This window comes from Eleutherodactylus coqui, chromosome 3, assembly GCF_035609145.1.
Source record: "Eleutherodactylus coqui strain aEleCoq1 chromosome 3, aEleCoq1.hap1, whole genome shotgun sequence".
NCBI lineage: Eukaryota > Metazoa > Chordata > Amphibia > Anura > Eleutherodactylidae > Eleutherodactylus > Eleutherodactylus coqui.
The window spans coordinates 146,701,040-146,773,128 of record NC_089839.1 but is presented as its reverse complement, the minus strand read 5'-3'; the positions used below and the strand labels follow the sequence as shown (position 1 = coordinate 146,773,128).

General features: G+C 42.9%; 1 protein-coding gene across 4 annotated transcripts; it reads left to right on the top strand.

Annotated features, from left to right (window-relative positions):
• The first annotated feature begins 13,502 nt into the window (after nt 1-13,502).
• Nucleotides 13,503-62,725, top strand: CSNK1E (casein kinase 1 epsilon). Of its 4 annotated transcripts, none has more exons than XM_066596267.1 (12): nt 13,503-13,588; nt 26,012-26,061; nt 33,702-33,785; nt 45,226-45,336; nt 46,091-46,239; nt 47,969-48,197; nt 50,237-50,407; nt 52,296-52,444; nt 54,258-54,450; nt 56,096-56,235; nt 57,263-57,324; nt 61,415-62,725. In XM_066596267.1, exons 3-11 carry the CDS (start codon nt 33,710-33,712, stop codon nt 57,293-57,295), a joined length of 1,251 nt encoding a protein of 416 aa, XP_066452364.1. In that variant the 5' UTR covers nt 13,503-13,588; nt 26,012-26,061; nt 33,702-33,709; the 3' UTR covers nt 57,296-57,324; nt 61,415-62,725. The 4 variants fall into 4 exon arrangements, with proteins under 4 accessions (XP_066452364.1, XP_066452365.1, XP_066452367.1 ...); XM_066596269.1 differs by having other exon boundaries at nt 13,559-13,579; XM_066596268.1 differs by lacking the exon at nt 26,012-26,061 and having other exon boundaries at nt 13,508-13,588.
• The last annotated feature ends 9,364 nt before the right edge of the window (nt 62,726-72,089 follow it).

The following is a 72,089-nucleotide window of genomic DNA, read 5'->3' as shown; positions in this document are numbered from 1 at the left end:
TAACAACATAGTTAATTTGTTCTCTGAAAAAACACAGTGGAAGATATGCTGAAAACCAAAATGTCAACTCACAGTATAGGTCAACGTAATTTCTATTGTAATATCCATTTCCCTTCTTTTATAACCATGACAAAAGCGCACCACAAGGTGGCACACGTGGATAACAAAATATCTCTATTAACCGTTGTTGGCTATTTGGATTACACGCTTACCACAGACCCCGGTAAAAAAAACCTATTTTAACTAATTCAGCCTTCTCCGTTGTTCTGCTCTGTAGTTGGAGCCATACAACAAATAATACAGAAGTGCCGGATTTGGCTTATGCCGGCCCAAATGGCTCTGGATGGACCACATTGACTATAATGGGGCAGCCCAACTACAGGAATGCACTGCAGTCTTTTACTGGAAAAAATTAGTGCAGTATACTGTGCCATTTTCTCCAGCATTTTGTGCCAGATCACGGAGCCTCAGATGCAAATGTGAACATGTCCTGACATGTTTATCATTGAATACACCAATCAGTCATAAAATAATGTTACTATTAAAGAATACAGCATTTTAAGTGACTGTGAGCCAATCAATCATCTTGGATCCTGGCTCTTGACAGGTAATGTCACAGCGGTCTGGATCAAGTTTTCCTGGACCCTTTGCTTGACTGAGAGCGCTCCTTGCTGTCCAGAGACCGGTATTGGTTGTGTGGGAACTGTGAACTAACTAAGATAATGAAATAGTGAAGATCAAGCAGGACTTGTTTTCATACAACAAGCTATGGGGCAGGTCTTCAAGGTGGTGCATAGGGCTCCCCAATTTTGAGAAGTGGAGTTGGGGTTTAAGGGTGCACTTAGTAGGGAGTTTCCAGTTGCCTAGAAATTCCTCCTGCAAGTCTCAATAAAAGGCAAGACCATATTCTGCCTTAGCGACATGGGCCATGCACAAAACAAAGTTATTTTTTCCACCTCTCTGAGATCTACCTCCTGTGGCAGCAGAGGCAGGGGAGCCGGGCAGGTTGAATGCCAATCCTCAATGTCAATGCAGGCAGGGCGGTGTGTGGAGACATATCGGAAAACAAAGGAGCAGGATATCAGGGACGAAGAAAAGAGAGAGTGTGAACTGTGTACAAGGAGGGGAAATGAAGAGTAAGAGAGAATCCAAAGAGGGCTTGAGAAGAGAACTCTATGATCCGTGCCACCTGTCTTTGCCTTATGATGTGGACAGCATAAAAGTCGTCCTCCACAGGATGATCTCAAAATCCGTATACGTAAAAATGTATGCCGTATGAATAAACTACAACGCAGATTTTCATAGCATTCAATAGAATGCTAAAATGATTTGGATTACACTGTGGATTGTCTGTGGATCGACTCAGGAAAATGCATTGAGAGTGTATTGTATGATGTCAAAATAAAACTCTGTGCATCCATTATTACTGCCTGGGCTGATCACCGTTGGACCTATATCCCTTGGATTGCTAGATTTCAATGTCAGCTTGAATTTTGTAGACGGTTACTTCCTTTCGAGTTCCATTCCTGTCAGTACACATCTTCACCTACACTAATTTGTATGATAAAACATGGGAAATTCTATAGTAAAAAGAATATAAAAAAGCGCTCTATAGTGCAGGATCAGTGGATCACAGGCAAGAAATAAAAGAACAGCACTCACCTGTATGGGTTGTGCTGACGGCGCAACCTCTATGAGGATGATGTATGCAGCAGTAGCCACTGCAGGTGAAACGGAGGATCCAACCCCAGGGCACACCGATAGAAGGAAGAGAAGAACAGAAGGACCACAGCGCTGCTGCACAGGGAAGACCAAACGGGATGAAGACGAGTCCTTCATTAGGATGGCATGTTTCAGTGCCTGAACGGTGCTTTCATTAGATCACAATGTAGAGAACACGTGTGTAGTGTCCAAGAGTAGAGTAGTGACCCCACAAATATTTCATGTCTCCTTCTTGTGTGTTGTATGTGTTTAGTGTTCATGTCTTCAAACTGTAATGTATCTGTGTTTCTGTCACCATAACCTGCTCCTAGTTGGAGGAATAAAGACTGGGTGGGTTAAGGGCGGGGAGGGAGAAGAGAGTGAGAGAAGACGAGATGTAGTCGGGAAGGGAGGATGTGTGTAGGAGGTTCAGGCTCAGACACAGTCACAGTCCGTGAAAAGGCCAAGGAAACCCATCTTAACTGTGTAAAGCAGCAAAAAAAGTCTCACCTCATCTTATCCACTTCAGCTTGCAGCATATATTTCACATGTAGGAGTATACTCACATACTTCATTAACCACTCGATCCGGTGGTATTTATACGTAATACAGATTCAGACAGGTGGGAACTTGAAGTGCCGTGAATAAAAACTCCTTCTATTGTAATCCGTGCATGTAAAAATCACAGGTCCAGAGGACTAGTTTCAGCTCCTCATGAGCCTTGATCACCTCACGCAAAAACGCTATTTTGCGCGATCGCGATTTTAACATTCCAAGTCCCATAAAAACTACATCCCCCGGGTCCCTGTCACCTCCCCTAACAGTGCTATAACTTAGTTTAAGGGTACTATGAGGATGTGACAGGGACCCTTTACAAAACAATTTAATGCTTAGCTGTTTGCACCTTCATTGGAGTCAAACAATTGCAGGCGAGATGTAGCATTTCATGGCAGCTATTCAAAGTACTGGGCTCCCATGTAAAGCATAGACAGGCAGGGCCTATCAGATAAAGAGCTGCACTTACAGAATCACTGTGTATTTTTTTCACCCCTACTGTGTTGAACCCCTAGCTATGCCGAAAGTTCCATACTATCCGTATTCATTAGTCTGTGGCACCATTAGGTTTCAAATATTGGTCCCTTACATCATTGTTATACTAAACATACCTGGATAACCTTTAAATATAATGTGCAATTTATATTCTTCCCATTAGAGGGCGCTTGTAAAGGCATTCTTGCTACATTTCAGGGGAGCATGACTTTTTAAAAAATTATATTTATGGCAAGTTTGTAATTTATCAGTTAACTATTCATGTTTAACTTCAGATAGAGACCCTCTCCTCATCTGATATTAGGGAATGCTACTTATGTCTGAAAATAAAACATTTAAAAAATAATTGGTGAACCTCCTGTTTTCTGCACTGGGGTCCACCTGGTTCTGTTCGGTTCAGTCCAGACGGAACCGTTTGACCACAGGGATTCCCCTGTCCTGCTCCCCGAACGGCGCGGGAAAGCAGAATCTCCAGCACTGATGTGAATACACTTTAAACTGCATTTTTTATGGCCATCTGAACTGCACAATGGATTATATGCAGCTGTTCATTTTAATCTTTGTGTATTTTATCAGTCACTCTTCACCTTAGCTGGCCCCCATATCCCTGACAAGTTTTACAGCAACCCCCATATCACTGACAGGAGCCGCAACCCCCATATCACTGACAGGCACCGCAACCTCCATATCTCTGACAGGCACCGTGACCCCCATATCACTGACAGGCAGCGCAACCTCCATATCCCTGACAGGCACCGCGACCTCCATAACTCTGACAGGCACCGCGACCCCCATAACCCTGACAGGCACCACGATCCCCATATCACTAACAGGCACCGCAACCTTCATATCCTTGACAGGCACCGCGACCCACATAAACCTGACAGGCACCACGACCCCCATATCCCTGACAGGCACCGCGACCCCCATAACCCTGACAGGCACCGCGACCCCCATAACCCTGACAGGCACCGCGACCTTCATAACCCTGACAGGCACCGCGACCTCCAAAACCCTGACAGGCACCGCGACCTCCATAACCCTGACAGGCACCGCGACCTCCATAACCCTGACAGGCACCACGGCCCCCATATCACTAACAGGCACTGCAACCTTCATATCCCTGACAGGCACCGCAACCCACATAAACCTGACAGGCACCACAACCCCCATATCCCTGACAGGCACCGCGACCCCCCATAACCCTGACAGGCACCGCGACCCCCATATCCCTGACAGGAACAGCAACCCCCATACCACTGACAGGCACCGAGGCCCCCATATCACTGACAGGCACCACGACCCCCATATCACTGACATTCACCGCAGCCCCCATATCACTGACAGGCACAGTGACCCCCATTAGTGACAGGCAGAGTAACTATAACATTTTCCTGTCTCTGTATGTATCCCACGTCCCTGCCTCGGATCGTTATCTCATGCTTCCACATTAGCAGCACCTGAGCCTGATCTGGGGACGATGCACACTACTTATGTAGAGATGCAGCTTCCGGTAGTCTCCCCACACCAGGCACTCTCTTCCTTTCTCTGCAGACATCTTAAATCTAGCCCCTGGCTTCTTGCACTATGTAGGCCTCATCATTCCCCTTCTTCCCTGCACACTTTTCTGATACACAGCGCCCCCACTGGTTGTACATGATAGTTTTTCCTGGTCAGCTAAGTTTAGCAGCCGATCAGGGGGATGAGGATTTCCTCACATGCCATTTAGTCACTTACCTACTTTTGAAAAATCATTTCAGGGAGCCATTGTGGGAAGATCTGTAAAAAAAACACGTGATAATGTAACAGTTTATAAAAGCGCACAGTATCCTGGAGAGCTACACGCCTTTTCACGTGTAAGGCAGTTACTCAAGCAGGCATCGCTCTTCTCGAGTAACTGATTACTCGTCCGAGCAAATGCAGGGGTGTGGCGGGGGAGAGAGGGGGGGAGAGTGAGAGAGATCTCTCTCGCTCCCCCCCCCCCCCCCCCCCCCGCATTTGCTCGGACGAGTAATCAGTTACTCGAGAAGAGCGATGCTCGCTCGAGTAACTGCCTTAAACGAGCGTACTCGTTCATCTCTACCATTAATCCTTTAAGCATCACTGTCAGTTCTGACAGTGGCATTAACATGCCCCAATCAGAGTTCATGGGTCCCGAACGGCCTCCCCCGTGATGAGATTGCAAGGTCCTGTTTGGTGGCTATGGCAGACCAGGGCCTTCTAAAGGCTCCCGGGACTGCCATGACTGATTGCCTGTGGCATGTCTTGATAGACTGCCTGTCAGAACACAGTATAATGCAATGCTATATAAGTGCTCAAACAATTGCAAGTTCCAAAAAAGTGTAGAGATAAATAATAATTTTAAAAAAAGTTTTGTTAATTATTAGAAAAAATAAAGGATTAAAAGTTTAAGAGAAAACTTTTTTATATTTCTTAGTTAAAACTATATATATATTGGTTGCGCAGCATCCGTTAAAGAGCTTATTCAGACGTGCGTTTATCGGACAGGTTTTCACGCCCACCCGATATACGCTGTCCCTCTCTGCAGGGGGAGGAGGCGGGACTGGTCAGGAGCAGTGCGCTGAGCTCCCGGCCCCTCTCCACCCCTCACCACTGTTTGCAATGGGAGGGCGGCACGTGGGCGGAGAGGGGCAGTGCATATCGGCCGGGCGTGAAAACCCAGCAGATATGTGCACATCTGAATAAGCCCAAAGTTTGATACATCAGAGTAACATATTATTTATGCAACATGGTAATTGGTCAGAAAAAAAAAATTGGAATGCCAGAACTTTTAATAAAAAGCTATCAAAAAGTCATATGAACTACAAAATGGTATCAACTATATAGATGGAAAAAATAAAAGAGTTATGTCTCTCAGAAGGTGGCTGCAGAAAATATATATTTTTTGCCAATTATACATTTTTTAAAGTGGTACAGCAAAAAAACTACAGAAATTTTGTGTTGTAATTGAACCAACCCACAGAAAAAAGTTATGTCATTTTTGCCAGTGTGTATGCAGTAAAATCAAGATGCCTCCCCCCACCCCACCCAAAGATGGCAGAATTGTGGTTTTATTTCTCATTTCACTCCACTTAGAAATTTTTTAATGTTTTTCTGTATATTATATGGTACATTAAACAGTACCAGTGAAAAACATAAGTCATCCTGCGAAAACAAGCCTGTGAAAGAGAGCTATGTTGATGAAAGGAGGGGGCGAGACAGGGGCGGGGCTAAGTCTCACCGCTTAGCTCCTCCCCCGTCCCGACCCTCCCATTGCAAAGAGTGGTGAGGGGCAGGGAAGGGGCGGGAGCTCAGTTCCTGCTCCTGGTTCTTCTATCCTCCCCCCCCCCCCGCAGACAAGGACACCGTATATCGGCTCGTCGTGAAAACCGAGCTGATATACGGTCGTCTGAATCCACCCTGAGGCCTTAGTCACACGGGCGTTTTTTGCCGCGATTTGCGGATCGCATAACGCGTGACCGAGGCTGAAAAATCACCCGAAAAAACTGCTCCTAGCCGCGTTTCAATAGAAACGGGCCGGAGCTGTCCAGCGCATTGAATTCAGCGGAGCCGGCAATACAGCCGGCTCCATTGAAAGCAATGCGCTGCGGGCGATCGCGGGATGAATTGTCGGGAAGGGCTTAAATATATAAGCCCTTCCCTGAAATTCATCCAGAAATGTGTAAAAATAAAAAAATATATATATACTCCCCTTGTCCCGGCAGACGGAGTTCAGCGCGGCCAGCCTGCAGTGGGTGTGAGTGGGTGTGAGTGAGAGCTGCCCCTGATTGGCTCAGCGCTGAGCCAATCAGAGGCAGCTCTCACTCACACCCATTCATGAATTCACAGCTGTTACAGCTGTGGCAGAGAAGAATGATTTGTCTTCTATATGTTCTCAATGGGGTCGGCGCTGCTGCCGCTGGCCCCATTGAGCGCATATAGAGAAGAGAACAGGAATCGCAGATCGCAGATAGGTGCGATCTGCGATTATTGTTCTATAATTTATTGGACGAGCGCATAAAAGCGCTCATGTGTCCGATACAATTGCAAAGCAATGGTTTTAAAAAATCGCCGGACGCATGCGCAAATCACGCGACAAAACGCCCGTCTGACTAAGGCCTGATAGTGCTGTTAAATATGCTGAATATCAAAATTAGGAAAATCACATAAATAAACTTCTAAACAACCCTAACCAATTTCCAAAACAAGAGGCCATTTTCAAGTATTTCTTTCATATACATTCAGTGAAATCCCTGATGTTTGAAGGGTTGTGGGCACTTTGGCTCTGGAAGTGTTTATGTACCGTATGACAACACAGATGCACATGGATGACTTTCAGTCTCTGGAATGAAAAATCTTTTATACCGATTCTGTTCTCCACAATGTTGTGGGGAAAAAACATATGGGCGCATGCGCTAATACACTCACTGCTACAGAGCGTATTAGCGCATAAACCAGGGTTTGTTTTTTTTACTATTCAATCTCTGCGCTATTGCATGCGAATTTGAGAAAAATAGCGGGAAGCTAGGTCCTGCCCAATCTTTCTGACATTTAGAAAAACTACATTAACCTATTAAGGACCAAGCGCAGTAAATATACGACACCTGGTCCTGGGCTTAAAGCCCCGCCGATAGTAAAATTACGGCGGAGATTTAAGCCTCCTGCTCTGCAATCAATCAGAGACAGGACGGGTTGTCAGCTGTTAGTGACAGCTGGTAACCCGGAGGAGAAGGCAGGAGGGGTTTTTAACCCTTTCTGCCTTTTCCTTCCCCGAGTACACAGCGCTCAATAACTGCTGTGTACGAGAAAGTGAAAGCAGAAGTGTAACTTCCAGTACGGGAACCAGGGGGTGACGTGACCACCGGGGTTCCCTGCTACAGCAGAGCTGCAGGGTCATACTAGACCCTGGCCAGCTCTGCCAGTGACTAATGTCACTACAGGAGATGTTTTCCCCTGTAACTGGGGTCTCCTATGGATACCCCGGCTACAGTGGGAAAGTGTCAAATAAAAAAAATAAAAAAAATGTGAATGTCCCCCAGAGGTCTTGTATGACATCACGGGGGACATAGATAGTAAAAAACATAATTACATACATCAGTTAAACAAAATTACAGAATAAAACAACAATATATACATAAGAAAGAAAATAACCCAAAACTGTCGCTGTATGCGCCCTGTAAAAAAAAAACATACATATTATATATCAAAATGTCCGAAACAAATAGAGGAACTCATTCCCATACATTATTTTAGCATAAATATACTAATTTTAAAAAAATAACTATAAATGTTAAAAAGAATCTTTTTTTACCTTTTTACCCCCAATAAAACTAAAAAATGAGGAAAAAAAGTCAGTGAAAAAGATGTTTAAAAAATCGCCCTATATATCACGGGAAAAAAGCAGCAAAAATAATTTTGGTAGCTAAAGGAAAAAAATAGGGCAGTTAAACCACCACATGGGTAAAATCCCTAAAAAGTGTCTGGTCCTTAAGGTACAAAACAGCCTGGTCCTTAAAGGGTTAATACTATGTGCGAGAATCCCAATAATGAAAACGAAACTATTGAAATCAATGGTTTGGTTTTGTCCCATTATGCGGCCTTCATTTTGACGGCCGCATAACGGGACTGAAACACTACTATTTATTTAAACCCTCATAATGTAGTCCTGCTTCTTTACTTTAGGCTGGGCTCAAATGACCGTATGCATAAAACAATGCTTGAGTCATACAGGGTTTTATCGTTGAGGATACGGTCTATTGCCGCGTATGGCAACGATATTGTATTGTGTATGACAGCGTAGCTCACACATACTGTCATGTGCAGTCTTCCTAGTTTTTTGGGGGGGTTAAATTTACCACGTTGTCTCTTCGCAATGCCACATATATATGCCACCCATATACAATGTAAGTGCGTATGGGTGGCGTTGATTACGTGCCCATAGAGAACAATGGGCTCTCCCGCACAGCGGGAAAATAGAATATGCTGCATTATTTTTTGCGCTCGCATATTAAACAATGCATACACGCAAATGTGAGTGAAACAGCTTAGGGTAATGTATTTGATTGCCTACTAAGTACCTCATATCGTACACGTGTACATCGGACACGTAAGACGGAGTAAACTTATGCTCGTATGAGCCCAGCCTTGGATGTTGTGTATAAGCATGAGCCCATTGTAAGCTCACCAGGGGTTGCAGTGAAGATTTACTTTCCAAGTAAGTCAGAACAAAAACAAAAAGCTAATAAAGGATCAGCAGAAAGAAATAAGACTATCTGATAACTACAGATAGTCCCCGACTTGCGAACATTCGACTTACGAATTTCGCTAGATACGAACTATCTGTCCTGCACAGTATGATGTAATGCTATGGCATTACATCATACTGTGCAGGGACCGGACAAGCTTCTATCAAGCCTGATAGAAGCCTGTCCGGTCAGATCGCAGTTGCTGGGCAGCCGGGGGCCTTCTGAAAGGCCCTAGGGCTGTCTTTGCAGAGCGCCTAGCAAGCCGTGCGCTTGATGGGCACTCTGCATAGGCAGCCCTGGGGCCTTTCAGGAGGTCCCCGGCTGCCTAGCAACCACACAGCGTCCCGCGATCTCATCATGGGACGCTGTACGGGCCCCCTGAACGTCGGGTGCAGGCTGTTTCTTACAGCGGGCACCCGGCGGCAGCAGTTCCGATGAGCCGCGCCGCCCGTCAGAACTGTTAACACTTTAAATACCGCTGTCAGAGCGGTATTTAAAGTGTTAACAGTTCCGACAAGCGCCACGGCTCGTCGGAACTGCTGCCGCCGGGTGCCCGCTGTAAGAACAGCCGGCACCCGACGTTGTATGGAGCGGGATCCACCCGCGATCCCCTCCATACAACCATTTGTTCGACTTGCGAACAAAACGGAGTTGCGAACGGGCTCCCGGAACGGAACCTGTTCGCAAGTCGGGGAGTAACTGTACACATATATACTGAAACAAATAAAGGGAGGGGAGGGCGGGGTTGAGGTCAATTTAAAATTATACATATACGAGCATATGTGTAAAAACCACTACAAAGAAACACTAGAGCAGGTGCAAGCAAACACATCGCTGTTTTCATTTTGCTCGTTTTTGCTCCACTCCCCGCCCCCCCGTGTTTTATGCCTCTGTAACAGGTGAGGACTACTGTCATTATTTAGTGACTTTGGTGAGTTTGTGGTCTTCTCTCAAGTATTCTCTGTTATCATAGACTGGCTGAATACTGTCCATGTTACATTACAATATTTCATATACCACGTTTCCCCAAAAGTAAGGCCTACCACACTAATAAGCCCTACCCTGATTTTCAGGGGGGGCTTAAAAATATTATACCTTCGCCATAAATAAGCCCTAGCTACACTACATGAAAAAAAGCAATACTCAACTATGCAGGTGGCGTCCGGGTCCCCCGCGCTGGTCTCCGGCGCTGCGGCAGGCTTCTGTGTAGTCCTCAACGCTGAAGGAGCATATCTTGCTGGTAAAGGGCCCTAAATACCCCGCCTCCAGCAAGCGAGTGCTCTGATTGGTTCATGAGAGCTTCCTCAGCCAATCAGAATCGGCGCTTGATGAACCAATCACAGTCATTCAATGATGATACCCCCCGAAAATAAGACCCTGTGCCTCTTTTGAGCCAAACATTATTAAAAGACAGGCTCTTTTTTTAGGGGAAACATAGTAGTTACATTTCATTATTCTCTATAGAGTGGCAACAGGATGGAGATGCTTTATGCTGAAAAGTTGGTGAAGTGCAGAATCACCTGATAAGTGTTCTTACAGACCGGCAAACCTGTCGATACTCAGCAATACTTTCGAAAATGTATAAAAGCAAAATGTGATTTACATGCCTTTGTGTTTTCTTTTTCTTTATTCAACCACATAGTAAATAAATGATTGTTTTATACACTGAATAAAATACACAAAATGTTTATTTTAGCAGTCGGATCCCCACGAATCATAAAGTGAAGGCTTCTTTTTGTCGCACAAGGGGATTTGACGATGCGATTGCTTGATTGCTTACATATTACACTACTAAACTTCTATACTAGTGTAAAACTAAGAGGCAGCCAATTAGGCCCTACGGTAGACATAGGGGCCTTCTTAAACCCCTGGCTGCCAAGACAACCCATCAGAATCCTATAATTGCGTTGTGTGGTTAGTAGGGGGACAGGGAGAGCTTCCTCTCTCTGTTTGACCACTTAGATGCCACTGTCGTTATTGATCACAGATGAGAGATTAAATGGCCAGGATCAGAGTTATTTCCCATCCCATACATTGAAGCAGAGTGTCAGCTGTAATATACACTGTCATGTGCAGTGTACTTGTTGCCATACGTGGTCTTTGCTGGCTCACACAGACCGGTAAAATGCTACAGGACTCCCACATCGTTTTCCGGATACGGTCGTGTGAATGAGCACGGGAGCGAGTGTACGCAGGGACGAGTGTCGGCATTCTAAGTGGGCCTATACTCTTTTGTGTGTGGCTGAGCATTATCCTGCTTGAAAATGCCTCTTGTAAGCGGCGATAAGTAACACATGTGGCTGCAGGATGATCGGAACACATCGCTGAGCTGTTTTTGTCGCTTATACCAGGGGTCCTCAACTCCAGTCCTCAACCAACAGGTCATGTTTTCAGGATCTCCTATAGTAAGAACACCTGTGGTAATGTCTGAGGCCCCGACAATAATTACATCACCTGTGCAACACTGAGGAAATCCTGAAAACATGGCCTGTTGGCGATCACTGAGGACTGGAGTTGGGGAACACTGGCTTATACCACTATTTGGGGTGATTGACTGTTGTATGTGATGGCCCTCCAGACCATCACACCAGCAGTGGGGGCAGTATGCAGCTCCACAGCAACTTGGATTTGTCACAGAAATCAACCTGGTTCCACTTCATAGCAGTCCTGTTTTGTCGTTCATGACACCGATGCAAATGGAAACAATGGTGAGTGGGTGTCAAAAGCAGTACACATAATGGGTGCTGGGAGACCAAATGTCCTTCAGCCAAGCACATGGAAAAGGTTCTGACAGACACAGGGGTGTATGGATGATTCCACCTGTCTCTGGATGACGGACAACAAAACAGTTGGAGCTGCTGGTGCTTGTTGGACAATCAGATGATCCTCTCTACAAGGACGTTCTGAGCCCGGTCACCTTGTATGCCCTCACACATTCACTGATCGCAACACCTCCTAACAGTCTGGTCAGAACAGCCCAGGTGGCAAGCAATTTGGCGATATGACCATCCAGCTTTTCACATCCCAATAATGCCCCCTCTCAGACTCTGGTAACTGGGTGAAATCTCTTCTCGAAATTTTAGAGGCGTCTAGTGGTAAACAAGCTCTACAGAAGTGGAAGAAGAGGTCAATACACACAAGGAGCCTCTGAGAGCCTTTTATAGGCCAAGGGGGGAACAACTTTTTTAGGGCTTAAGGGTGAAGTCACACGAACGTATATTGGCTCGGTTTTCACGCCGAGCCGATATACGTTGTCCTCGTATGCAGGGGGGGAGGATGGAAGAGCCAAGTGCAGGAACTGAGCTCCCGCCCCCCTCTCTGCCTCCTCTCCGCTATTTTCAATGGGAAGAGGTGGGACGGGGCGGGGCCTAAGTTTCGCAAATTAGCCCCGCCCCGTCCCACCTCTCCCCATTGCAAATAGTGCAGAGGGGCGGAGAGGAGGCAGAGAGGGGGGCGGGAGCTCAGTTCCTGCACTTGGCTCTTCCATCCTCCCCCCCCCCACCCCTGCACACGAGGACAACGTATAACCGAGCCGATATACGTTCGTGTGACTTCACCCTTAGATGGCAAGACTGTTCATCTAATCACACCACAACTGTCATCATTTGCATATCTGCCTGGGGCTAATTTCACACAGGCAAGAGCAATATCGGGTCCTGAAACACAGCCCAATATCGCCTTTGCTAACATACTTTTTTGCCACAGATGCGAGTCGCTTTTGGAGCAAAACCGCCTTGCATCACTCTGGGGATATAGCAATCCTCTGCCAAGGATGGCAGCCGCAGCAAGGAAAGTGGAGTTTCTCCCGTTGTTTTCATGCATGTAGCACGTGGTGCGATGCTGCCGCCGGCCCCATTGAAAGCAATGGGAGATGCGATGCAAGAGCACGCCTCAAGATAGGACGTGCTGTGATTTTTTTTCCCGCACCGCTACGCAATGCGGAAACAAGTCGCTCATGTGTATGACCCAATTTAAAAGAATGGGGGTCATATTCACGTGAGATTTGTTCTTCTTGCAATGCACAAATCTTACACAATTTTTTTTGCCCATGTGAAGCCGGCCTGAGATGTAACTGCATACAGAGTTTTGCAGCAAAACGACAACTTCTTTCAAGAGCTGGATTGTTGTTTTTTTTATAATGAGTGAATCAAAACAACAGAACAATAGGTGGTGTGTAGGTCATGCATGTGCCTATGTGTGTATATACATATATATATATATATATATATATATATGTATGTATAAACACATACACACTGGGTCAATTGTCATTAAAAATAAATAACACATGGAGAGAGATTTATCAGCCAATTTCTACCTATATATGCCCGTACATCATCTAATACGGAATCCATTTTTGCCTTGTCCTATTTATTTCGGATGATCCTGCTACTCTCAGCTCATGAATGAGTCAAGTGTGGATGGCCTGTCATCTATTAAACAAAAGGGGTGTTGTCTCTTTAAGTTTCACAAGGATGACATCAGCACTTGGGTTTGGCAGTCGGATTCAATGAGAGTAACACAGAGTAGAGACAGCTCACAGACTGAAGGGGGAAGGAGAGAGGCAGAACAGCTAGACGCAGGCACAGCAGGTAAGCAGCTCCCCACAATCCCTTGTCATCCTCCCCCCTCAAGCACCTGGCAGAGGTGACACCCCCAGGAGCAGACAGAGGGGACGCTCCACTATACACACATATCAATATTGAGGGGGGTGTTTGTCTTTTTAAGGGTGAAATGCAGGGGGAAACATAGTACCCCTAGAGCTTGTTTTCTGTAGACTGCTGGGGGATGGGTGTAATACAGAACAAACACTATACAATAATGGTTATTTTTGGGGGGGTTCTTACTGTACAAAGTCATAGATCGTCTGCCGGTTTGTAAATGTTTAGATTTATCCTTCTCTTTAATTCCTGGATAAGAGGAAGTGGGGGTGGGTAAAAGAGCATCTATTATCTCAATATGATGGAAGAGTTTTTGCTCCATGACTCTGGGGGGGCTACAGGGCCTGGCCGTTCCTACGTGTATATAATATATATTTTGTGTTGATATATTAAAATTATTTTAAGCTTAGAAGAAAAGACAATTTGCATTTGTGAGGGATTATTTCTAGTATTTGCAGTAGGTCCACAACCCACTGGAAAGCATAGAGTGTGTCGGTCTGGAGGGCATTTAATAGTAAAGGGGTGCTAGGATGACACCCCCCCCCCCTTCCCCAATATTTTCAGTGCAATACATCATTCAATCTGTTCTGTATTCAAAGGGTGGGGTAAAGGCCTGGGAAAAAAATGCAAAGCCCACCCCCTTTGTTCTCTGCTGGACAGAAAATACAGATAATACATTGCTGATCAGAATTGTGGGTTGTTTATTCTGAGCAAGATCGCACATTTCCATGCAAGGACTTAATAGGAAGGCTGAACATTACATAATCAACAGCGTTATTCCCACTGATGCCTCCTGGTCCTGGTGTTGGCTCAGGCATGAATAATTTGTGGTATTAGGAATATGCTACACTTGTCATGCTCTAGTTATGCGTACATAAGTATAGCAAGCTCTTTATGGGAATACATAGAATGTTACAATGTATCCTGTTTGTTATGACTTAGATGTATTGCTTTCTGTAGGATGTATTGTTTATGTGGATCAGAGGTTTCCAAAATGTCTATTTCCTAGTGTGAAGGGGGAAGTATTGTGACTTGCTATAGAAAACAGCTTGTAAACAGACATACAAAGTAGTATATACAATACTCAGAGCTGAAGATGTTTACCAGGGTCATTCAATCAGTGTCAGCCATCCTCCACCCCCATCGTACAAATTATATTAGCTTGTTCTATGACTGGAGTGACGTATCAGTTTCTGTTTGTGTTTTGTGTATTTGCATTACCTGAAAGATACAGTATAGTTTAAACAACCATTTTTATATTTTTATGTGTCCCTTGTGATATCACATTCTTTGTTTATGCTTTGTGATTTGCAATCTGAGTTTTACCCTTCACCACTCATCAGGTTGTCACAATTGTTCTAATGACTTGGTTTCTGTGGATTGTATCTGCTATAATTACATAGGACAGTTTGGCTCATATTGTAGGACTTGTTTATGGACAACTTTGGTAATCTCCTTGTGGGGATGTCGCTGCACACATCTGTTGTATAAGAATATAATGACCACTTCTTAGTAGCAAACAAGACAAAGGGTATGTGCACCTATACACATCTTTATGACTCCTGTAAGAATATATTATAGGGGTGATTTAAGCCACTGCTGTTCATTAGAATGAATGCGCTATGGCGTTCTAAGTTGATACTTATTAGACTGCTTTCGCCCTTTCGTTCGCCCCCCCCATCAGTAACCTCTTCTAACATGTCTGTAAAAGGCTGCGTTCGCATTTGGTGTTTTTGTTGTGTGTTTGAACCATTAGAAAAAAAAACATAAAAATGCATGTGGCTTTTGAAAAATGTTTTTTTTTTTTGCTGCTGCAGTTCTAAAATGTAACAAAAAAACACTAATGTGAACTCAGCCCAAGGGTATATTCACATGGGCAATTTTTCTGTCTGATTTTTTTTTTTTTTTTTTTGGACCAAAAAAGATCTGTCTAAATTCGAACGGAAATGGAACACATTCATTTCAATATGAGTATTGAACAGTCTGATGTCCTACTGTAGTGCGGTTTTTGTATAAAAACGGCCTGTTCAAATGGGTGCCTTTAGAAAAAAACAGGTTGCACTTGAGTGATGCACAGACAAAGAATGGAAATCGTGCAGAAAACTCTTATGAAAATCGGCGTGATTTTTGCAGCATTAATTTGAATCCAACTGTGTGAATATACCCTTAAGGTGAATGGATTTTGGTATTGAGACGTCAAGTTCACTGTTGGACTCGGTTCCTGACCCCACTAGAAGCACATTGGATTAAAACCAAGATATGCCTGCTACAGTGTTAGGGAGCGGAAATATGGATGTTTCTCTCACATGTCATAACCTGTGGTGCTATGCAGCAGTCTCAAATCAGCAATGCACAGTCACCTTATGAAACTTGTTTTTCACTCTATTCTTTTTTTCATAAAATGTAGTAATGGGCTGAATTTCTGACTGTCTCACTATAGCAGAGCTGTGTGACCTCATCAGTGACCATAGGGGTCACAGGGCTTACCAGCATTTCCCTAATTTACCTCTATCTTCGGAATTGATGCCTTTTATGAACAGAATTAGAAAATAAAGCAAGGACGTAATGTTCCCAGGGTCTCATTGGACATTTCATCAGTGAATACAGATTGTTTTGTGACAACTGGTACTTCATCTATAGAGGGACAACATGGTAACCTCTTCTATGGAAGATCTCTTGGGACAAGGGTAGGGAATTTGGTGTCCACACCACTGCCGATCTTTCTTTTATTGGATGATCATGGTAAAAGGATATTAGGGAATTGCTATTGAAAGATGAATAAAAACAATCAGATCTTAGCCAGGATTTCTGCAACTTTTTTGACCTTGTAACATTCAAACACGCACAACGTACAGGATAAAGTGAGTGAAGGGTTCTTGCAACTGAAAAATGGTGAAATGTGCATTAATTGGCTGACAGATGGAAAAGTTGTCTGAATGTGTACATCACATTTTATTTCTTCTTACATATTATTTTTGCAAAAACATATCTGTGCAATAAAATAAACAAACCTATAGTTAATTTTTTTCACTCCCATGCAAGAGCTTGGTATAAGCCATCACTTTATGACTGGTGAATATCTGACCTCTGAGACCCCACAATACTAAGGATAAAGGGGCTTTAGCATTGATTCATTCCTTGGGCTGTTTCATGGAACTGCGACCCGCTCCATTTACTTGAATGGTATGTAGCTGCACAGCTGGTGGCTGGGGTGCTGCTGGGAAGGGGTAGCTGCGCTAAACCAGCACTGTGGCTAGTCCATTCTCAGGATTAGTAGGGGTTCTAGAAGTTGGACCTCCCCTGATCATAACAAGTTGGCATATCCTAGGGCTAAACCATCATTTTGAGAGAGAAATATCAATTTAAAGAAATTGTTACAGTCTGTCTTTAGAGGCCAGATTTTTATTCTCTACCAATTCCTGTACTACCGCCTATACGCCTCCCTCATCTATTAGTCTAAAAATAACACCGAACAGTTTTGACAGGTTGATGAAGTGTCAGATTTAAGATGGTGCTAATTTTATTTTTTACCTGCTCTTGTATTGTCTGAGGTGGGTTGCTTTTCTGAAAAGTTGACATCTCTATGAAAGCGATAATTCAGCCTTAAAATGTCATTTTGACATGTTTAATTCAAATATTAGAAATGTATCGTTTTCTGCTGAGTGCCTTTTAATAAATGGCTAACTGATTGTGTGACTTAGGCCGGCTTCATATGAGTCTGTAAATTCTGCCATGTTTACAGTACAAGCCATGTGGAGAGGACTTCAAAAATCTCCATTAAATGGAGTGAAAAATTTCTGCAACCTCTCTTTTAAGATACTGTGGTTTCTAAGTCTGTAGCATACCTACTGATGCTCTGGAGTTCTTCTGCAGCATTCAACCCTTGAAGTAGAAGGGCTAAAATCTGTGGCAGATCTGCAAGAAAATCTGTGGAAAGCCTGCAGCGAATACGCTGTGTATGAAAGGTAGCCTAGGTTAGGTGAAAACATGGTGGAAAAAATCCACAGTGACTTTGTTGCAAAATCTGCATGATTAACTTGCAGTTTTTGCTCTGCCTACTTGTAAAGGGGTCGGAGCGGACGTAGCGGAAGTCTCTGCTCCGACCTCTGTGAAGTGGCTGGCGCTTGTAACGGCAAGTGCAGCTCTCATTTAAATCAATGCGAGCGATGCCTGCAATTACAAGCACCAATCTCTGTGTAATTGTGGTACTGTCAGAGAGGCTGACAGTGGAGATTCGTCTGCCGGCTCCTGCTCCCCGGCGGCGGTATCTGATACCGCAACGCCCATGGACAGGCAGCCCACGAGATTATTCACACGACCGTAGTTAGCTATGTAAAAAAGAGAAAAAAAATTGCCCAAAAATCACGACTGTAAAAAGCATTGGAATCCAATGTATTCATACAGATGAACGATTTCTGGCCATAAAAAATAGCACATGTGCAAATGTTTTTGGTTGACTATTTTATACGGCGCTGCAGAGATACGCAGCAAGCTCCCATAGACTTCAATGGAAGCTAGAAAAAATGAAGAGACGGGGGGGTATTTTGCCAATACACAGCAGCGGCCGTGTGAATGCTAAAAATACACGACTAAAGTTCGAGACACTATCATGGCAATTCATTAATGCGATTAAACAGTGCGTACGGGCGAACGTATAAATGCATGTCCATGTACTGTCCAATCAAGAATCTAGGGGCGCAACTTCAATGCTCATGTGCAAGTACCCTAACATCTGTATTTTTTTACGGACATAATACAGAGCATATAGCACAACTGATGGATGGATCGATATTGCGCACATCCGTTTGAACAAACACTAACATGCAGGCAGAGCTTTGTTGACCTGCTTGCTGAAACCTCCATCAATTTCCAGAACAGCAGAAGGGTGAGTGTGCTTAACCGTTTCCATATCTACTATTGCCTGCGATGGAGTGTACAGTTCTTGGTACTGACAGTGTCCTCAATGGTATGCTACTGGCTGTTTCCCATGGATTTTTATGAATTTTCCTAACTATATGCCATGAACGTGTAATGATTGGAAACTCCTTTAATATGGGCTTTTGCCTGTGATACTGTAGTGTCTATATTATTAGGTGTGTTTACACTGTAAATTAAATTCTTACATCTGTTCATTGCTTTCCATGCTGTAATCTCCTGGTCACTCCACTCTTTCATAATATGTTGACTTGCTCCCATGGTGTCTGGTTGATAGAACTTTTGTGGAGGAGCAAAAAAATTGCTGACTATTCTTAACATTTTAATACAGTCCTAGGTCATGGGAAAAGACAAGCATTGAAACTTTTACTAGTAAAAGTTTCAAAAACCTAAAGGAGTCATGAAGGAATATCTTTAGAAGAGTCCTTACAAGTAGAAAGAAGGAATTAGCTGTCAACTATTGTCTTGGTGATAAATACTAGGCACAACCTGACTGCAAGGTTACAAATCGTCTGGAAGTAAAATCCTATTACTTAGGGCTTTCCAGGTTCGTCTGTGCTTGTTCAAAAAATTTCAAGCTAATTGCAGAATAGGAAGGAGTCCTTTTAGATTATCAAGGTCACCAGTATTATGTTTCTTGGTGGTTTAGTTTTGGTATCGTACAGTTAGCAGTTTAGTCGTTCACGACCCAAAAGCCAAGCTCCCTCCATGTTTTATGGTTAATCATTTGAGAGCTCCTCCATAGGGTTTCCAAGGCAAGGTTTTTACAGGGTAGGTCGCCAGGTCTTTCCCTAACCCTCCCCATTTATCCGGCCTTGGGACCGCGATATAGGGATGACACCTACACAGCTCGGTTGTGGTACAGTACACCGCTGTTCAGCATGGTAATGATTTGAATCTACTTGGGTATCTTAAGATGTGTGTTGACTGTACTGCCAGCACATTTTTTTTCTAAAAGTCTTACCGAAAATAAATCGATATATTAAGAGATCTTCCTATGCTATAATCCAAAAATACCTTTCATGTTTTGACTCGCGTAGGTGAGATGTGATGTGCAAATACTCATTAGCGTAGGTTTCTCTCTCTCTCTCTGTTGTGGAACTTTTGTTGAACTTGTGAGGTTGTGCCCACTAGTTTCATGACTAATAGCTTTAAGAACTTTTGGTGTGTTCCTAGGTTAGTGCTACTCAAATCTATTAGATGTCAGCAGGGGTATACCTTGTCCTAAGTCTATTGCTAGTCTTATATTGGCTAATTACCGTGCTGTTTGGTCTGCTCTAAACCTGCTTATCATCTAGTTGTCTATTCCCTATGAAGGTAACTTCAAAGTGTTAATAGTGGTGTATCATAGGTGATGATTGCACAATTAACACCTACAGCTAACCTGCCTGACCAGTCAAGAACTGGACTTTCTATTGTCAACTGTCTTCTGGTTGCCAGAATGGTGATAAACTACTGTGGGTGAAATGTTTAATTTTCCTTCCCTTTGCAATAAGAACCTGTGTTAGCCAGTAGAGCAAAATGTGATTGTTCCCAGCAAGAGAAACTAAGTATTCTTGCAGATATGATACTAACAAAAAGAAATTATGAAATGGCAAGCTTTCAAACCTACTTGTGGATCTTCCTCGGGCTTAAAGGGGTTGTCTTGCGGCAGCAAGTGGGGTTATACACTTCTGTATGGCCATATTAATGCACTTTGTAATATACATCGTGCATTAATTATGAGCCATACAGAAGTTATTCACTTACCTGCTCTATTGCTAGCGTCCCCGTCGCCATGGATCCGTCTAAATTCGCTGTCTTCTGGCGTTTTTAGACGCCCTTGCGCAGTCCGGTCTTCTGCCTGGTGAATGGGGCCGCTCGTGCCGGAGAGCTGGTCCCGCGTCGTCATTGTAGCTCCGCCCCATCACGTGTGCCGATTCCAGCCAATCAGGAGGCTGGAATCGGCAATGGACCGCACAGAGCCCACGGTGCACCATGGGAGAAGACCCGCGGTGCATTGTGGGTGAAGATCCCGGCGGCCATCTTGGAGAAGGAAGAAAGAAGTCGTCGCAGAGCGGGGATTCGGGTAAGTAATATATATATATATATTTTTTTTTTTAACCCGTTAAAAAACTTTTGGGTTGGCCATTAAAAGGTATCATATCTACAAGACTTCTTGGTTTCTCTTACTGAGAACAATCACATTTTTACCTTTTGCAATATTACATTTTAGCCTTTGTAACCCTTGTCTGTTCTTGTAATGCCCCATAAAACCTACCAGACTCTGAACACGCTATCATTTCGAACTTTTGTCCAACTCCATTGTTTAACTGTATAGTTTTTATGCATTTTTTTTCTCTCTACTTCCTACAGAGAAAAATGAAGCTCCTCCAATCTTTTATATAATCAGTCACATGTGAAACTGTGAGAAAAAATGTACTAACATCTAGTGGTTGCTCTAGGGGCAGGCCTATCGAGAGCGGAAGAGCTTCCTGTTGCTCTGTGTATTTTTTTTTTTTTTTCTTCAGTTTTTCTATGCCGTCTGTTTTTTTTGTTTTTTTTTTTTAAAGGAAGGGATATTTACAGTAGATACATTAGTGCCTGATATAAGAAATGCTAATTCGTTCCTGGTGTGCTTGTGTGCCAGAAATAATGAAAAATATTGACAGCAGTAAAAGATGTAATTTACCCTGCTGTGTTCACTTGGGCTGAAGGCTGGAAGCCATATAATAGCTGACACAAATTAAGATACCCAACCGGTGCATGCAATTTCTACTATTTTTGCTTGCACAAATGAAGACTTTAGAAGCAAGTAGCTTGATATGCCACTGCCAGTGTCTGATCCTTCCACGCACATCTAACCTGATGGATCATGGAGACAATAAATATGCATGTTCAGAAGATCTGATGACTTTATCGTGTCACTATCCATATATGAATGCGTTTTTTTTATGGCAGAACAACATTTTCCATTTTGACTGATCGGAACAGACAGTGAACAAGAAGTGTGACGGTTTTGGTCTGCTAAAATGGCAGCGTCTGTGCTGTTGGCTCTACTGTGGGCACCAGGTGAAAGATCCCAGGGTGGCACTCGTACAGATGGACGACCTTCTATATCACGTCATTCGTTGTTGGGGTAAAATGCATCACCGCATCCTGGCTTCTAGTTAATTAGAATTAATCAGTATTGGACTTTAGGTTATTGCCAGAACTGTCTATATTTGACTGCAACTCAGAATATCTGATAGTACATGTTAAGCGTCCATATACGTTAGATAAAAGTTTGCCGAATGAGCCAATTTAAGCAGGATCAGCTGACTATGTATGGGGTTTCAGAACTCTTCCTCCAAGAGCAGATGTTGATGAAAAGCAGGATGGAGCAATTGGATTGCAATATAAATTTGCAATTTACGTCAGTAAAAAACAATCACACGCATTAGATCCTGCAGATGTAAACAACTTGTCGACGAAAGGGGTCTGAGAAGGATGCCAATAATTGTTCTGACAGACTGACGGTGCACGGTCAAGTAAATTGCAGCCGATTACAGTGCTGGTGCTTCGTCTAATGTGTCCAAACACACAACTTGACACAAAACCATGTGTGTCAAATCAGTGAATAATCACAAATAAATTTTTGGGGTTTTATTTCCTTTATTGTCATAGAAGCCCCATAGTCACAAGATTGTGAACTAAAATGACTGTATAGGCAGGTTTACATAAGTATAACTTGGAATGCTTTTTTCGTGGGTTGTTGGCGTGAACAGGATTGTGGTAAACCTTCTGTTTGCGTAAGGTTGTTCCTCGGTGGTTTCGGGCTCCTACAGTAGCGAACTTATCTGCATTGTAATATTGAGCCCCGGTTTGTTTGTGCAGCTCTGTTTCTGGATCTGCTATGAAGAGTGCCTCACATGTGGGCCTTGCAGAGGGATGTGACCGTCTACAGATTCGTCCGTTGCTAACTTTGTAAATTCCGAGGATGGGTCAGCAATACACATTTGTGTGGAAAACGCCTTTTTAATTGCACACATGCATTGCTTTCAGATGTTTGTTTTTTCCCCGTAGTGAAGATGATGATTTTGGGGAGGAAAGTTGACAGAAGGCCAACCCCAGAAGATGCAGAATTTAGGGAGGAGGCCATAAATCCAAAAAGCACTGGATGAGTGATATGAAATGCACTACACCTTTTGGGCATTTGACATTTCCTATTGAGCTGCAGTTAACATCTGGAAATTGTCTTGTCACTAAAACACAGCAATAAAAGCTGCATTTTGATGCAAAATACTATGTCAGCCACACTAAGGAGGATGACTGCAGTATCCACATGTTCAAACTTGTGTATGATTTATGAATTCCTCACATTAGCCAGCACCTCACTGATAGAATATTTTGCATTTCTAGTAGATTATAGCATGCTTTAGTTTCTTTTGCAGTCTTTTTTTCACTACCTTTAGGACTCGTACACAGAAGTGGCACATCTACAGACGTTACAAGCGTCGGGTGATAAATATGCAGGATAAATTGACAAAACACTTGAATTTCCTATTTTTTCCTTATGGAACTTGACCACTCGCCACATTGATCTGTTGATAAATTGCGATGACCAGGCTGGTATTTTTTTTCCCTCCTGGACAGGGATTGTGTTTTCTGTTTGACAGATGGCAGTGTCACTTTGTTTTCAGTGACACCAATGTTGTTTAGCATTGATATGCAAGTGACAAATGGGGAAAAAAATCTTGCATCACAAGAGACTGGCTAGACTGGTGCTGACGATCACTTTGGGTTGCACTTCCTGTACAGGAAGTTGCTTGTAGTATGTAGGGTTATAAAATATTTGCTTTCAAGAGCTTGTGAAATGTTTATGGCAAAGTTTTTGAACCGGCAATCAGATGATGCATACAGGACAGTAGTCTGGAATGGATAATTATTGTAGACCTTTAGGAGCCAGTTGTAGACCGTTGCAGGAGTCAGTCTGATTCTTCCTAAGTGGCTAGGGGAATGATAAAGTTTCTCCTCGAGGAGAGCGCCAAGTTGGCGTAGGGAATCTTATATAGTCCATGCAATACTCCCTGGGGTAAAAAGTATGCAGATAGGGGATGGTAAAGTACCTCCACCGGTGCCCCCTATTGGAATGTGACTTCGCTATAAGTCAATGTTCACCCTTATAACAGACATTGACAACATGACTAAACATATAAACCAGACTGTCTGCAGAAAGGTGTCTCTTCCATCTTCATGTTTCATTTTGACATAGAACATGTCGGTACTGGTGTATCTTGACGCGACCAGAAGCTAGGGGTTTGACAGGGCTTGCATGCAGCTAGCTCTTAATAGGTTGAAGAATAGAAGGTCCTAGGAGCGTGCGTATTGCTTTAGTGTCTGGAGGGTTAGTTTTCCTATTAGGCTTACATGTGTAAGCCTAATGGGAAAAGCAACCCTCACCCTAACCCTCCAGACTAGGCACGCAGCAGTGCTCCCTGCACTCCCTCAGTGCAACGTGTCTACTCCATTCGGCCCTGCTAATGGCCCAGTCATTCACTGTTAAGCAGCGCTGTCAGTGTAACACTGCCGCCGCCACTTACACTGTTCACGCTGTACTGCTGGTGTCGGGGATTGAATAGAACGGCACTCCCAGCCTCGCCGCACTCCTCACGCACCTGTGACTCTGCCGGCGCCACTGCTCCCAGCCTCAGAACGCCAGTGGCCGCTGTGCTCCTGCGCCGCCAGTCCCTGCATCCCCTACCGTCTGAGAATGGCACTTTGGGCGTTAAGCATGCCCCCAGCCAATCAGAAGCTGGGAGTGTAAATAACTTTGACAGCTGTATTGTGTCGCCACACCTTACTTCTGGTGGCGACATAATACACCAGTACCAAACATGTCTATAGTTTCTGAACCGTACTCAGGCCAGTGAATGTTACAAAAACTTTTAAGTTTTAAAAAAAATGTTAAAAGCAACATAATTTCTAGACCGTACGTACGCCAACTGTTAGAGTTTCTCATTGTAAAGAGGAAGGACCAATGCACCTAGCAACAGGAGTCTGAGGTATGTATGATATCGTGTGATGCAATAGCGCCGCCATCTTGAGGTACTTCGGCATGATGTCATGTCTTATGATGTGTCATTTGATTCGCCTTAGTTCTAGAAGTATAAAGCGAAGAAAGCAAATGGTGAAAATGTAAAAAAAAATTGTGGTGCGAAAAATTCTTGTCATAAAATGACGCGACATATGGCTAGTAAATGGCTTCAAAATGGTGTAAACCACATGCAAGAGGGTAGCACGGTTAAAAAGAAGTGCAAAAAGTCTAAACTCACCAATGCCAAACGTCAAAAGGTTTATCGGGAGCGTCACATCTCTATCTCTGATTTGGAAATGCTGCTGTTTGTAGAATGATGGTGGCTTACTCTGAGACTACAAAGATTAGAGAGTACAAGATAGTCAGGACACGAGTGTCCATCATACTAGTTGGAGATTTCAAGAACGATGCCAAACTGAATTTACACACTTTAAGCTTCATGAAAACACATTTTAATCCAGATTATCTGCTCATCGAATCTCCCATGACTCTGGGTGGTACAAATATACATTCAACTTTCGCTGTAATATTGACATCAATCTCTTACCGCATGTATGTTCTCATATCACAGACCCCTTGTAGATCCACTTTGTTGAGAAGATGTGGAAATCTGTTTAGAAATTCAGAAATGAAGTTTCAAAACTAAAATTTCAAACCTATACTGAAAAGATATTTCAACAATATGCTCATGCGATTTGTGTTCTATTTCTCTATAGACTTGAGGTTGTGATTCCAACACAACCCACCGTTTTTTCCCTCACCTTTCCTAAAGTGTACTTCTCATTTTAGAATGAGCTGCCGTGTGTTTACATGAGGAATAACAAACACTATTTCTGGCCATTGTATGACTTGTAGCCTCCTTTTTGTTCACCAGTTTTCCCCTCTGCAGGCTGCAGCTTTAATTTTGGTAGCTGAGAAGCAGTAAATCTCTTCCCCATTAGCTCCAGCAATCAAATTGGTGTGTTTTTTTTTTTCTCTCCCTTTCCCTATAGATTTCTGTGGTCAGCGTGAGCTAGCACCACCCTCCACTTCCTTCTTTATATATCTGTTACTAGACAACAGGCCCAATTGAGACAAAAATGTCATTTTAGGTAAATAAAATGAATTGTACTTTTTTTGCTAGTTATCTCATTGGCTGTAATATAAGGACGCATTTGTTTAAAAGTTAGTGAGTAGTGACCATTTAAAATACAGTGTGCCTAAATAAGTCGTAATTTAGACATGCAAATTGATTCCAATTTTAACTTTTTTAATTTTGGTGATTCTTTGGCATAAAAGGGTACTTATTATCTTAGCAGAAATTTGCAAGGATACATAGCTGTTATACATAGTTTGGGAATGACTTTTTTTTTTTTTTTCTTTAGCTGAAGAGCATCTGTGGGGGAAAAAACAGATACGCTACTATCAAATTTATGTAAGTGGTAGATTCAGGAAATGTTTTCATTACATTTATTCTTGCCCCCTTAAAATTTCTCATTATACAGCAGGAATGGCTTAGGACACAATTGTTGGATGAAGATGCAGTAATTTGTATCATAGCTGTTTGACCAGACTACAGTATCAAATCATTTACCTGACACCTGACAATCTGTTGTTTGGTCCTTTCCTCCAGAAATGCTTTTGCCCAGCTAATTTTAATTCTCTGAATGAATTTAAAGTGGATATTCAATCATTTTTTTGCTGTAATGTGCCTCAGGGTACTCTATTAAAACACTTATCTACAGAATTGCATGTTGTGCCATATTACATATAAAGCTTTTCTCCCACTCCGTGACTGAGCGCACAGTTCACATATCTGAAAACTTTAAATCCAATTTCACACGGGTAGAAATCCCAGCCCAACCATGAGTCTAATCGCCATAACTAACAACATCATAAGGGCCTATGCTGATCGGACCTCTAGTCTGGCTGAAATTAGCATTTCTGTCTCTGCATTATGTTCATGTAAAATTGGTCTAAAGTGGACAATAAACATGAGCTTTTGGATTAGTTTCCACCTTTTCATTTCATGGCTGTGGTGCCAGGACGATGGATTGGAAAAATTGGCTTTTAATGTGGCTGACCCTTTGTCATCCATCACTCAATCCCTACTAAACAAAAACTTGCAATGGGGCTAATATGAGCTTTCATTCTGATGGTCAAGTTGGCCAATATTTTATGTTGATAGTAACCTTAAGAGACGGGGAATGTGTGTTAGTTGCCAAGATATTTTTGTTGGCTTCCAACTAGACCCACCTCTGTGTAGAGTTCCCCCCCCCCCCCCCCCCCATAAATGGCTCAACCTAAACAAGAATGATAGACCTGAAAAGGTGCAGAAAATAGCAGAATACCGGCCAGGGCTTGGTCAACTCATCATTGCCTAGTAGAGCAATTCTCAAGGATTTGTTACTCTAATAGTAGCAACTGTAAAAAGGGTCAAACAGGCCTTTAGTAGTATCCAGAACACCATCTCCTGAAAGGGTTAATAATACCCACTTTTAAAATGGCATCCATGTAAGTGACGGGAAACACAAGGAGTCCCCAAACACTTCCTTCACTGTGATTTTTGCAAAATCAATGTAGCCCCTCTGAACTCCAGTAACGGGTAGATGTGTTTGTATCATGAATTTCATGGCCCCCTGATTAAAGCGACCCCCTGAGTCTAGAGAAAGAAAGATGGCCACACCACTTCTCTGACTAGTTGATACGCACTGTGTATTAGTACGCATCGGTAGACTTAGACACTACATACTGCTCTGACTGGCCCGTGTTGGCCATGTAGGCAACGCTGAAGAATTAAAGCAGTGTGCTTCAGGTAGTCAGAAGTGTTGCGGACGTCTTTGTTTCTCCAAGTCCAGTGGGTCCCTCTAAATTCTTCTTCTACATGTTGTAGATATATTTGTTCAAATTTCCTCTGTCTTCTGAGAGCTGCAGATATTTCTGATGGTGAAGGCGCCTTGTTGACAGTTGTAAGAGAGAAATATCTGCAATGACGTTCTCTGTTTACAAGATGTTAGACTTGAGGACATTTGCTCTGAATTGTACAAGTGCATGTAATTTCTAAGACACTGTAGATAGTCCCATATTCTGCACGTGCCTCTAATAGTGTTACTGCCATGGAAATGTGCTATTGTTTTGCTGTGAGATGTGGGCAGAGGAATTCGGTATGGTGGGGAGGGAGAGATCATAAAGTTTTGCCATTGTGTCTCTCCAAGCAGAGGTGGTATTGGTCTCTGAAAACATTAGGGTATCATAGTGAATGGAGTAAATCAGAAGTAGATTAAAAATAGCATTAAGTGATGAATGTTATATTAACCCGATACTGCTTGACGTCTGCTACAATGGAGAACACTATATTTTAAGGTAATTGAAAAGTGGTTCTAGGGTTTAGAAATCACAGCTGGAGCACTGAACATAAGTATATAAAGTCTTTTGTAGAGTCCAGCTATAATTTGTGGCTTACTAAAGCAGATTGAAAGACCTTTATCTACCACAGGCTATCCTATTACATGTGTTTTGTGAGTGTGCTATACACTGACGCCAAGATGGTGTAGAGGGTATTTAATCGTTACTCAGAAGTCCAGTACTCTCTAACTTACTAATGCATTTCGCTTACCTTCCAGGGTGATGCAGGTTCCTTATGGCTGATGGCACGGCAAAAAAATACCTGCTTTGATAAAACTTGACTCGTATGTAGAGATGAGCGAGCGTACTCGGAAAACACTACTCGCTCGAGTAATTTGCTTTATCCGAGTATCGCTGTGCTCGTCCCTGAAGATTCGGGTGCCGGCACGGAGCGGGGAGCTGGAGGGGAGATCTTTCTCTCCCTCTCTCCCGCCCGCTCTCCCCTGCTCCCCGCTGCGACTCACCTGTCAGCCGCAGCGGCACCCGAATCTTCAGGGACGAGCACAGCGATACCCGGATAAAGCAAATTACTCGAGCGAGTAGTGCTTTTCCGAGTACGCTCGTTCATCTCTACTCATATGACATCTCGTAAAACACTTAAATCAATGAAACACCTGATTTCACCTTAATGTGTAAATTGGCTGTTTTTTTTTTTGTTCTAGTAATGTTTTACGAGACCTAATAAAAGTTACGTTTTAATGGACACATCGATATTTTTTTCCATAAGTATGAATTGTTCTGTCCTTGCTATGTATCAGTAGGGGGACTACATTTTTAGACCGGACTCTCACGAGCCGATCGGATGCCGCATGCGGGATGCGGGAGGCCCGCAGCAGATTCGGGCTGTGAGCCCGGACAGTGATCCTGCATACCTCATTACACTGTATTGCAGATTATCACGGGCTTGCAGGCGGTCATGTGCAGTAGTGTTGTGTTTTTTTTGTTTTTTTTTTCTTTCTTTGTATTTCCCGCACCATCGCTTAGCAATGACTCGGGTACCTGCAGCCCATATGCAATATTTATTGCATATGGGCTGCAGGTCGGACCACTCTATTGACTTCAATGGAGGCTGTCCACATGGATTCCATAGCAAAGTGGAGCATGCTGCGATCTTTCTTCTGCACGCAGAATACGCAATTTGTTTCCACGATTGTAAAAGAAAATTTGTAAAGTTCATGCCTCCAATGCCCACATTTACTGCGGATTGTCTGTGCGGATGAAGATCGTGGAATCCGCAATACAAAAAACAGTTGTGTGAGACTGGCCTTAGAGTAATTTTTTGGAAAATGGCGCAACATATATAAATGTAAACTGTTTTATACACTGGCTAGCCATAACACTACAGACGGATGAAGTGAATAACGGTCATTATCTTGTGACAATCCGTGTGCAGAAAGAAATGCGTAAAGCAAGCGCTGATTGATGGAGAGTCTTCATGGAACTTGGGATTGCTGTACTCTGGACCCAGGAAGGACCTATGATTGCTGACTGACGGGCATCTGATATTTTATCAGTAGCCAGATTTCTTTTGGAGCGTCACCAAATATTATTTTGCATACAATTAATTTCCCCCCTTGGTTCTAGGATATTGCCCAGTCGAATGTCTTAAAGAATGGGGTTACCTCCCATATGTATGTATTATTTGATCACCCTTGGACTGGACTAATGACCAGTACCTTACCCCAACAGATCAGTTTGTGTGAGTAATATAAAATATCTGTGTTTTTCTCACTGTGGAAAAACCAGGAATGCAGCTTTTTCCCCTCTTCTTTTAATTGTTGGTTCCTATATTGTGACAATGGCACCCATAAAGATGTGGGATACATTATGCAGCGAGGAAACAGTCAAGTCTTGAAGTTAATATGATAGAAAAATAAGCAAAGTATCTGAGTGACTAAGTTCTAGATGAGCATCTCCAAAATGGCAGGTCTTCAAAGAGTTGTCCAAGGAAGAATGAGCAGTGACCGGTTCCTTGCCACATGACACTCATTGATGCGCTAGTAGGAGAAGGCTAGCCCTTTCAATGTGGTCCGAAAGAAGAGCGCCTGTAGTACAAATTGTGGGAAAAATGTTTCTGCTGGCTATGACACACTGTGCGTCCTGACACTTTTCTGTCACCGCTTGCTGTGTAGTGCAGTGTTCCCCAACCCCAGTCCTCAGGGACCGCCAACAGGTCATGTTTTCAGGATTTCCTCAGTCTTGCACAGGTGATGTAATTATTGTCGGTGCCTCAGACATTGCCACGGGTGTTCTTTCCATAGGAGAACCTGAAAACATGACCTGTTGGTGGTCCCTGAGGACTGGAGTTGGGGACCCCTGGTATAGTGCAAATGCTGATCATGGAGGAATAGAAGAATATGGCCTGGTTTCATGAATTGTATTTTCTTTTGCATCATGTGTATGGCCAGTTGCATATGTGTTGTTTATTGGAGGAAGATTAGGCACCAGTATCCACAATGGGAAGAAGACGAGCCAGTAAATGTAATATTATGTCCTGGGCGATTGTTCTGCTGTGAAACCTTGGGTCATTAGGTGATAATTGTCAAAGTTTCATCCAATCTAAACATTGTAGCAGACCAAGTACACCCTTTCATTGTAACTGTATTCCCTAATGGCAATGGTATCTTTCAGTGAGATCATGCATTAAGTCACACTGCAAAACTGATTCAGGAATGGTTTGAAAAGTTCAAGGTGCTAACTTGCTTTCCCAATGCCCAGATCTCAGTCTGACTGGGCATCTGTGCAGGGGCGTAACTATAGAGGATGCAGGGGATGCGATTGCACGCAGGCCCACAAGCTTTAGGAGGCCCATAAGGCTTCTCTTTTCCATATAGGGTGCCTAATACTATGACTGAAGCATTATAGTTGTGGGGGTTAGAGGGAGCCCTTTGCATTGGGGCCCAGAAGCTTCTAGTTATGCCTCTGCATCTGTGGAATGTGCTGGAGAAATCCAATCCAATTGACTGGATTCTGATCTGCTGCCATCACCTTGGTGCCAGATACCAAAGGAGATCTTCAAAGGTTTTGTGGACTTATGCCTTGACAGGTCAGATTTGTTTTGGTAGCACAAGGGGGGACCTACACAAGATTAGGCAGGTGCTTTTAAATATTATGGCTAATTGGTGAAGATGTTCACCTGGGAATGCTGAATATATGTGTGACTGACTGTATAAGGTTTGATATTAGATTTACTTTGCCATTTAGGCCTCATGTCCACGGGGAAAATAATAATTAAAATCCGCAGCGGATCACCCGCGCGCGGATCCGCGCCCCATAGGAATGCATTGACCACCCGCGGGTAGCTAAATACCCGCGGATGGTCAATAAATGTGAATTAGAAAAATCATGGAGCATGAAAAAAAATGGACATGCTCCAATTAGGTGCGGATCACGCTCCGGATGGCCCCATTGATCTCTATGGGGTGCGGGAAATCCGCTGCGGGTGTTAAATGCCATTTATTTGGGTGCGTGAAATCTGCATGCGGATTACAAGTTTGGCTTCTTTTTCAGTGGCCTTGCATTTTTTTTCACGCGCAGATGCAAAAATGCCATCCGCGTGCATACACGCGTGAAAAAAAACGCATCCGCGTGTCATCCGCATGCAATAAAATACTATTTTAAGCTCATCCGCACTGCATCCGCGGCCCAAATTCGCGTTACAAATCCGGAGCAGATTTGATTTTCCCCGTGGACATGAGGCCTTAATCATTCATTCATGCTAGTAAACAAACTATCAACATGTAGCAAATATTTATTTTACATGACTTGTTAGTTAGTTCGGAAAAGAGTAGTTCTTCAGTTTGATACTTTCTTTTCACATGGACCTTTTTATCATCAATAAGGCTTTGTTCATTTCTGCTTTGGAGCCTCTGATGCAGATGCCATCATGTATTTGACAGGAAAAATAGTGCTGCTTGTGGAAACTATGGCAGAACTTGGCAGATCCGATTATACATCAGTGGGTTCTGCTGTATGACAGGTCTGACATTTGTGAACAGAGCCTCATATTACCATATAAAAGTAATGCCGAATCGCTGACAGAGCTTCCAGTACATATTGAAAGTGCTTGTATATAGTTTTCTACTACAGATACAATGTGCTTGTATTAAATTGGGGGGGGGGGGGGAAATCTTACAACCCTTCACTAGGCTGAGCACTTGCCTGATTGCAGAAAAACCCTATTTAGTGGGAGCTATTCTATTGATAGCTTTTGAGTATATCAAAACTCACCTACTAAAACGATCTAATAGACAGTGATGTATTACCTGGGGAACTTTTTTTAGTGCGCAGACTATCTGGGTATTGACCAAGATATCACTCTAAGTGATAACTGGGCACTGTTCCTCTAGGAAATATTATTAGGCTATCAAGTACCGCATATCAGCTTAGGAGGAATTATTGCAGCGATCACTCCTCATAGTGGGGTGCTAATTCAATACAGTACCTTACCTATACTTACTCATTGCCTCTAATGGATTATAGTCCTAATCTTTAAACAATTTTCTGATAACCTTACTCCAGGGAATCATCCCAGGAGATATTTGAGCCCCTGAGGAGCCAACGCAGTGGGCGAAACACCTAGGGAAATTACAAGGCCTATTTTGTGCATAAAAACATCTTGTGTCTATTATATATTGGACTATATAAGTTGTATGCAAATTCCAGCTGATTACGACATCATGTTCAGGTTCGGAAAAAAATGCATAGGTTTTTTTTTGGAACATTTAAACCAACCCCCCCCCCCCTTCAAAAAAAGAGCTATTTCTGGACGTAAAAGACCTAATAAAGAAAACATCCAGGATCGATACTGATCTTGAAGTGTTACTATATGATACAATTTCACATTCCCTACCGGATAGCAGATTTTTTTGTTTGTGTCCATAAGGTTTTTAAGCAATATTTATTAAAAGTTAATTTTTATGAATTTATATTTTTGGGTCCTAAAAGTGAGCTTGATTAAGTAACTGGGGACCTTACTGCCTCTGTGGAGTTGCTTTTCTATGTGCTATTTTTGAAGCCAAAATTAAAAGTGGATTAAAAAAGAAGTAGAATGTTTTGTATATACTTTTTGCCTCCCATTATGATCCACTCCTTGCATTGGCTTTAAAAATTGACCCATGTGAAAGCACCCTTATTTGCAGCCTGGTTCCCCGCTATTCTCTACTTCATTCTGATGCAACAGTGATGAAGTTCCAACCCAGAGACAAGTGACTAATGCCAATCACCAGCTCACTTAGGATCATGTGACTGCTGCAGTTAAACATGAACCAGTGTTCAGATGTCATCGCTGTTTCATCAGAAAGTGTAGAGCAGTAGCATATAGGGCGGTGGCAGAAAGTCAGTGGTGGTGTGTCGACTGAGGAGTGTCTTATTACCTTTTTTTTTTTGTTGTTGTTGTTGTTTTTTTTTTTGTTTTTTTGTTAGGGCATTTCTGTATAAAATACATAGTCTAATATGCTGGGTACCTGCTGTATTTTGGGTCCATTACTGTGAGCATGTGTCAAAGAGCTATCACTCATTATTTAATGTCTATTATTGTGTTTTAGTATTTAATCTTTTACCAGTAGTAATGGCATTTAAAAAACACAGGTTTTAAAGAGATGTTTCCATTGTATTTTTGCTGCAAGAGGAAAAAATCCTAAATTGTAATGTTTTACTGTTTTATTATAGTGTAAAAGATGGAGCTCAGAGTGGGAAACAAATACAGACTGGGCAGGAAGATTGGAAGCGGCTCCTTCGGAGACATCTATTTAGGTAAGCAGGCATGTACTGGTATTTAATGATGTGCTGAAAAGCAATATTTCATCTTATTTCAAGAGAAATCTATCATGCCGATTATAGAAACATAAAGGTTTATTCCCTTCTCCTTATTAAAATAATAAACATGCACGCTTGGATTAATTTGAGCTTGCATGTTTATTAAGGGACTTGCAAAAGATTGCTTTTGCTGTCTCTCCTTGCCCCCCCCCCCCCCCCCCCCCCAACTAAACAGGATGTCCAAGCATGCATGCTTAACTCAAGAGCGAGGAAAATGCTATTTTGGCATCACTCATCTCTAGAGGATACAAAGAATTGGGCATGTTTATATCCATAGTTTACTCTCATACACATTAGGCTGTATTCACACAGGTTTTCTCCTCCACCTTCCCCTGCACAAGTTGTGTCCGATTCCAAGATGGACGGGGAAAGTACCCATTCGTTTGAATGGGTTAATTCATAGGAGTGAGAAAAGAGGCAAATAAGATCAGCCTAATAGGCTGGGTTAGAAAAACTGTTGCATGCCCTATTTCTGGGAAATTCTTCAAGAATTACCCATTATTTTGTATGGGAGCGTGAAAAACAACACATTGGACTCGCATGCCTTGTTGTTTTGTATGGTTGTTTTTTTTTGTTTGTTTTGTTTAATGCATTTTTTACTTTTACATGAAATTTCAACACATGTTATTCTAGGGATCACATGGGGGGACAGGAAATGCAGAATACAGAAAAAAGTGCAAAAATAGCATGGGAGTCAGTTGTGTTTTTTTTTTTTACTGGCAAAATCGCACTCGCCCGTGTGAACAAACTAAAGCCACTCTCGCACTCACTGCTTTTTACAGCGTTCAGAATGGCGTTTGAATCTCTGCACTAAACGCTAGTAAGACGCCACATTTTCGACCACAGCGTTTTGCTAACTGCTGCGTGAGAGCGGCCCAAGGGTGTGTTCACACGTCGCTGATGTGCTGCAGGTTTTGGTGCAGATCTGTAGCAAATTTCATTCTTTCAATTGAATTCAAATTGGAGGGTGGTGAAATCTGCAGCAGATCTCCACCAAAATCCGCAGCATATCAACGACGTGTGAACACACCCTTGGTCTGTTTACTGAATCTCACAAAGTTGGCAAAACTTCTAGTCAATTGGATTTTTTTTTTTTTTAATGGACACTTGCACACACACGCTGCTATTCAGATCCGTTCAGATGTAGCTATTGATGTGATTGGTAATTTAGAGCCACCATGAAGGGTCTTCCATGACCATAATTGCACTTAACAGAAGTGAAAAAGAGACATGTCATTAAAATCTGTCTATATTGCTGCATCTGGCTTCAGGTCTATAAATCCCAACCATCATATGATACAATAGCAATAGAGTAGGAAATGGTGTGCGCTAAAGGCTTGTTCTTCATATTCTTTCTATCGTTAGACAGATAACTTTAGTGGTAAAAATAAGCAGCACTAACATTGGCTTATCCCGTGTCTGCAGTTTTAGGGTGAGCCTGCAGCACACTGACCTGTATTACACGCATGGATGTTATTCTGGCTCAGACAACCGGGGTCAGTGTTTCTATTTCTGGGTGTTCTTGGGGAACATCTGCTGACTGCCTTCCATTCTTGGGTACTGGAGGTTTCCTATGTCTGAAAACACTGTCGCTCTTCTGCCCCCACCTCAACGGGTTACGGGAGTCCCTTGGGATTACTCCATGTGCAGACATTGGACTTAAAGTATTGGCTGCTTGAACAGGGACAAGCAATGTAAAGACGGCTCAGACCTGGCATAATCAGGTTCTTGGCTCATCCTTTCCCACTACGCTCCCTGCTTGGCTTGGTACAAACAGTTTCTTACATTCTTAGAAATACGGTTAACGGAAGATAAGAACTCTCTGTACCCCCAGACTGTCTGTCCTTTTTTTGCTTTGTTAAAAGTGAAGATGTAGCTTCATAAATAAGTTGTCTAGTCTGCCGTAAGCTGCTTACATAACTTGACTGTACAAGCGCAGATATAGATATATCAAACGTTAATTGGCAATTAGCACGTTTTAATGCACAGTTGCAGCAAACTTTAATTTTGATATTTTCAGTGGCTATTATGTGTCAGTTTAAAGTGGTTTTGTTTGAAAAATAAACAAATTCTGATTTAGTAAATCTATATATACCGTTTAAAAAAACAAAAAAACAAACAAAGTACTATACCTGGATTCCTATGGAGGTCCATTTTTTTTTGGTTAAAGATATGGAGTACATATTACACATGGAGTGTCACTTAGCCTTTGTTGCATACAGTATTTGCTTTATATGGCATATTTTCTTTCCCTTTTACTCAGTAAGGCCACCATAGCTTCACTTCAGTAAAATCTATATAATCTGTGACAAGACTATGGATGTATTTGCTATATATTTTTTTACTAGGGATATTCACTGTAGTAAACAGCAGAAACGTTTCATTGATTATACATTTATTACATTATACGAATTGTAAAAGTTTTCATACACATATTTGATATTATGGTAAACCACAGAAACAAGCTATTCTATTAGCACTTCTGTTGGTACTTGACAAGTAGTAAACCTGTTGGTGTTCATACACACCGCGACTGATCTGCAGTAACTGCATGTGGATTACCATTACTGGATGCAATTAACCGTAATGAGGGCCAATGCCGTGGCCAATCCTCAGTAACCACTTCCGGAATACTGTTAGCAGAATTTGTATAGGTCTATAGATATCTATGTATATATAAATAAACACATGGAGGGAGATTCATCAACCAGTTTTTGGTGTTTATAAAAAAAAAAAAAGTCGCACAATTTGACAAAAGACCTGCTAATTCGAAAATGTTTGCTACTTTCTTATGAAGGGGACATAGCTTGTTAGGAGGGGGCGCCCAAGCCTGCTGCACACAACCGGGTTGGAGTCCGGATGCGGTCGGACATGCGCAGTAAAGATTTTCCCACGATGACGCGGAATCTGTGGCAATGTTAATTACGGACTGGCTGCGGGTCCGATGGCTTCCATTTACTTCAATGGAAGCTGTCTGTGCAGACACCATACTAAAATAGAGAATGCTGCGATTTTCTTCTCCACAAGCGGAAAATCGCAATTGACTTTGGCTTGTGTGCAGGACAAAGCGCTTTTCCATAGCATGCTATGGAAGGTAATTGCTGTGGACCCCAGAGGCAGATGCCTGCTCCAGATTCCACAATGCAAATATGCCATGTGCAGCTAGCCACACTTGCATATAATTTACACCAGAAACTGGCTTAAATTATACCATAAATCTACTCCAGCTGCTAGATGATGGTTTTTGTTCTTTATATTGGTCAGGTATTTTATTTTATTTTTTTTTAACCGCAACATTTTCTACTCTGTACAGAAATATCCTTCAGGCACAGCTCTTCTTTTCTTTCCTTATTCTTAGTGTTGGTTGATTTACTTGTCTAGTTAGTGTGTAATTACAGTCAGTACTTGGTGTTCTCTATGTAGCCATAGGTCTAGGGAAGGAGGTGAGAAGGTTATGGTTTCTCCTTTATGGAGAGCGCCGGGTAAGTGTGGAGGGATGTATATGGGCACTTCCTGACTGCACGACTGTTGAATCCGTCCCAATGATCATCATATGCTTTTACACAGGCATGACAATCGCTCACTGAATGAAGCCAAAGCATGCCACCGATCTCTTCTGGTCACCCACTTGAGCAAACAGGCAGTCCTTCGCAGATGAATGCCTGTTTACATGGGCCAACAGTTGCTTGCTATATTCGTAACCATAGAGCACAGTGGTCTCTATGATCGCAGATTTCACGATATAATAGAACATGCTGCATTTAATTTCCATGAATTCCAACTTGCTAATGTGAACAGAATTGGGTAATCCAATGTATTTGAACTACGGATCATACGATCACGGAATCCGCAATTCAAATCCGGTTGTGAGAGTCCGGCCTTACTCAAGCAGCTGTAGGGTCATTTAAAAGTACCTTGTGGAAAAAGTATGCAGATAAGCTCTCCTTCCAAGATGAGGAAAAACTGTACAAGGACTCTATCAACGAGATAACCTCATATGGGTTCTGTTAATTAAAATGGGTGCCATGCATTGATACTCACCACAGACGTAGCTGTGTGAGCGCAGTACCCAGTTTGGTACATGCAAGCGCTTTTACTCATGCGTAGCCTGGCTGTGTAAGAGGAAGGATATCCCTAGTATTCCCCCGAGCTTGTGATCTGTTCAGTTGCTGATTTGCCTGTGCTGCAGCAAAGAGAAAACAGGATGTTGGAGGGAGAGGAAAGGGGGAGTCAGCTGCAGTGTAAGAGGGTGCTGGCTGGGGGCTCTGCAGCTGCTCCGAAGGCCATCGTAGCTCTTGGATGTCTGCAGCTTATGGGTTAAGGAGCTGTGCTGTTCATGGGCTGTAAGTGAGCAGAGATGGATGGAGACATGACCGGGTCTGTGTACACTGAAGATGTCTGGAGGTGGAGGAGCTCCCTGCCCCCACCCTCTGCTGAAGACTCCCGCTGTGTCGGCCCCATCTGCTGGGCCAAGAGCTTCTGGTTTATCTCTGATTAGACATGCAAAGCAGTATCGCCAAAGGCTTGTAAGAAATCCTGCCATGGGGGCTTCTGCTTATAGATTCACCTTATTTGGGAGGGCTTGTCATTCCCCTCCCCATGTTTTGGATGATAACTAGCAGATAAATGGCTCCTATGATAGTTGGTGTTATAGAGGAGTGTTCAGGGATCAGTAGTCCTGTTTTTAACTATGCTCCCTTACCTCAGTTGTCTCTTTAATTTGGACTTGCGCAGTTTTATCTGCCTCTTCTGATTCATCCCCGGCTAAGTTACACATCTGATTAGTAGTTTACGTAGTTATAGCCAAGTGACTCAGAGCCGCCATGACTGTCCTTGTTTATTCAGAGGATCAGACTTGTGTGAAGCCACAGAACATCACCTGGAAGAAAAAACAGCCTTAAAAGACCTTACCGGAAATTACTATCCGGGCAATAAACAGACTCGTGAATTACTCAATAAAGCGATGTTATAGGATTCTTACCCGGGTTTCATGTGTACTAATAAATATATACATCTTAGGCCGGGATCACACAGCCATATGCGTAAAACGCTGCATGAGTCATGTAGCCTTTACCGCTGCGGGGCTGGCTCTGACCTATGGCCCAAGTATGGCGGCGATATTGTACTGCTCATAACTGCATATCTCACACACACACTGTCATGCATAGTCTCCTGGTTTTTTTGGGGGGGCTTGGTTTTAAATTTTCCATGCTGTCTCTTCACAACTGTGTGTATATACACCACCCATACGCAATTACATTTCGTATGGGTGGCGTTGATTAAGCACCCATAGAGAAAATTAAGCTCTCTTGCGTGTGTATTAGATGGCAAAATAGAACGTGCTGCGTTCTCTTTTGCGCTTGTGTATTATGCAATTACTACACACAGATGTGAGCGGAACTGGATAAGGCAATGTATTGGATTGCCTGTGAATTCCGCGTATAACAAGTGTACACTGCGCACAAAATACACAGTAACTTTACAGTTACAATGTACATGAAATTTGGTGGCCAACATCTCAACAGAACAGAGTTGTAACTTGAGTCTCCTGGGCCCCAAAGGAAAAACCTATTCTTTGACTGACAACTATCTAAAATGCATGTACAGCTTTGGGGTATCTTTACACGGGCCAGTCACAGAGTAATCGCTCAGAAGAAAGATTACCCGCAGCTGTCGTCCCATGTAAACACTGAGCCCGGCACAGCAATTGAGTGAGAATCGCTCACTTGTTGGAGTCCTTTAGTTTTTAGCTCATCTGAAAACCAAGTGATTATCATCCATGTAAACAGTAGTTTTAAGTTTTTGTGAGTGACTTGCGGTGGGTGTCCGGAAGAGATCTGTACGCTTTGTTTCCACTCAGTGAGCGATTATTGCTGTTGTGTGAAAGCGTAGAAGTGATAGTCGTTGGGATGGATATCGGGTACTTAATACCCGAGAGTTGTCCCATGTAAAGGTATGCTTAGGCTAACTTCACACAGGCGGTTGCGATATCGGGCCGTGAAACTCTGCCCGATGTTACGCTTGCCAGCGTGCGATGTCCCTGTGGAGAAACTCCAGTGTTTTTGTGTTTAAAACCGCCTCTCCATTCAGGGTAGTAGTGACCCGGAGGGTCGCGGAATGTTTCCTATTGTTTTCAATAGGTAAACCTTGCATTGCACTTGTGTGCACCCCTCATACTGTGCAATGCTGTGCTTGCCCCATTGAAAACAATGAGCGATGCATTCCAAACGAATGCCCAAGGATGGAACACGACCCAAATTTTATATGCCATGTGAGGGAAAAAATGGCATGTGTATGTAGGTTCATATTCGTGTGCCTCGCAACGCACAAATCTTGTGTGTTTTTTTTTTTTTGTTTTTTTTTTTTCCTGGCCAGTTGAAAATTGCCTTAGTGATTAGCCTGTTAGTGTACAAGATATAACCATATGAGTGGTAATTAGACAATACTTGCAGCAAAACATGGCGCTTCTAATCCCTTAGTAGTTTCTATCCACCTACAAATTGTTATCCAATAGAGAGGAAAAAAGTTATAAAAATATAGTGAATCTTAATCCTATACAAGATTGATCTAACCCGAAGACAAATGAGGTATGTAGCCTTTTTTTTTTTTTTTGTAACATTTTATATCATATGTGATTGTTTCCCAACAGGAGGAAATAAAATCTTTTTTTGGCAGAAGAAAATATTGACACGAATCCAGACCTCAAATATGCAGATGTAAACAAAATATTTACGTAATGCATTTTTATTAGATATCATTAGAAGGTGAGAAGAAACATTAAAGGGGTTGTCTCACGGCAGCAAGTGGGGTTATACACTTCTGTATGGCCATATTAATGCACTTTGTAATGTACATCGTGCATTAAATATGTGCCATACAGAAGTTATTCACTTACCTGCTCCGTTGCTAGCGTCCCCGTCGCCATGGATCCGTCTAAATTCGCTGTCTTCTGGCGTTTTTAGACGTGCTTGCGCTGTGCGATCGTCTTCCTGGTGAATGGGGCCGCTCGTGCCGGAGAGCTGGTCCTCGTAGCTCCGCCCCGTCACGTGTGCCTATTCCAGCCAATCAGGAGGCTGGAATCGGCAATGGACCGCACAGAGCCCACGGTGCACCATGGGAGAAGACCCGCGGTGCATCGTGGGTAAAGATCCCGGTGGCCATCTTGGTGAAGGAAGGAGGAGGAAGATGTCGCAGAGCGGGGATTTGGGTAAGTAATAAAATTTTTTTTTTTTTTTAACACAACCTTTGGGGTTGTCCTACGCCGAACGGGGGGCCTATGGGGAAAAAAAAAACCCGTTTCGGCGTGAGACAACACCTTTAACAAAGATTCATAAATCATCTTTATCCTGCACAATTGCCTTTTTCTTGAGCGTGTTTTTTCACGCGATTTTGAATAGCGGATTCCGAGAGCGTATGACCGGTGGTAATACGTGAATTAATCAAATTCATTGAATTATGCAGTTCCATTCACATTAACGGGTCAGAAATTGTGTAATCCGCCAGCTGAAAATAAAATTCTGCATGTTCCATTTTACAGCGGATATCCATGACAGAGCTCATTGTTCTCTTTGGTCACAGAAATACCTGCAGCCAATATGCAATGTATATTCGCGTCATCGCTAGGCAACAGTGTGAAAGATATAAACAAAAAAAGGGTGTACTGCGCATGGCTGTCTGTGAGTACACGATCATGCACAGTACAATTTTTGCATCCATACGATGGGTCGCGGCTGGGTTCACAGCTGTAATCCGCAGTGGATTCCGCTTACAGCCGTGTAAGCCAAGCCTTGCGGAGAATGGTTTACTTGGACACAGAGACGTAACTTGAGGTTTCTGGACCCCAATGCAAAACCTGTAACGGAGGCCCCCGAATATAATGGTTTAGTCATAGTACTGGGCTCTCTATATGGAGGAGAGGACTGATGGGCCCCTAAAGGCTCCTAGGCCCAGGTGCAACCGCATCTCTTTTAGTTACGCCAGTGCTTGTACATATTGATCAGTTGCAGATATATTGAGTTCTGGAAGTGCCTTATGAGTGGAACTCAAGTGTTCAGTAGTGATCAATGGACAAACTGCAGAATGCTGTTCAACACACGTGATTGGTTAAAATGTTCAATGAGTAACAAGAAACTGATTAAAAAATGTTTTAAACACAAAAATTCGAATGATATAAAATGGGTCATTTTCTGGTGACACGTCCCGTTTAATGACTTTTTTAATTTAATTTTTTTAAACTTTTTAACGGTTTAGTCACATTCTGTATTTAAATAAAAATAAAAAATCCTAAAATGCTGCATTTTTCATACTGACCACAGAGCCTAATACTACTGACACTTCCCAATATGTAGAGAAAGCCTTGCAGCAGTCATTTGACTGACCTCACAAGCAGGGTTATAGGGAGAGGTGACACTTATATGTAGATAACGCAGGATCCACCATTCACAAGAGGTATAAGCTGACCATCCACTCCCCCCTTCCCGCAAAATGACCCCTGCAGGTCACAGAGCATCTTTAGACCAGTCTCCTACACAAGTCAGTGGTTCCCTCCTGACCATTGTGTGAATGGCCCTTGAAGCTGCTGTAAGGGCTCCTGCACACTGGCGATTGCGATATCGCTGCGTTTTTTGTTTTTTTTTAAGCGAATGTCAATAGGAATTTCTAATGTTAAAAACGCATCGCACAAACTTGCATCTTTTGTGCAATTAGTTTTTAACATTAGAAATTCCTATTGACATTTGCGTCAAAAAAATTAATGCAGAGATATTGCAATCACCAGTGTGCAGGAGCCCTAAAGTGTATCTATACAAGAAAATTTTGAGATGGCAGAATAAAAAAAAATCGACAATCGGAATATAAAAACAGACTAGAAAACATTTCACTATCTGGTTTTAATTTCATGCAAAAATATTTGGTGAAATAGTCGATTTTTAAATAGTGGATGTGAAGTTTGCTTTCCTTTATTTGTTTTAACTGAGCATCTGGGGCAATCTCATTGCAGGTCTCTTGGAAGGAATATATCTTTGCTTTACTTTTTTATGGAAGCCTCTGTATATTTAGCCGTACAATAGTGGGTTTTTATAGCGAATTTGTCTGCTCAGTTGGAGATTCCTTAAAATTGCTGTTGCTGATTGCTTTGTGGTTTACTCGTGAAAGCATAGTAAAAGCTTTGCTAGCTGGTAGGGTATAAAAGGAAATGGAGTACATTAAAGGCTCTGCTTTCCATCTGTACTGCAGCACAATCTGAGAACATTGTGTTAGATCCGATCTATCAGATTGACTGCTCAAACTTGATGGTAAAGGTGCTTTTAGATAAACGTTCAAAAAATCGTTGAAACGAGCAAAAGTGAACTATAATCATTCAGTCTAAATGCGAGCCAACGATGAATGAGGATCATTCGCTTTTCGTTCCGTCTCGTTTACGCAGACCTAAAAGCAATCGTTGGCTCGTTCTGTTTAAATCGCAATCGCTTAGTCTTTCACTTTCGCTTGTACAGACTGTACGATTCTTGCTTGACCGAGCCAATGATGCATTGGCACGTCTAAACAGGCTGCACGAGCGTGAACGAGCTAGCTATAGGATGGGGCAACTTTTAGTCTATGTGATGTTAAAGTTGATCTTCTAGTCCTAGCAGCCGATAGCCCACAGGATGTTGCAGGATCTCCGGACCGATTTATTCATTAGGAGTCTGTCAAGAACATACGTATTGTCACCCACAAGTCAGTCTGCCTTGCTAACAAATGTCACAAGCCAATTTTTTTTCATCTTGCTTTTATAGCACCAACAAAAATTATCGGTCATGTGAGTCTTTGACTTCAGTGGACTTACAAAGCAATCTCCCTGTTTTAAAAAAAAAAACAAAAAAACAATTGGCTCTAGTGAAGGCATCTTAGACAGCAAATTTAACTTTTTGGCTGCTTTTAAATTTGCTTGATGTTTTACGGACTTTAATATGGAGCCAATGCAAATTTATGCATCTATTCACATATTTTTCACAGCCGTGTTTTTCAAATGCGCCATGCGCTACTATCTGTTTGCCTTGGAATTTGCATTCACTGGTATTATTTTCTATTGAATAATATAGTGATGACATATGGTTGCAATGTCAGTTGTCACATGTCTGTACTATGGACCTGTGATAATGCGTTGACAGAAACTGGCCTTTTGGAGTGTGGGAGAAACCTGGCTACAAATACAGGGAGAATATATAAACTCCATACAGTTGTTGGCCTTGGCTGTATTTAAACCCAAGAAAAAAAAACAACACAATTTATGATGGAGTCTGAAGGTTCCATTTTTTTAAAGGGGTATGCAGCGTAAAATTAAAATAAATCATTTTCATATACCGTATTGGCAAATTCTAGGCTAATAGAGGGAGGGGTCGCCTTAAGCATTGTCATGTCCGAGGGAAGAGCCGTTGCAAATAGCATTTTTCACGCAGGACTTGCAGTATCCTGTATTAGACATCCTAATAGTTTGAATGGGCACTTTGTAATGCTTTGTTTCCCCTGTGTTGGCGCTGCAGGAAAATGTAAACCCTTCATAAATAACTAATTGCTGGGGGCCCATCTCATTGTCAAGGAATTAATGAAAAATTCTAAGGCCTCATGTCCACTAGCAAAATTGAATTGCGGATTTCCGCTGCGGAATCCGCATTCAATTTTGCCCATAGGGATCCATTGTCCATCCGCGGGCAATTAAATTGAAATTTGCACCCGCAGATGGCATCTTAATGGATTTGCGTTTTCTCACGCACGTGAGCGAAAACGCAGCATGCTCCATTTTCTGCGGGTCTCCAGCAGGCTTCCATAGAAACCTATGGAAGCCGTCCGGTCCCGTGGTACACCCGCAGCTGAATTTCTGCTCTCCGGCGCGGGAGAGCAGGAGTTCAAAAAGGAAAAAAAAAAAGTGCACGGCGCATGTGCGACGGACAGGAACCTGCAGTGTCCGGACAGGTAAGAAAAATCTATTTTTAGGCCTCATGTCCCCAGGAAAGGAGGGTCCCGCTGCGGGATTCTGCATGGAGAATCCGCACGGGACCGAATTTCCTAGTGGACATGAGGCCTAACACTTCCAATGTGGGCAAGGATGGCTTTGGTGCAATAGGTGCTTGTAGAGAGCCCGCATGCATGCTACTTTCAGATTCCATGACTCTCCACTTTTGACATTGAAGCAGAATTTAGCCATGTGCTTCTAAACGTTCAATCGTAAAAAATTTATATCTACGGTACTTAATCTGCAGTTTTTGTAAAACTTTTATTTGCATGAGTGGAAGTTAAACTGGATTAGTTTTGTTTCATTATCAGAGATTTGTGCCAACTTGTTTTATGATCTGATTTACAAAACAGGAGACATTTGTTGTTTCACGTGTTTCAACAGGTGCAAATATTGCCACTGGCGAGGAGGTCGCTATTAAGCTGGAATGTGTCAAGACAAAGCACCCTCAGTTGCATATTGAGAGTAAATTTTACAAGATGATGCAAGGAGGAGGTAAGAACTCGGAGTACTGTGGCTCTGACATTAAAGAATGGAGGCAATCCTTTTTTAAACTGGCTTTGTTATTATGGCATTGTAGGGTCCAATGATACCCAGGCTGTCACTTCAGAAAACAATTACACAGGAGTTGGAGCGGAAGTCTGTGCGCTCCGACCTGTGTAGTGGCCGGCACTTGTAACTGAGGCATGGTTCACGTTGGTTTTAATGAGAGCTGCACTTGCAGTTACTACACAGGGGTTGGAGCAGAGACTTCTGCTCCGACTTCTATATATTTGTGTGCCCACTGACCGCGCCGCAATCAGCTGATCAGTTGGGGGTCCCAAGCGATGGACCCTAGCCGATCAACTATTGATTACCGCACCTAAGGATAGGTGATCAATAGTATTTTTCTCTCTGGAAAACCCCTTTTAACCCTACAATTGTCATCTCCTGCTCTAAAATAGACATACAACACCCACCATGTTACTTGCATTAACTCTTTCATATCCAAATCCCAGCTACCCCAGAATGAGGTTACAAAACATTTGTCTGCACCCTAAAAGCGGTTGCCAAAATATTCTCCTTTGTATTTATTCTTTGCTATTTGCATACCATGATTTTCATTAGCTTGGTAAATCCTAGTGTAAGGGCCTACTGACTGTAGTTATACAAATCTACTAGAGCTGGTATCTGCGTCATGGCATTGGGAGCTCAGCAGCTGATGACAATCTGCTTTTGTGTCTCTTTACATTACCGTCTTGTCTGACAGTGGGAATTCCTTCAATCAAGTGGTGTGGAGCCGAGGGAGATTACAATGTGATGGTGATGGAATTACTTGGCCCCAGCCTAGAAGACCTCTTTAATTTTTGTTCCCGCAAATTCAGCCTGAAGACAGTGCTACTCCTGGCCGATCAGATGGTAAATATGAGCTGCTGTGATGGGTGCAATAATAGAAGGTTGTCTTTATTTATTTTTTAATCTTTTGACTGGAAAACTCAGAGAAGCCGCTTTCAGTAGGTGGTTAATATTACGCAATTCCTGCTGCTACCTATAGTGAGGTCCAGTGGGTTTGTGTGTGGCAAAGATGCTTAATTTCTACTATCATTACCCTTTCTCATAGTATAGAGCAAAAATAAGGTTGATTTTTATATGGAATGGTTCTCTTCTTAATTATGTAGTTGCAAATCGTAGGTCAGAATTTTAACCCATTACTGATGCAGCCAGTTTTGGCCTTTATGACATAGTATTTTTTTCCCAGAGATATGAGGACTTCATTTGATCACTTCTACAAAAAAAAACTTTTTGCTTGATTTAGTTGCGCGACTTTGCAGTGTTTTTTGCTAGGATTTTCTGGGAGGCTTGAAATATAAGTCTTACACCAAAAATAAGATGTATCAGCATAAAAAAAATTAAATAAAACCTTACCAGGTGCGTTCACAGCTATTTTTCTCTGGTTACTTCCCTCCCTCCATTCACTTGTATGTGCTCTTCTTGGATCTGGCTCCTGGCACAGTGATTCTTCTAAATGGACCATCTCCTTCACTCATGGTAAATCAGTGATGTCTGCTTTCCTCTGCCCCTGACATCACCACTTAAGGCCGCCTGCACACGGGCGGAAATCCCGCGGCGGTATTTCCCGCGGGATTTCCGCCACTGAAAGTTTGCATAGGAGTGCATTACAATACGCACTCCTATGCAGACGGCCGCGGTTTGGCCGCGCGAAATCTCGCGCGGCAAACAAACCGCGGCATGTCCTATTTTTGTGCGGGGCACGCACTCACCCGGCCACCGGCTCCGGTCTGCGCATGCGCCGGCTGCGCCGCAGCCGGCACATGAAAGAGCCGGGGCCGCCAGGCGCGGGTGAGTACGCGCTCGTCCCTGCAGGCTCTCAGGTCGGGTCCCGCGGCGAGAATTCTCGCTGCCGGATCCGACCCGCTCGTCTGCAGGCGGCCTAACAGTGGATGGAGACCCCCCACCCCCCCTACTTGACAGATTCAAGATGCCAGGAGCTGGACCTAAAAAGAGCTTTTGCAGGTGACTAGAATGAGTATGAAGGAAAGGTAGTGGCTACCGAACTATGCAGCCGAGTCCCACTGACATAGACACATGACAAGTCCTCTTTTTAAGATGGTGAGTTAACTTATAAGTAAATAGATACTGTTTTATTATAGTTGGGCCTATGTTACATTGTTTACAGCATTTGCTACCATAGTAGAAGGGGTTTAAAAATGTTCACCTGTTAGGTGATACCCATGTAGGGAAAATTTTGATATATGCTTGACACTTTTGAGGTGAATTTAAATGCTGAAGATCTGTTCAAGAAATGTCTGCGACTATTCCATTTAAATGGAGCTTGCAGAAATCCCTGTGTTTGCTGTCAAATGGCAGCATCAGAAGAATACAAGTTATTTTTTTCGAATCTGACTGCCACTTGTGAATATATGAAAGGCCAGATACTTAATGTTACAAAAATATGCAGCTACTGTAAATGACAGGAAGGGAATAGTCATAAGCAGCACTTTAATGACTTTTTAACTTTTGACGCCATTAATATAAAGCTGTAAGTTGCGTGTAAAACTATATGGTTTATATAATTTTTATTTAGTCATTAAATGGCAACCGGTGGTGATTTTGTCATGTATTACAGATAAGTCGCATTGAGTACATTCATTCCAAGAACTTTATTCACCGGGATGTTAAACCAGACAACTTTCTGATGGGACTTGGAAAAAAGGGAAATTTGGTATATATCATTGATTTCGGCCTAGCCAAGAAATATCGTGATGCTCGGACACATCAACACATACCCTATCGAGAAAACAAGAACCTGACTGGGACTGCTAGATATGCATCTATAAATACTCATCTAGGCATAGGTAGGTGATCATACAATTAAACTAGAAATAAATACCTGTCATGTGCTCTCAACATATCGCCTGGATGAATGCCCCCTCTACCTCTTAGGAAGAGGAATTAATTGGAAATCCCATAAAGGGCCACTCCAGTGAAATTTCTTTTTCATTCATTATGTGTGTGTCTGCCTGCTACAGTGTTTCCCTGGAAATAGGTCCTACCCCGATAGTAAGAGCTACTGGGTTTTCGGGGTTTCCTCCCCGTCTGCGCTCTCAGCTTCTGCTGATGATGTGGCTTTGAATACCCTGGCTGCTGGCGCTCAATTAGCCAATCGCAGTGCTCGCTTTGCTGGAGGCAGGGTATTCAAACCCCTGTCACCAGGAAGAAGCTAGCTGTGAGACGAGGACGCAGCGCCGCCGAAGACCATCGGGAGGCATTGAGACGCCGTGGACCAGGTGAGTATAGCCCCCCCCCCCCTCTTCCCAAAAATAAGACACTGGGCCCTTTTTACTATAAGACAGGGTCTTATTTTCGGGGAAACACCGTAGTATTTGTTTTAGTAGTTTCTCTATCTACTTCATTCTCTATTCCTGGAAACCTTCTCCTAAGGTGAGTGATTGGATCTTATTGTAACCACCTGGGATTTACTTGAGTTTCTGTTCTCTCAAGTCACTATCAGATTCACAACAATTCCTATATGATAAAACTGCATGGACTGTACCACACAAGCTCTTCACAAGGAAAGCGTAGAAACTCCCAACACAGTTGGAGCCTTTTACATGGAACAATTATTGTTCAGATTCTCACTGGAGCGCCTGAATCTGAACAGTAACTGTTCAGTTGCTGGCAGCATTTACACTGAACAATGAAAGAAAATTTGTTCACTTTCTATTAGTTTCTGCAGACATAAAAATCAAATGATTGGCCTGTGTAAACAGGCAGTCATTAATCTATGAATGATTGCCTGTTTACTGTGACTGGAGGTGGGCAGAAGAGATCTCCAGCCCATCCTGACTCCATTCACTGACCAATCATCTCTCCTGCGTGAAAGCACAGTAGTGGCTTATTGATGGGGCGACTCTTGGGCGCTGACGAACCTGGTTAGTTGTCTCGTATAAAGGGACCCTTACTTGGTGATCATTAGAGGCACCTGTCGCACAGTTAAAATGAAGATTATAGTCCTCCTCCTTACTTTATACTTATGGGCTTATTTACATCAATATAGAGAGGATAATGATCACACTGTCCTTCCAGCAGAGATGGTACTGCCTCTAGCTGGTCATTTGATGCTGTGCTAATGCATCATGGAAGAGAAAGTAAGGAGAAATCTAAAAATCAAGATTGTATCTGATAAATATCAGATAGGAGGATGAAAGTGACTGACTGTCACACTCTGAACACCTCCTACATATATTGCAATCGGAAGCAGGGATGTAAAAATGTTTTTGCTGGAGTAGCCCTTTTAGTGGTTACAATCTGTTATGTGTAAAACAGCAACCTGCTCCAGGAACGACCTGGGAATACTTTAAAGAGAACCTGTCATGTCCCTACAGCACATTAAACTAAGTTAAGAGGAGGTGACGGGGAGTCGGGTGGTGTGTGTGTTTTTTTTCTTTAATACTCACCTGCTTCCTGGTTCCCGCTGTGTCCGACTGTCAATATCGCGTGGCGCACAGAAAATCTGACTCTTTTCAGAGTCCTGTGCCTGCGCTCTCCTATAAAAGTCAATGGGAGAGAGTATGCACTGGGCTCTGATAACAGATTTTTTTTTGTGCATCACGTGACCTTCAGAGTCGAGCACCGCAGGAATTAGTAAGCAAGTGAGTATAAAAAAATAAATCGCCCGACTCTGTCACCTCCTCTAACAGCACCATAACCTAGTTCATGGTGCTACAGGGAGGTGATGGGTTCCATTAAAAGTTTAGAGGGACTGTCTTGGTTGAAAAGTTTTTGTTTTTTTTAAATCTAATAATAATGCCACTCTGCTCCAAGTTCTGTGACATTTGTCTGTCTGCTTTTGGAATATCTGCTTCTACTTATTGGTCACTTTCTTTCTATGTAGAACAAAGTCGCCGGGATGATTTGGAGAGTTTGGGATATGTTCTTATGTACTTTAACCTGGGGTCGCTGCCCTGGCAGGGACTGAAAGCTGCCACCAAACGGCAGAAATATGAACGTATCAGTGAAAAAAAGATGTCAACCCCTATTGAAATCCTCTGCAAAGGCTACCCCTGTAAGTATTTCATATCTATATTCCTAATACTATAATAATCTCCCCCCCCCCCCCCCCCCCAAAAAAAAAACATGTAAATAGTTATCATTTCTAAACTATAACATTAAAGAGGTTGTCCGGTTGATCCCAGCGCTGGCAGAGGGGTAAGTGCAGCTTAGTTTATTTTACTACAGGCAGCCCTATCGAAAGCATGTTGTTGAGTAACCTGACAACCCCTTAAGCTGATCATACATTTTAGTCTGCTTTTGGTTGAGCAAGTTCATTTGGCTGACAGCCTTCCCACCGTCCACCTTCCTCCCATACAATTACACTCAGCCAAGTGTGTTCTAAATGGGCAGAGGTAATTAAAGCTGCTGCCAAGCTTCCCTAAGAACAAAAGCGTTGGGCATATTAATTTTCACTGCCCAATCCTTTACTCACCCAACATCTCCCATACACATTAGATGGTTGGGCAGTCTCACCAAGATGGGCAGATTTAGCCGACATCTATGTGTATGGCCTATTTTAGAGTTGTCCACGTGCTTTTTATACTGGCCAAGAATCGTCCACTTGTAACGAGTCCTGATTGACAAAGTGTAGAGTGGCACTCATTCACTGCTATACACACATGGCAGACTGTCCTGTAAGGAGGCAAATCATCAGCAGTCATTGGTTGGCTGCTTATCTTCCTGTTCACACTGGAAGATGTGCAGAAGATGAGCGAGCATTTTCACGATCACTTAAAAAAAACATAATCCGCTGACAAGTGTGTGCTTGTTTATCAGCTGATTGTTGGCCCTTTTACCTGGCCTGATTTAGACAAATAGACATTTGAGTGAATGTTTGTGCCCAATAGTGCAGTTGCATAAAAGGCCCTTAACGTAGTTGTTTTTAAGCAATTGCTGAAAAAAAGCAATATATTATTTTTTTATAACCATGTACTTATTCCTAATTTAGGGACATGGCAACAGTTGGTCAAACCACTTCTAGCTGGTTTCCTGCAGGAAGCAGACAACTCCGTACATTACGCAGTGGCCTGGGTTAGTACTGCACGCTGAGTCCTATTGAAGTGAGTGGGGACTCAGCCTGCAGTATGAACCTGGGCCACTGTACAATGGACACAGAAGTCTGCTTCCTGCAGTAAACCGGGTAGAAATGGGATAGTCCCTTTAAACAAAGCTATTTTCTTGGTCATCAGTCCTCTGACGGCATCCAGTGAGTTGTTAATGTTATCTGACCACCAGTCGATTCAGTTATGCTGTTTTCAATGTCCCTTTATAACTTAAATTCCTGGCATTTATGGGACTATCTGCATAAAAAAAATCTTGCATTATTTGCGTTTTCACACTTGTTAGCCCTGCTGTATATACGGGCACATGGTGAGGAGAATCTGCTCATCATTAGATGGTGGGCAAGTTAATGACAGCTCTGTTGTACTGCTGAAGGCCTAGGCAATAATATATGCACAGATAAGCTTCTGTTTGGATTCCCCCTTGTCTTTGGGAAAGGGGACTGTGCTTCATCACTACTTAAGATCTTTTAACCAATATTTTAATTGCTGTAAGTGCACACATCCTGCTGTCCTAACTGTACAGGAAGGAAGTGTATCTTCAATATGGCCGCCCTTAGAGAAAGTAGAATAAAAAAAAAAAAAAAAAATGGCCACAACATTCAAAGAAGCCCAGACATTCTGGCTATATACATAAAGTTAGCTAAAATGTAAAATTAAATACCCGACACATTCCCTTCTTAAATTCAAATTTGACGCCCTACTTTGAAAGCTCCATAGCAGAGAGCTGCAGGGTCTGCAGGGATCAAGTAGCTTTCAGTAGGCAGTAGTTAATGGAAGGCAGGGACATGTGAATTGACAGAGGTTATTGAGACAAGGTGTTTTTTGCTGTTCTTTCAGCTGAGTTCTCCACATATCTGAATTTCTGCCGTTCGCTGCGATTTGATGACAAGCCAGACTACTCGTACCTGAGGCAGCTCTTCCGTAACCTCTTTCATCGACAAGGTTTTTCGTATGACTACGTGTTTGACTGGAACATGCTTAAATTTGTAAGTTTCAATAGATTAGTTGTAATACCCTCACATCCCACAGTTTTCCTATCACAGATTAGATACACACTCCTATATTGTTCTCTGTATTGTCTATTCTGTTCTTAGAATTCGTGTTCTATGTGTGTTTTTTTTTTTTTTTTGTTTGTTTTTTGGTTAACTTGTACCAAGATTTTGGGTTGTTAGGACATCCCATAACCTATATGTAAAATGTAATGTACAGATGTAGCAAAGTTAACTTGATAAGCTAAACTGTGGAACTGAATGTTTTCTTGCTTTTGCAATGTTAAAGGGGTTGTGCCACAATTACAAAATATTCCCTATCCAATGTAGAGCCTAGGACTCCTATGTCCCGCTCTCCTGTCACTGATGGATGCCTCTCCCCCAACCAGTGATAGTATAAATGGAGCACTGGCCATATGTGGTTCAAGAATAGCATGGAAGAGCAGCACCACCGATGGTCCAGAAATGTTAGCTTTATTCAATCCATAAAAATGGGGTAGCAACGTTTCAACTCCGCATTGAGTCTTTTTCAAGCTGGTTCCCAATACAGACATCAGACTTTTTTTTACAAAACCAACACCAATCACATGCAACATGTAATTAAAATGACAAGAACTCACCTGCAAAAAGGTGCAGTCGCTGGTTACCTGTAACAAGCATGAGACCGAGAGCGGCTACGGCGAGGATCATAGTCCAAACACGGAGGAGTCTCTTTTATGGATTGAATAAAGCTAACATTTCTGGACCATCGGTGGTGCCGCTCTTCCATGCTATTTTTGGACTATATTTTATGGTTCTTGGAGTTGGGACCAATTAAGTTTGCACACCTGATCCAAACCTCACACCTTAAAGGTGATTTGGCCGAGTGCTGTTGCTACTATATCTTTTGTGAGATTTATGTGGTTGGCGCTCCATTCATTTCAATGGGTCTAACGGAAATAACCAAGTGGGTGCTGCTCGGCTATCTCCACAGTCCCGTTGAAAGTGAATACTAGTGCTCTTGTGTGACCAGTGCTCCATTCAGTCTCCTCACGGTTGGTGGTGCAGTAACCTCATAGTGAGGATGACAGGGAACACTCCTTGGATATAAAATGCTGTTTATTGGAAAAAGTTAATAAAGGGGTAAATCTTAAAAGAAAAGATATATATATATATATATATATATATATATATATATATATATATATATATATATATATATATATATATATATATATATGCATGCGCATCTAGTACACCCTAAAGATGGATGGAGAGGGGAGAGAGCTGTTAATCTACCACAGTATTTTGCGACATTGAGTGTGGACTTTAAATGCAGTGTTACTTTTCAGCATATTATAAGATGCCCCCTATGCAGGGAAAATGTATAGGCTGCCGTCACACGGGTTGTAAATCCCACAGAAATCTCGCGGTATGACCGCAGCGGAACCGCACAGAAATTCTGCTATATTTCCACAACAGAAAGGCAGGTTTTGAAGCAGCTTCGCTGCCTGTATTCCACTGCGGCCATATCTCCACATAGAGAAGAGCCAGCTGCGGAAAAATTGACATGCTGCGGCTTAGAATTCTGTGCGACTTATCAGTTTCATTGCGGCTTGGCTGCAACAGACTGTCCGCAGCGTGTGGACAAGATTTTTGCAACTCTCGTCCACTTTGCTACTTAGGCTCTGGTTTAAGATTGCCAGTGGAATTTCCATGCGGAAACTCCGTCCCGTGTGAACCCAGCTTAAAGCTTTTTAGTTTGTTAAAAAATGCAAGCTGTTCAATAAAATATTTTGAAACAAAAAAAATTTAATTGTATTTATTGTAGGGTGCAGCTCGGAATCCAGAAGATATGGACAGGGAAAGAAGGGAACATGACCGAGAAGAGAGAATGGGACAACTCAGAGGTTCCACCACCCGAGCGTTACCTCCTGGCCCTCCTGCAGGTGCAGCCCCTAATCGGTTAAGGAATGGTGGAGACCCTGTAGCTTCCACACCAGCTTCAAGGATTCAGCAGAGTGGTAAGCACTTGCTAGTTACACTTCTCAGCTTTGCATTGTATACTAATCTGACTATAATGCAGCTTTTACCCAGAGAGTGTCCAATCCTCCCAATAGTATTTATCTTGGGCCCTGAATAGCTGAGGTATCTAGGTGTGGCTGTGTTTGAGGAAAGCAGTTCATGACCCATCAGTGGTTGAACCCTGTGTCACCTGTATGAAGAAACACTCTGCTAGAGATCTAGTTAACATTTGTCTATGGAAAGTTGTGAAGTGTTTCTTTTGTTGGAGAAAAAAAAAAAGTGTGCTTAAGGGTTACTTATGATCATTCTTAATAAAACAAAACGCTTCTCGCATATTGTCTAATGATTGGAGTACTGAGACCACAACCGATTGCTAGAATGGAGGGCAGGATAGCTCAGTTGGGCATGGCGTATTGGAGTTGAAGTATTGGCCTGGCTGTAGACTTTGTATGAGTCCATACATTGTTCTCCAAAGAGAGCCAGGAAAAGGGAGTTGAGTATGTCTAACTGTGTATTAGTAATTAAGGGTGTCTCGGCACCAAAGTTGGGCAAAAAAGAATGGGACAAAAAAACTGTAGGATTAACAAAACCCATATGCAACCAAGAGACAGACTTGAGTTTTTAACCCCTTAAGGACCAAGCATGGTAAATATATAGCGCTTGGTCCTGGGCTTTAATCCGGGCCAATAGTAAAAGTATGGCGTGGGATTAAAGCCCCTGCAATCAAGCAGAAGCAGGTCAGGTCTTCAGTTGTTAGACACAGCTCAGGACCCAGATGAGAAGGGAGAAGCAGTTTTAACCGCTTCTGCCTTCTCCTTTCCAGCTACATAGCTCTCAAAAAGCACGTAAAGAGTGGAAGTATTACTTCCACTATGTGACCCGGCAATCAAATGACCACCGGGGTGCCTTCTATCTCAGCAGAGCTGCAGAGTCCTTACAGACCTTGATCAGCTCTGTTAGTGACTATTGTCACTACACGGGGATGTTTTCCCCTGTAACTGGTGCTCCTATGGATGTCCCAGTTACAGTGGACAAGTATGAAATAAAAAAATATAATGTGAATGTTTCCAGAGGTCTTATGACATTATGGCGACATAATTGGTAAAAATAGTTACAAAAAGTAAAAAAAAAAAAAATTTTGCAGAATAAAATACTAACATATGCATAAAGAAAATGTCCCAACACCAACCAAACCGTTGCTGTATGCACCCTGTAATCTAAACTAGATAAAAAAATCAAAACATTCAGAACAAAATGAGAAACCCATTCCTGTACTTTTATTTATTTTTTTTAATATACTAAATGTAAAAATAAACTATGAATTAAAACTATTTTTTGTAGCCTTTTACCCCTAATGAAACTAAAAATTAGAAAGTCAGTGAAAAAAGATAAGAAATATCCCTAGATGTCACAGAAAAACAATGCAGCAAAAATATAATAAATGTGGCACATGGCATGTGTCTTTTTTTTTTTTTTTTTTTTTTTTTTTTTTTGGGGGGGGGTGCAAAAATGTTTTAGCTCAGTAAATATCCCACCTGGTTACTACCATGTAACAGGTGTATTTAATTGTTATGACTCTTAAACTTTGTGAACCAGAATTTTGACCTACAGTAACTACACTTTAATTTTCCTCCTTTGTTCCAGGTAACACTTCTCCTCGGGCAATCTCACGGGTGGACAGAGAACGCAAGGTCAGCATGAGGTTACATCGGGGAGCTCCAGCAAATGTCTCATCCTCTGATCTCACAGGGCGACAAGAAGTTTCACGGATTTCTGCATCACAGGTAAGTCGTCATGTGACGGCAGCATTCCATGTCATTGTTCATTGATGTCTGCAGTGATGGATCCCTTTTCATATGGGGTTTTATTTTGCCTAAATTCAATGGGGATCTGTGCCGTACTCACTGCTAGAAAAAAAACTTATGTCAATTTCTGACAAGAAATCTGCATTGGAAAATCCTCACGTAGTTTAGCTCCATTGAATGGGATTGATAGGCATGTGGGTCCATGGCATCTTCAAATACAAATCCATGTCAAAGATCTGTGGTAGAATGTGTGGATTTCCATTGAAATTGTTGTGTGAACATAACCTTAGGATGGTTTCTTGCATCACATTCTGATTTTTTTTATTTTTATGCTGTTTTTGTAAGCCAAAACTACAGTAGTAGATTTAAAAAAAAAAAATGGTGGTAGATACTATAGACTTTCCCAATCCATTCTTGACATTGGCTTCAAAAACTGCCTGACCTCTTTAGGCCAGTTTCACAAGGGCGATAAAATTCAGCGATTCTTGCACACGTCAAAATGCAGAATTATGAAACCCATGCTTTTCAATGGTTCCCTTCATATTGTCGATGTTTTCACTCATGCGATGTTGCGTGCAAACAAAATCGCTGCATGCCCTATTTTTCTGCGTTTTTGCTCCTTTTTTAAAATTTTTTTCATTGCCTGTGTTTCCCTATGGAACTCTCATTTTATTGCACCCCACAAATTTGCGATTTTCGTGCTAAGCATTTTTAACATTAGAAAGTCCTTTCGTCCTATTGTCTTGTCATGGGAACAAAGACGCAATTTTCTTGCAGCGATATCGTGATCAACCATGTGAACGTTAGAAAGTCTTGTTGATTCTCTAGCAAATGAAATGCGCAGGAAAATCGTGAGTTGCAGCATTGTTTTAGCACAAAAAAAGCAGTGCTGACGCTCAAAAAAGGCGTGATTTTTGTCACGACATTCACCTAAGTGAGGTTTTTTTTGTTTGCAAGTTTAGGTGAATACTACTTATTAATAATTGATCTGATTTTTATTTTTTAGGCCAGCGTACCGTTTGACCATCTTGGAAAATGAAGGCTGTCACTGGACCAATGTTTGCTTAGGTGAGATGTGGGTTTTTTTTAAATGAGAAATAGTAAAATTAATTGAAGTACCTGCAAGGCTAAAGGCCAGGCCACACGTGCCGAATATTTCTACAGCAGTGTTACACATGCTGATTTTGTTGCAGATTTTACCCTGCTGCATTGAAAGATGTGAAATCCACAGCAGAGATTGGTGTGATGTGTTTTCAAAAATCCACTCAGCTTGTGTGGAACTAATTGGTGGTGTGTGGATGACACTTGTAAAATCTCATGCACATGCCTGCTACTGTAATCCACCGAGGATGTCACCTGCACAAATCTGCAGCATTTCTGCACCATCTGCACCTATTCTTGCAGAAAAGCTGTATCAATCTTTGTCAATAATATGCACTGGTCAGTCATAACATTACAACAACTGTCAAGGAAGAGATATATTAGGTGGCACGTTAATGGTCAGTTCTTAGGGCTCATGTCCACGGGCAAAATATGATTTAGGATCCGCAGCGGATCTCCCGCGTGCGGATCCGCATCCCATAGGGATGCATTGACCACCCGCGGGTAGATAAATACCCGCGGATCGTCAATAAAAGGGATTTTAAAAAAAATGGAGCATGGAAAAATCCGGACCATGCTCCATTTTCGTGCGGGTCTCCCGCGGGGACGGCTCCCGCGGGCTTCTATTGAAGCCTATGGAAGCCGTCCGGATCCGCGGGAGACCTAAAATAGGAATTTAAAGTATTTACCATCCGGTGCGGGCGGGGAAGGTCAGCTGTTCCTCACGGCCGCATCTTCCTTGCTTCGGCTCGGCGGATGTGCCCGGCGCATGCGCGCGGCACGTCGGCGACGTGCCGGCGACGTGCCGCCGGCGTCAGGAATTCATCCGCCGGCCGAAGATGAAGATCCGGCCGTGAGGAACAGTTGATGTTCTCCGCCCGCGCCGGATGGTAAATACTTTTAAATTCTTATTTTCGGCGCTCATGTCCGCGGGGCAGGAGGGACCCGCTGCAGATTCTACATGTAGAATCTGCAGCGGATCTGATTTTCCCCGTGGACATGAGGCCTTAAAGTTGGAAGCAGAGAAGGTGGGCAAGTGAAAGAGTCAGGACTTTGAAAAAGGCAAAATTGTGATGACTGGTTGAGAGAATCTCCAAAACAGCTGGTCTTGTGGAGTGTTGTCAGTATGCAGTTGTTAGTACCTAGTAAAAGTTAGCCAAAGAAGGGCAACTGGTGAACTAACGACAGGGTCTTGGGTGCACAAGGATTACTGATGAGTCTGGGGAACAAAGGATGCCCCATGTGGTACGATTCAACAGAAGTGCTATGGTAGCACAAATTATTTTTGAAAGTTACCTTTTTAGCAAAGCAAATAGTATCAAAACACATGGAGCTTCATTTATCAAAACTGCCTAAAAGAACAATTCTTTGTTGCCCATTGCAACCAATCACAGCTCGGCTTTCATTTTACAAGAGCAGTTTCAGAAATGAAAGCGGAGCTCTTAATGGTTGCTACGGGCAAAAGAACGGTTATCCTTTTAGACATTTTTGATAAATGAGGCCACAGAGTGTATCACAGCTTGTATTGTACAGAGCTGGGTAGCCATAGACTGATCAGAGTGCCTATGCTGATGCCTGTTTGCTTCTATCAGTGGGCAGGTGAGTATTAGAATTGGCCATAGAGTGATGGAAGAATGTTGCCTGGTTTGCCTTTGCCAAAGGCTTAAGCACAGTACACCCCTTCGTAGCAGTGGTTTCCCCTAATGACTGTGGCTTCTTTCAGTAGGATAACTCATCCTGCAACACTGTAAATAATCAGGAATTGTTTGAGAAATATGAAAGAGTTCAAATTTAGATGATGCCAAAGTATGGAAGCTAAATATGAGAACAAGTTTCCCAAAGGACTTTAGCCAAAGTTCCACATAGTCCAAGTAACAAATAAGGAGGAAACAGCATAACTACTGTATAACAAACTCTTTCCCTGGAGATTTACCATGGGGCAGTGGAGCTCTCTCAGGAGGCCCATCCGATGGCGTCCCATGTTTCAGATCACATGAGGTGCTTCTTCACATGGAGCTTCTCAGGGCAGGGGGCAGCCTTCAGCCGCAGCACTTCCAGCTCCCATGCCTGCAAATTTAGGCCCCGGCTGTGACCTACTGCTGGGCACTTCCTGTGGGAATGGGTTTATTTCTCCTCTTCCGCTGCCGGGAATGGGGGGCTTCCGGGTATTAGTGCATCTTGATGCCACCATGAAGCTAGGAATTTGACAGAAGAAACACCCGTCACACCCCTAGCTCCTGATTGGCTGACTAGTCCAAGGTCCTAGCAGGACGCCGTGTTTAGACTGTTGGCTGCCGTGGACGCGTAGGGTTACGGATGTTTCTCCTGTTTGCCTTACATTGGGGTTTCTAAATGCTTCCATGTTAAATGTGTAACATGGAAGCATTTATAGTTAACAATGTAAGGCAAACAGGGAAAACATCCCTAACCCTATGCATCCACAACAGCCAACAGTAGGCTCTACTCCACAATGCAGTGGCTGAGAAAACAAGAATTTTGTACTTGCGGTAAAACTATCTCGTTCATTGGGGACACAGTACCCACCCAAAGCATTGTCAAATGTTGTTCACCTTTTTATCATGCTCTCAACCTTGTCGGAACGGTTTCCCTGGAGTTGCACATGGTTCTGGGCTGTTTAAGGTTCACATTTTTCCATGTTTTAACCTTTATTTTCACACTGCTTGCTGCTCCTATTGCTTACTACAGACTGGCTAGCTTGGTGCCTGCAGAAGGGGTATAGCTGGTGGGAGGAGCTACAACTTTCTTTGCTTAGTGTCCACCTCCTAGTGGCAGGAGCTGTATGCCATGGTCCTAGGAGGTGTCTGGGAAATGTGGTTTCTAGTTATGACAGTTCTGCTGCTCCCATACCATGTGGCTGTCATTTCTATTTGCACTATACAGAAAGGTACACGAATGGGAGACGGGATCCAAATCGATAGGATAGAAGCAGCAACTATGTTTTTTATTTTTTAATGTGGCATCTTTCTGATAATTTATGACGGTATGGGAATTTTTAGAAAAATTTAGATTGGGATAATCCCTCTATGGGATCTTCAGATAACACCTTGGTACCAGATACCACAGGACACCTTCCATGGTTTTGTGGACCCCATGACTGATGGGTCAGAACCTTTTTGGCAGCGTGGAAGGGACCCATACAAAATTAATGTCATGACTGATCGGTGTATAATGTGCTTTGTGTTCTAGAAAGGTTAAATCTCATTGATTCAAGGAGCCAGATATTTGAGGCCATATAGATTTACTTCATTTGACAGCTAATACAGAGAATATTCAGCGCAATACTGCTAGAAATTACATAAACGAGGTTGTCTGGTTACTGTACAACATTCCCACGATAGCTGCAACTGCATTAAAATAACAAAACAAAGTAGTACTTATCTGCCCTTTATTACGGGGATCCAGCGCTGTAGTCCCACTGTCTTCCCTGTGTGTGTTGTGGAAGATGTCATCATAGGAAGTCACCTGACCGCTGCAGCATCGCCACCTATATTCCTTCCTCCTGAGCGTCATGATGGCCGAAGTTCAGAACAGTGACCCTGCAGCCTCTGATTGGCTGCCGTCAGGTGACTTCCTGTGATATCTCCCACAACAAACACCGAGAGGCCCGTGATACAGTGCTGGATCCCCACGGCAGAGGATGGATAAATGCTGCTCTTTTTGTTTTAATGCAGTTACAGCAACTGAATGTTGTCCAATAATTGGACAAACACTTTAATTAGTAACTTAAGGATAACGCAGGTACCCGCAGTCCATACATAGTATTAATGGTGTATGGGTTGTGGGTCAAAAGCCTAAATTGAATTCAATAGAGGCCATCTGTGTGGATTTCGAGGCAAAATAGAGCATGCTGTGATTTTTCTTCCATTTGCGGAATCCACAATTCGTATTGCGAGGAAAAATGATATGCGTGGACAGCGAGCGCGGAATCTGCAATTGAAATCTCGTGTGAGACTGGCCTTAGACTATGGCTCAGGTAAAGAAGGAAACCTGATGGCTGATGTAATATAATAACGCTGTTTTTCTTCTTCTTTTCCAGTGTCTTCACTGTATTTCATTTTCTTTTAAAGACGACAAATAAATTTTTTTCAAACTTTTATTTTCTGCCAATGAAGATCCACGCTGAAGATGCGGGTTCCAGCGTGGACGCACCCACTTGTGCGTTGAGGAGGGATTTGCCTCTCCTCTTTCTTTCCAGATATACTGGCAGTCCAGGACAGCAGAAGTTCTTCCTGCTTTCTTCTAAACTGAACACTACATATAGATATATACTGTATATATTCTTTTTATTTTTTAGCTTACCTCCCCATACCACCACCCCCCAAAAACATCAACTTTACATTTTTTCTAAATGTAAAAATTTTAGCTGTACATTTTTTTTTTCCTATGACCTCTTAAAGATGAGAAGAGTTAGCGAGCTGAGGAAAAAAAGGAAAAAGACTTCTCACCATTACAAGACTGAAGCCTTTCCTAGGTACGGGAGCCTGGGTCGGGCTCTATTCCCCTTCCAGCCTCCTCTGATAGAACACCGGAAGAGATAGATGGGGCTTTACTCTTATTAAAGGTCGCTGACTATTCAGGGCTGGAGAGGGGCAGGATCGCTGCTTAATTTCCCACACTGATCCACAGTGGAGGCCTAGCTTGCTTTTAGTATGTACCTGCTCCAAAGAACCATGCAGATTATGGAGGAAAAGGCATATAGCTGCCTGAACGGTGGGCGGTCTCAGCTGTTACTGGCGGTTTTATTTATAGGTTTAATAGTATTTTAGTAGTAGGTTTATTGTTGGGTATCTCCCACTGTGGCTGCTAGTGGATTGTGGTCTAATTCTTTTAAAGCAAAAAAAACCCAATGCACATCATTCTGCACCTTCCCCTGCCCTTCCGCAGTGACGAGAGACTAAGATGGCTGCTTTTCTGACTTTCCTGATGAAGACTGTGAAGGTGCATACAATATTTAGCGAGGATTGTAAATAGTTTTGGAAAGTCCCGGATGGTGGGATACTGAATGTTGAAGCTCCTGTTTCTCACCGTGTCCTGGACAATCTCCACCTCTACCACCAGATGGCGCCATGTAACTAGTACTCTTACACACCCTCCAAACTCTTTCAATATTTAACAATGTTCTGATTTCCTAATTTATTTACTATATATATTTACGTTTTTTCTTTTTTTTTTTTTAATTTGTGGTAATTTTATTACTTTATAATTTTAAAAAAATGCAAAAAAAAATCCAGTTTTGGGGGGAGGGGATACGCAACTTTTTGGGGGGGTTTTTGTACTTCCTGTGTAAATATAGACTTTTTTCAGCTTTAATGTGTTTGTTAATTTGAGGTAATAAAGTAGAAAATGATGAAGTGATTAAAAGGTGTCTGAATTTATTTTCAGAATGTTACGTTTAAACCTAGGATTTTTTTGATGGGTGCACAGGGATAAAATAATAAAACCAACCCTGGTGATTCAGCAATGCAGCCCCACGATCCTTCTGGTCTTTGTTTTGGAGTGGCCGGCGGGATGAAGGGATTCCCCGTAGTAATAAAAGGCTGTTTCCACATGAAAACCCCTCGCATCCACAAGGCTTTCACATGGTGGAAAGTGTGACCTCGGGCTGTGATTCACATCCTGATGTCACACTTTCCACAAATATCGCCCCTTGCCCATGTGAAGGAGGAGCCTTTACTGACCCATTCAGTAACTGTTTAGAACAGTCTGGCAGAAATCCAAGTGATACCAGATTGGTTTCCCTTTTTGCCTGAGAACTTGTGGAGGGTATGTGGTTGCTTTGCCTGCCCACTGAAGTGGTTTGTAGTAGTGAAATCTAAGCTAAACTCTCCTCGACTGCTTGGTTTTCTCTCTCCATCCCATAGAAGTGAATGGAGCAATGCCAATGCACACTCCTCCATTCACAAGAGGCACGTAGGGTGTGCCATTCTCGTGATCACTGGGAGTCCCAGTGGTCAGAATCCAGCGTTGATCACTTATTTTGTGGATAAATGTTAGTAGGAAAACTTGAACCTTTTAAGAAAAACTTGCCCCTGGGTAAGAAATGACTTAAAATAGCAATTGTTCAACCTTCCACCATACCTCCGGTCCACCGCATCTGACCAGGTCTCCTCTACGTCATTGTCCATTGAAACAGGAAGTGATGTGTTGCTTTCATTGCTCACATGACTGCTGCAGTCAATGGCTGCCCTCTGTGGCCCCATGCAGAGAAGGCTATAGCAGTCATGTAGGCAATAAATGTGACACTGTTTCAGTGGGGAGTTGGTGACATGGTGGAAGGGTATTGGCTATTTTAGTTCTTTTGCCATTCCTTACCAAAGCAAGTGTTTGGGTTTTTTTTTGTAATAGTTTGGAAAACCCCTTTTAAAGGATGCGTAGTAGCCTAAGGTGCCTTAAGGTACATATTGCACCTTCAAGCTGCTGTTTAGCCAAGCTTTTATGTGTTCTCTAAAGTGCAGAAAGGATCAGATGTTGAAACTCAATGCTCCCAATCCTTTTCCCTGACATCTGTCAGACAGTTGGTAGCCCTCCCTGCTCACTATATGATAACAGATTGGTTCAGATGACTTTTCCATAATGGGTGCAGACACAATCAACAGTGTTTTAGCAGCAGATAGCTGAGAGGAAAAAAATACACCGTCCACAATACTTAAAATCCTCATGTGTGGAAAATCCAAAAATGAACAGGACCGCATTTGGGTGCAGAATTTCATTCAATTCCTTCATAGTGCCATGTTTCGACTACAAAGTTCAGATGAATTTTTCCTTGTGTATGAGGGCCTTTACTTTTTTTTTTTTTTGGCAACATTTCATTTTTAGGCTGCGTTCACACATGGTGGTTTTTGTTGCATTTCTGAGCCACAATAAAGTCTAAATTTAAAAAAAGTGTTTAACTACATGCATTTTTAGAGTCGCAGAGTTTCTAACCACACAAAGTTTTTTGTTTTTTTTTTTAAAAGTGCATGCAGTTTTTCGATGCGTTTTTAATGCAACCGAAAAACTATAAACACAGCCTAAAAGTTTTGTTTGTGCTTGGAGATTGTGCGTGAAGATTCCTTTGCAAGTCCTATCAGATTTCAGATGAGGAATAGTGTAGCAGTAGTCTTCCCATCAAACCGAAGGATACTACAAGAAAAGACTCATGAACCCCAGTGTAAATGATACATGGAAGAAAATCTAGTGTGAACAGAGCCTAAAGATCATTGAAGTGGAATATATTGATAGAAGCGATACTTGTAATGTTTGAGGAAAAATGAACTTTTTATAAAGTTTCATGGTTACTTTGCAGGTACTAACCTTTACAATCTCTACCTGGGAATAGGTAACCTGTGAAATGGGAATTTCCAGATTGTATTAAAATGGAAACTGATTCATAAGGCTGGTAAACTTCAGCGCTGCGGAATAAGTTGGCGCTATACAAATAAAGATCATTCTTATTATTACCTTCAACCTTATCGCCTCTGCATGGCATTGACTCCGCAATGCCCTAAGTGTGCACTACGGTCCTCTTAAATTTGGAGTAGCCAATATCCATTGCCTGCTACTGATGTGTAATCGCCGAGGGTGTAATAACAGCAGCAAGTTATCTAGGGCCTTGACACAGTGAGGGTATGGTGTTCTGCATGGGAGTCTAAGCATAAAGACACACAAGGTGTTTTAAAAACTATCCGTATCTAAAATGCCAGCTGTATATCCCAACCATATCTGGTCTTGGACAGGTCAGCCAATTATCAAATTATGTCTCCATCAAATACAAGGGAGAAAAAATGGTTACTCCACCGGTCACTATAAAATGTTAGGGATGGTAAAGCCTAAGTCCCACTCCATATCCTGACTGTTGCTGGCCAGATGATCGCAGTTCATTTTGAAAAAGTTGTTGCAAGCACATCTGTCATTTCTTGCGAACAAGGTACCAACTATGATGATGGCTTACGACTGGTTAAGACCTTATACAGGCCAATATAAAATAAAAGAGAATTTGTTTTTCTAAAAGTGCCAAATTGTTGTTTTTTTAAAAAAAAAGGGGGCAATTTTTTTCAGCAAAAGATTTAGGTTAATTAAAAAAACTGAAATTATCCAATTTGGCATGTAAAAGGTTAAATGGTTCTACTGTGTATAAAAGCAACCTTGGGGTTTATGAACATGACTATATTATATTTTTGGCTCCATTCTTCATCTTAGGTTTCCATCTTCTATACAGAAAGCTACATAGAGACGGAGATCACAACAGAACCGTACGGCGTAATGAGAGATGGAAACCACTTTTGTTCTAAGTTTCACCAGGATTCCATGCCTTGCATCAGACTTTGATCATAGTGGACACTTTTCTATGTAGATGGGAAGGCTGACAAGGACAGAAACCTGTAGGCTAAAGTGGTCGCCATCTCACACATTAAGGGTGCTTTCAAATGGACGACAATCGTGCGATTTCTCTCGCAATGCGACAGAGCTACAAATCGCGTGTATGTGAAGCCCATGCTTTTCTATGGGTTCCTTCACATTAGCGAGGTTTTGTAGGCTGCTACATTGTGAGAGGGAAAAAAAAATCAGGCGTGCTGAAAATTGACACAATTTGCCATGTTTTGTAGCCCATATTTCCCTATGGACCCTTCCTTTGTGTTGCATTGCATGAAAACAGTTTTCATGTGGTGTGATGCAACTTTTACAGTAGAAAATCCTACAGTTTGTCTGCAGCTGCGACACACTTGCTTGTAGTTTTCAGTCAGAGGTTCAAAATCGCCGCTTCCAGAAAGCAATGGCTGTAATTGGTTCATCGAGCACTGCAGTGATTGGCCGAGCTGTGGCACTCAAGAGCCAATTGGAGCCAGCATTTCCTGGAGGCGAGGTTTTTGAACCACTGACCAGAAAGCGTGGCTCTAAACTACGAGAAAATGTGCCAGGGACCTGCGGAGGAGAAGTGCCGCGGAGTGGACAGCGCCTGTTAGATGATTGGTTTCTTTTTTTTTTTTAATGCGTCCGCCCAGGCCTTATTTTCAGAGTAGGGCTTATATTTCAAGCTCCAACCACCCCCTTGAAAATCCCAGCAAAAGAGCGCTACAAAGTTGTAATATCGTTGCGAGAAAACACAGCAATATTGCTATTGCCCATGTGAAAGGGGCCTAAACCCTGTGGTTATGTCCCTATGCAAAACTTCCATCGAGGTGAATCGGGCCTCTACTGTGCCTTTTGCTTTCCTCCAATTTATTTTCTTATCACAGTCCGATTTTGTAAGATCTGTATGTAAACTAGTCTCCATTGGACTTGTATGTATAGAGGTATTCTCTCCTAGATGCAGTGCTTTGAAGGGAGACCATCTCTACACACAGGGAGTCCAACAGCACCACAATCCTGTGAGATCTTCCCCACATTAGCCAGAGTATGAACATTTTGGTTCCCATATTGGTGCAGGTATGTATATAAAATGACTTTTCATTTTGAATAAATGCCACGTAATTCTAGTCATTATAAATATAGAATAAAATCTCAACTCACCGTCTCCAAGTAACAGTAAGTGGCCCCAGATAACCCACTCATAGAACGGAGGAAAAGCACTATTAGAGATGAGTCAGGGATTTACACAGTGGAAAGTCAGCACTGGATTGAATTCCCTAACATCATTCTGTGATCGGGCAGGCAGTCGTATCAAGCCACCCCACGGGGATGGCTTGATAGGTATTTTGCCAAGACAGCCCTGGAGCCTTTCAGATGGCCCCCGGCTGCCATGACACCCGCACGTCTCCCTGCGATCTCCGGGCAGGGGGCCGTACAGGACCCCCAAAACATTGTTCGAAGGATTTAAATGCCGTTGACAGCAGCATTTAAAGGCTTAACTGCTCCCATAAGCCGCTCGCTGTTGCTGCTGTCCCGCAATGTATGAGGGGAGTTCGCCCTGCCGATACAGGCCGTCAAAAGGCGTATTGGCAGTTACTAAGGGGTTAAATATTATCGTTCCAATCCTGTATATAATTGGCAATGGTTCAGGAATACTCCAAAGTCTATTTAAAATCTAAGAGGAGACAAAAAATGTTTGCCTGTAGTGGTCACGGCTCCATTCAGCTTGAAAGTGCAGGGCCTCATAATGCTGGCAAATGTTGTCCATGGATAGCAGAGTTTGAACTTCAGCATGGCGTGTGTGGAATTATTGGAGACCTGCTTGCAATTTGGCTATACAGCTCTATGTTGTCGAGCTGAGGATTCGGCTTGGTCTTCCACGTTTTGGGGACATGGCAACAGTCAGACTGGTAAGCACTTGATATGAACGTCGCTCAGTAACATCTAGCTCTCCATAGCGGCGCTGTTGGCTGAAGCACCACTAGACTTAACATAGGAACTTTGACGTGACCTGATAGGTCACTCAATGTATCAAACTCAAATTGTATGATTTTACAGCAGTGGTAAGTATGTCCCAAATCTAATGACACCAAAGGTCATGCAAAGGGGTCAAAGTGTGGTGCAAGAAAAAGCCTGTAGGCTTGTTTATATTAGATGCACATGGTACCGGCGCCGTGCTGGAGGCAAGTACCGCAACAAGACAAAGACCTGCAACACGCAAGCAGCAATGTTAAATGACTCCTTTTTACTAGTGTTATTAATGTGTATACTTCTATTCTGTCCAACACAGATTTCTGTTGGAGAAAGGCTTGAAGTTTGTGCCAATAGTTTACCAAACTATTCAAGATGTTCATGACTTTGAAACTTGTCACTCTCAAACAGCTTTTTTCATCAAACTGAGGCCGCTTTCATACGGTTGAGAAAATCATACAAGGTTTGGCAGTTGCAAGACACACACATCTCACACAGGAGCGATGTTGTCCTGCATGGCACTGCGATACGGGAAACAAATCGTGGCATGTCTTATCTAGCTGCAATATCGCCCATTGTCTCCAATGGGTCCGGTGGCGGCAGCAGCAGCATTGGCCCCATTAAAAGCAACAGAAGAAATCCACGATCCTCTGCCGCGACTATCACAGCTGCCTGTGGAGGATTGCTCCTTCCTGGCTGTTCTCACATGAAAACGCCTTGCATCCATGGGGCTTTCACATGGATAGCGAGGGCGATATTGGGCTGTGTTTCATATCCCGATATCGTCCTCACCAATGTGAAACTAGTCTTAGGGCTCCTTCACATGGACAAGCAATCGCAATATCACCAAGAAAATTGCGGCAATATCGTAATTTTGCTTATAAGATATCGAAGTCAGCGATGCTTCTTGCAAAAACATCGCTGCCACTTGCAATTTTTGTTGTACATTTTTCTTGCGATGGACAATAATAAGAGTTTCTAATGTAAAAAATACATTGCACAAAAATCACAATTTTGTGTGTTGCGATAAAACAAAGTCTCCATTGGGAAACATGAGCAAAAAAAAAAAGCAGAATGCAGAAAGAATGTGAAATTAAAATTAAAAATCATGGGTTTCATAATTCTGCGTTTTCACTCACTTTCGCATCGGGTGAAAAGCTCGCTATTTTCTCGCAAGTGTGAAGGCACTCCTAGGCCGGTTTCACACAGGTGATAAAATCGTGCACGTGAGAATGCAGCATTATGAAACCCTTGCTTTTAAATGGTTTCCTTCACATTTGCGTATACTTTATCTACATGTCAGGGTACCCGAATGCGGTTGTTATCGCTGCAGTACCTTCGAACACGCATGGAGGATACCTTGTTTTCCTCAGGGGTCACATCCTAAATTATGATAAGTCATGTAACATGTATTGTGACCGACGTCGTGAATTTGGTTACTCCCTTTTCATGTTCATTATGTTGGATGAACTACCCCAAAGCTTAAAACTAGATTAGCACAGCACAGAGATGGTGCATCAAATGCTTCATTTGCACATATTTCTGGTGCCTCTTGGCACTTTAGGCTGGGTTCACACAGGACGGAATTGCAGCAGAAATTTAGTGCAGAATTTCTGTGGCAATTCTGCCCGCGGCTTTTAACCGGGATAAGCCAGCCATGTGGATGAGATTTTGCAAAAATCTCATCCACACGGGATGGACAATCCATCGTGGCAAAGCCAGGCAAAACTGGCGATGCAGCATGTTATTTCTTTTTTTTTTTCTTCCTTGCTGCAGCCTCTCTCTTCTATATGGGGAGAGATGGCCGCAGTGGAGATGCAGGCGCGGAAGACGCTTCAAACCCCACAGCTGCGGGTTTGGAAGGGGCACATATATATGTATCCAATCCAGAAAGGGCTAGCAGAAGACTTCAAGCAAGTGCCGGGGAGCTTCAGAGAACAATATGTATGTGCCCCATCCAAACCAGTTCCATTCTAGCCTGATGAAGGATCGATAGAAGACCCGAAAGCTTGCTGTAACATCATGTCTTTTTGTCAGCCATTAAAAGGTATCATATCTACAAGATTACGTGGTTTCTCTCACTGAGAACAATCACACTTTTCTCTACTGGCTAACACCGCACCAAACCCTTTTTTTTTGTTGGTGCGGAAATAATGGGAGCAATCAGAGGTTGCCCCACGAACAAGACCTTAAAGGGGTTGTCCCGCGCCGAAACGGGTTTTTTTTTTTTTTAACCCCCCCCCCCCCCCCCCCCCCCGTTCGGCGCGAGACAACCCCGATGCAGGGGTTAAAAAAACAACCCGCACAGCGCTTACCTGAATCCCGGCGGTCCGGCGTCTTCATACTTACCTGCTGAAGATGGCCGCCGGGATCCTCTGTCTCCGTGGACCGCAGGGCTTCTGTGCGGTCCATTGCCGATTCCAGCCTCCTGATTGGCTGGAATCGGCACGTGACGGGGCGGAGCTACACGGAGCCGGCATTCTACACGAGCGGCCCCATAGAAGACTGCAGAAGACCCGGACTGCGCAAGCGCTGCTAATTTGGCCATCGGAGGGCGAAAATTAGTCGGCTCCATGGGAACGAGGACGCCAGCAACGGAGCAGGTAAGTATAAAACTTTTTATAACTTCTGTATGGCTCATAATTAATGCACAATGTACATTACAAAGTGCATTAATATGGCCATACAGAAGTGTATAGACCCACTTGCTGCCGCGGGACAACCCCTTTAACCCCTAGCATACGTGAGGGTGTCAAAACAGATGGTATCTGAATTACATGTCAGCAGGTGCTTTACAGACCTCTTACACATGGCAGTATTGGTCAGTACTTGTAAACCAAAACCAGGAGTGGGTGCAAAATACAGAATATGTACCAATATCTCCATTATACACTCATTGACAAAAAATAAATCCATAACGCACCAAGAAAGAGTTGTTGGAATTGAATGAAATTTGACATGTATGCATGCCTTTACGGCTCATCCAAGGCCTCATTGTCCACTATCTGCCAGTTTACAAGGTCTCCCTGAATGTGGCTATACCACACACGTTTTCCATTTGCGAATAGCACTGCCAACAGTGGACTTTGGAGGACCAAAAGTTCCACGATATCCCGGACTGATTGATTGCTCAGGTTACATCCCAACACCAGACCCCATTATAAGGCTGTGAGCTCTGCACCCTGTGGCATCTGATGGTTTCTGTATTGGGATATGCCTATGTGATACTCTCCTTTATACCTAATGCTCACACATCCGATTTGCATATCTCCTTCACTTGACAGCACAGGATGGGGGGGGGGGCGGGGGGGGGCAATACTTTTGTCAACATAGTGTATGTTTACATAGAAGAGCTCATGTCTACGGGCGGATTGGACTCCGCATTTATGAGCTCGCAATGGAAACCGACCCTGCCCGTGGCCGAGGACCCTGCTTACCCGTCCGGGCATTCTTTTTTTTTTTCTCTACTGCGGATGTGTGCAGAAGTACGGGCTGGCGCACATGCGCAGTAGAAATTTTTTTTTTCTTCAAACTCCTGCTTTTCCATGGAATGCACAGCCCTTGCGCAATTGACTTAAATGGAAGCTGTCCATGCGGAAACTGCACTGAAATGGAGCATGCTGCAATTTGATTTTCGCACCCAAAGGTCCGCAAATCAAATCCACATGCTTTAATTCAGCTGCAGACGCCCATGTTTCCCTATGGGCAGCTTGATTCCGCAATTCAAATCTGCCCGTGGACATTGGGCCTAAGTGTTTAGAGTAAAACGATACGTTTAGTGGGGAAAACTGTGCAATTCAAAATGTGGCCAACTGTCATATGCAATGCCCCCCCATCACACCAGCAGTAGGGGCAGTGTGCTGCTCCACAGCAAAGGCAGGATTGAAGCGCTGACCACAAGGCCTCCATACTCAAACACAACTGTTAAAATCTGCACTCACATGGCCCAGTTCATAGGTTCAAAGGTAAAAGTAAAGTCCCCTGGTGCAATCATCGAGTCACGACTGACTCCTTTGGGTGACGTCAAAACGTGACGTTTTCTTGTCAGACTGTTTTTGCGGGGTGGTTTGCCTTCTCCAGTCATCTTTTACTCTCCAGCAAGCTGGGTACTCATTTTACCAACCTCAGGCCTCATGTCCATGGGACAATTCTGATTTAAAATCTGCAGCTAAATACCTTTTTAGTGCAGGTCTCCCGCGGGGACGGCTCCCGCAGACTTCTATTGAAGCCTATGGAAGCCGTCCGGATCCGCGGAACACCCGCACCAGAATTAAAACTCACCTGTCCTGGACGCTGCGGGTCTCCCCTCCGCCGCGGCCGGATCTTCTTTCTTCGGCCCGGCGGATGTGCCCAGCACTCCGCCTGATAACATGCTCCATGTCCTGCTTACTGCAATCCCCTTTAGCCGTAAT

Bases quoted from the DNA above. Each gene is read 5' to 3' on its own strand.
- CSNK1E (XM_066596267.1), top strand. From the start codon at position 33,710: ATGGAGCTCAGAGTGGGAAACAAATACAGACTGGGCAGGAAGATTGGA. The intron at 33,786-45,225 runs GTAAGCAGGCAT...GTGTTTCAACAG, and splicing joins CTTCGGAGACATCTATTTAG to GTGCAAATATTGCCACTGGC. The intron at 48,198-50,236 runs GTAGGTGATCAT...CTTTCTATGTAG, and splicing joins AAATACTCATCTAGGCATAG to AACAAAGTCGCCGGGATGAT.